This window comes from Malus sylvestris, chromosome 12 (genome assembly GCF_916048215.2).
Source record: "Malus sylvestris chromosome 12, drMalSylv7.2, whole genome shotgun sequence".
NCBI classification, from domain to species: Eukaryota; Viridiplantae; Streptophyta; class Magnoliopsida; order Rosales; family Rosaceae; genus Malus; species Malus sylvestris.
The window spans coordinates 21,807,206-21,868,153 of NC_062271.1; the positions used below are offsets into that span (position 1 = coordinate 21,807,206).

At 38.2% G+C, this 60,948-nt stretch overlaps 3 protein-coding genes and 1 long non-coding RNA gene across 6 annotated transcripts; 2 read left to right on the plus strand and 2 right to left on the minus strand.

The window, feature by feature from the left end:
• Window positions 1-27,876: 27,876 nt before the first annotated feature.
• Window positions 27,877-29,386, minus strand: LOC126594195 (uncharacterized). Of its 2 annotated transcripts, XR_007613163.1 has the most exons (3): window positions 28,747-29,386; window positions 28,577-28,645; window positions 28,278-28,296 (listed from the first exon to the last, which is right to left on the minus strand). It is a non-coding gene; the product is annotated as an uncharacterized LOC126594195 (long non-coding RNA). The 2 variants fall into 2 exon arrangements; XR_007613162.1 differs by lacking the exons at window positions 28,577-28,645; window positions 28,747-29,386 and adding an exon at window positions 28,398-28,475 and having other exon boundaries at window positions 27,877-28,296.
• An 881-nt stretch (window positions 29,387-30,267) lies between these two features.
• Window positions 30,268-31,173, plus strand: LOC126592247 (wall-associated receptor kinase-like 20). The gene has a single exon (XM_050257969.1). The coding sequence runs from the start codon at window positions 30,268-30,270 to the stop codon at window positions 31,171-31,173; it is 906 nt and encodes a 301-aa protein (XP_050113926.1).
• A 7,333-nt stretch (window positions 31,174-38,506) lies between these two features.
• Window positions 38,507-40,440, plus strand: LOC126594186 (wall-associated receptor kinase-like 20). Its single transcript, XM_050260406.1, has one exon. The coding sequence runs from the start codon at window positions 38,565-38,567 to the stop codon at window positions 39,618-39,620; it is 1,056 nt and encodes a 351-aa protein (XP_050116363.1). The 5' UTR covers window positions 38,507-38,564; the 3' UTR covers window positions 39,621-40,440.
• A 15,573-nt stretch (window positions 40,441-56,013) lies between these two features.
• Window positions 56,014-58,754, minus strand: LOC126594192 (uncharacterized). 2 transcript variants are annotated; one of them, XR_007613161.1, is made up of 2 exons: window positions 56,641-58,754; window positions 56,014-56,467 (listed from the first exon to the last, which is right to left on the minus strand). XR_007613161.1 is itself a non-coding variant. In XM_050260412.1 (2 exons), exons 1-2 carry the CDS (start codon window positions 57,514-57,516, stop codon window positions 56,225-56,227), a joined length of 861 nt encoding a protein of 286 aa, XP_050116369.1. In that variant the 5' UTR covers window positions 57,517-58,754; the 3' UTR covers window positions 56,014-56,224. The 2 variants fall into 2 exon arrangements, 1 of the variants encoding a protein (XP_050116369.1); XM_050260412.1 differs by having other exon boundaries at window positions 56,899-58,754.
• Window positions 58,755-60,948: the final 2,194 nt, after the last annotated feature.

A 60,948-nucleotide genomic window follows, 5' to 3' on the forward strand; every position in this document is an offset into this window, starting at 1 on the left:
TGATTTCATCTGGAGTTCAGTCCCCATTTCGTCACCGAGTTGCTAGTAACTAATGGAATGAAATATGAAAGTATGAAGTGATTAGTACGTACGTGGCATGCCTGACTGAAGAAAGCTGAAGGTGTGCAAAGTTGTCAAACTATATGGTGGTGGTTAGCTGCTCGGTTAAGTGGAATTTGCGTATGATTAATCTTTATTTTCGTTTAGTCTTTTCTTATTTTCTTGTTTTTATGGTTTAATTTAGTTTGAACTTCGAAGCAGATAAGCGTATGAAAACCAAAGGGAATATACACTGTTTGCTTTGTTGTTGTTGTTAAGATTTGTGTCAAAAAATGGCTCAAATTTCAAATGTAAATGGTGATTTGTAATGTTTAAGAAAAGTTAAGTGTTTCCGGCCAAACGGCCATATTATGGATTGGTTTGAGATTGCTTAAATATTTTTCAAAGCAACTTCCTGAAAAAAATGGGGCACTATCTCAAAGCAAAGTCTAAACACCATATATGACTCTAGTTTCTAGCGAAAAACAGTATGTTTTCTCTCAAGAAGTGTTAGTAAGAAGTGATAGGGAAAAGGCAAATAACGCAACATTTAAATTAGAACAGTTGTGTCAAACGCAAACAACATTTGTAAAACCCCTCCCCAAATTCTTTGTAATTTTGTACCAAATATTGATGAAATGACAATTTTACCCCCGGAATCCTACCCTATTTGGATCCCTTTTCAGATTTCTCTCATCTCTCTGCCTACCATGTGGCAGCCCACTAACTCATCCCTATATCTCTCTCTCTCTCTTTCCCCCAAGTCAACATTCTCCCTTCTCTCTCAGCTCAACTCTCTCTCTCTCACACACTCACACTCTCTTGGACCCTCTGCCTCTCATTTTCCCGGCGGCACCCAAGCACCTAATGATGACCTCACCACCATCACCACCCTTGAGAGGACCTTCCCTCCCTTTCCATCGTCTCTGTGAAGCTCTGGGGCACCCAGAGGACACCCAACCCAGGTCCGGCGAGCCCATGAGTCTCGAGCAAAGATCCGGCCACCTCCGGCCACTATTTGACGTTATCATGGTACAAAATCCCTTCCCCTCGACCATACCTTCTTTTTGGTAGTTAGATCGTAAGGTTTACTGGTTAAACGACAGCGACCGAAGCTCGGGAGGCTACAATCTTCTTCTTGGCGAGAAACGGGCTAGCTAGACCCAACCCATGGAGCCCAAACCCTTCGAAAGCCCAAAACCAAAACCTTTGTTAGTTTAGGCCTTTGGGCCATATAGGACTCGGACCTTAGGCCCGTTAACCCCAGATCTAAACCCATTAGTTTTTATTTATTTTATTTTTAAAAACCCAAAGGCACTTGGGCCGGGCTTTCAATCCCAAGCCCCTTATATGCAAACCAGGGCCCTCGGCCCGTTGAACCAGAAACCATTTCCCCTTAGGTTGGGTTACCAGCTCATTGACCCAAAGCCTAAGCCCACCGAACCCAAGCCTAAACCTATTGGACCTAAGCCTAAGAACCCATGCCCAAATCGGTCCAACCCAGCAGCCTAGTCGCGCGTGAGCCTGCGCATGGTTGGCGTTGGTGATTTTTCCGGCGACCCACGACGGCTCGTGGAGGTACCTGAGGTCCCCTTTTATGTTTTCCGACGTCCTGAATCCATTTATGATGTCCATTTTCCGAAATTCAATCGTTTGAGTATAGTTTAATTAATAGGACCCTTTATGTGCTTAGGTGCAATTATTAGCAGCTTTTCCGTCCTTCCTATTTCGTATGGCTCTTTGACAAGGGAGTATTTGTTAGTGGACCCTTTCTAAAATGCATGTTTTAATAGTATATATGATGGATGACTATATACTATTTATGAACATGTTTTTACACTTTTTTGTAGTATATATGATGGATGACTATATGCTATGAAGATGTTTTGAGATATTTGTACCTATGTTTGGAAAGACAATGTTCAATGATTTTGTACGTATCTAGTGGTGACTGTTCTGCCTATGGGTGAGGGAGATATATGGCTTCGAGCCGAGGGAGCTATATGTAGATGGCTTTGGGCCGAGAGATATGTACTGGTTTCTAGCTAAGAGATACTGATACTGACACCACTAGTTAGCACATTACATACGAGATATGTTTCATGAAACGTTTTATGGCATGCTAGGGTTTTTGGAAAACCTATTACATATTACACTACTACAAAAGGGCCTTATAGTGTCAGTAGATGGTGTCGGTTTAATATAATTTAGTGGCGGACTAGACAGTTGCGACACTTATTGAACATGACGTCGAATTTACTGTTGCTTATAAGCGTCATAAGCATTTAATGTCGCTTTTAAACCGACGTAAATATTTAGCATCGCTTTAAAACCGACATACATTTTAATAATTTTTAAATACTAGTGTCGCTTTAAGTAAAACAGTGTCGCTTTAAATATAACAGTGTCGCTTATAACCGACACTAAATTTTTTTTTTTTAATATTTTGAAACCCAATGTCGCTTTAAATTAGTTTTTTTAAATATTTTGAAACCCAGTGTCGGTTTTAAGCGACAGATTGATTACTCTCCCCCGTGTTTTCTTCTTCCTTTCTTGCATTTTTCCTATTTGTTCTTCTAATTGACAAACCCCTTCCCGTGTGTTCTCTCTTGCATCTTTCTTATTTGTTCTTCCAACTTCATTTATTCCTTCTTTAGAGCAGTAAGTTTTTCTTGCTTGTAATATTTTTATTTTATCCTCTTATGTTTAATTTTTATTTACAATTTATTTTTTGTAGGGAATTTATTTGAGCTAGTTGAGTACATAAAGAATTGATCGACGACGGAATTCTTCCATAATTCAGGTTTTTATCACTAAATTCTTTAATTTTTAAATTGTATGATACACAAGTTTATTTATTTAAAAATTCTAATTTAAGTACTTAGATAAATTTCTACTATTTTTGTTAAATAATAAATATTTAGTCAAATTAATTAATTTTGTCACTTGAATTGTTATGAGAAAATGGAAATGAATAATATTTATAAGTGTTGATGCACAAAATCAGTGGGGACTTTGGTACAATAGAAAGTGTTAAGTTTGTGACCTTCACTAGATTGCTCTGGTCACTAGTGTGGATAAGTATGTAAATGGATAGAGACAGGGAAGCAAACACAAGATGTACGTGGTTCACCCAGATTGTCTACGTCTACGGAGTAGAGGAGTTCTCATTAATTGTGAAGGGCTTACACAAGTACATAGGTTCAAGCTCTCCTTTAGTGAGTACTAGTGAATGATTTAGTACAAATGACATTAGGAAATATTGTGAGAGAATGATCTCTATTTATAGAAGAGAGTTTCTAGTTTCATTCTAACATTGACACGTGTCATGTTGTGATTGGCTTCTGATGTTGACACGTGTCGCGCCATGATTGGCTTCTGATGTAGACACATGTTGCGCTGTGATTGGCCTCCTAGTTGGAGGGAAACTCTTCTGGGTCCTTGACAGTATAACGTTGACCGGTGCTCAGTAGTTTCGGGATTGGTCAAGTATGGTACAAACAATAAGCATTTATGTTAAATATAACATGAACTTGTAATATTTAGTAATATAAGAATATATTATGTTAAATTAATTTGTTTTGCATTCTAATTGTTATTTTAATTTGTTTTTGTTGTTATTTTGATAACTTTTGGTTGTCATTTACTAGAATAGATTAGATGAGCATAATTTTGATAAATTTTTGTTGTTATTTTAATTTGTTTTTACTATAATAGGTGTTGAAAATTAAAAAATTGCAATCGTGGTAGAGTTCGAGGGTTGAAAGATAGAAATTGAAAATTCTAATAGTTATGCCTACATGATAGGGATTGAAATATTGTAGGTATCTTAGTGTCAACGTAATATTTTGCCCTCGTAAAGTGGTAAAACATGGACAAGAGTTGGTTGATGATACCCTGAAATGGAGACTTTTTTTAGGTTGCTTGAAGAGGCGGATCAAGATTTGTGGCCAGGTTGTAAGAAGTTTAAGAAATTGAAAGCAGTTGTAAGACTGTATCAGATCAAGTATTTAGCGGGAATGCTAGACGAGATCTTCACCACTTTACTAGAGTTAATTAAAAGAATGTTGCATGAAGGGGATTGTTTGCCTGAATCCTGTTGTGAAGCCTTTCTCAAAAGTTTAAACCTTGCCAATGGAACTCAAAGCTTGCATGTTATTCCTTTTACAAAATCCTCAATTTTCATCGATCTTGATGACATAAGATTTTGTGGTATCCACTTCTGTAAATATTTTAAATTGACGATCAAATTAGTTCATTGTATTCCTATAGGATCAAGGAGTGTAGCTGTAAAAAAAATCATCAAAATCGGAGTTAAAATAACCGTTAAATCGTGATTTTTTATTTATAACCGTTAAAAAGTTTTGTCTCCTTACTTGATCTCTGAATGTTTGTTTTTTTGCAATTTTTGGCGTATGCAATCTTGAAGCATATATAAACAAGTTTAACGGTTGGATCAATGACATTAGTTTCGAAGAATGCGTATCTCATCAAAATGATAGATTCACTAACTCTTAGAGTTTATTTATACTTTCATTAAGTATAACATAAGAATTTGTGGTATCCACTAGTGTAAATATTTTAAATTGAAGATCAAGCTCATTCATTGTATTCATATAGGGTCAAGGAGTGTAGCTGTAAAAAATCATCAAAATCAGAGTTACAATCACTGTTAAATCATGATTTTTCTTTTATAATCGTTGAAAAGTTTTGCCTTGTTACTTGATCTCTGAATGTTTGTTTTTTTCGATTTTTGGCGTATGCAATCTCGAAGCATATATAAACAATTTTGATGGTTGAATCGTTGAAATTAGTTTCGTAGAATGTGTATCCCATCAAAACGATAGATTCATTAACACTTAAGAGTTTATTTATACTTTCATTAAGAATAACATAAGATTTGTGTGGTATCCACTAATGTAAATGTTTTAAATTGAAGATCAAATTCATTCATTATATTCATATAGGATCAAGGAGTGTAGCTATAAAAAATAATCAAAATCGGAGTTAAAATAACCGTTAAATTGTGATTTTTAGTTTTATAACTGTCGAAAAGTTTTTTCTCGTTAATTGATCTTTGAACGTTTTTTTTTGCGATTTTTTTTCTGATGTGATCTCGAAGCATATACAAACAAGTTTGCCGGTTGGATCGTTGAAATTAGTTTCGTAAAATTCGTATCCTATTAAGTTCAATGGTGTGTGTATATATATATTTATTAAGTAGATTTAAATTTATTTATTTTGTATGTATAACACTTAAGAAATTGAATGGTATGTATATTTAAGCTGATCCAATGGTCACCAATTTTTAAAATTTAATTTAATAATATATATATATATATATATAATTATTATAGTTTTTAGGGGTATAAAATTGTTACATTAATAAATATAATTATTATAGTATTTTTTAGGGTTATAAAATTATAAAATTATAGTATTTGAAATATTAGGCGGGAAATTTCCCGCTTGTTTGCATGAGGAAATGGATGGAGAGACTTAGTGTCGGTTTTAACCGATACTAGTGTCATTAAAGCGACGCTATGTGAATTTCAAAACGTGTGTCAGAAGTTGGCGTCGGTTTAAACCGACGCTAGTTTCATTAAAGCGACGCTATGTGAATTTCAAAAAGTGTGTCAGAAGCTGGCGTCTTTTTAAACCGACGCTAGTTTCATTAAAGCGACGCTCTATGAATTCAAAAAGTGTGTCAGAAGTTGGCGTCGGTTTAAACTGACACTAGTTTCATTAAAGCGACGCCATGTGAATTTTAAAAAGTCTGTCAGAAGTTGGCGTCGGTTTAAACCGACGCTAGTTTCATTAAAGCGACGCTATGTGAATTTCAAAAAGTGTGTCAGAAAAGTACCCATATTTAAACCCCTCTCTTTCCCATTTCAACCGTGCTTTCATTTCTACCCCAATTTCAAACTTTCTTCTTCTCCTTCCCCATTTCATCTGTGCGTCCCCTTCTTCCTCCTTTTCAGTTTTTCCTCAACTCCTTCCCCATTTTCTTTGGATCACCAGTTTGGAGATCAACATTCTGAGGAACTCCAATTCGAGGAGGAAGAGCTTGAAGGTGGTTCATTTTTAAATTATTGTGATTATTAATTTTAGTTTCTATTTTGTATTCTAACTAGTTTTATACTTAAATTGAAAATTTATTTTTGTTTCTTGGTTTTTAATTGTTTTTTTCTGTATTTATGTATGTTGGATCTGAAGAGCAAGGACACTGGAATCGCAGATCCATAATTTTTGAAAGGTATAAAACCTGAGTTTAATCTATAGAGATTAAAGCCCTAATGTTGAAGTAGTAAAGTATTGGAGCACTGATCTGATGGCAAGCATGGCAGCATGGAGTTGCTAGTATTATATATGGCAGTATGGAGCTACAAAATCTATGGTCTTTGACAAAGGCAAGCACAGGAAAGCATCATGGCAGCTGCTAGTATTATATGCAAGAATGGAGTTCTCATTAGTATTATATGTAATTGTTAGTTTTTTTATCTTCATCTTGTAACAGGTTCTCTAATGTCTCCTATATATGTGTTATTTGTACTTCCTTATTTATATGAAATAGAATACATTTAACAAGAAATTCTACATCCAAAAGACCCTAGTTGAATTCTTGAATAAATTGAATCTGTGAAGTTTGCATCTCATTTACCATCTGTATAGGAATGCATGATAATTATTTTATTTATCGAGATGTTGGGTAATGTCGGTTAGGACCGACAATAAATTGAGTATTTTATTTGTTAGCTGCTAGTTAACGTCGGTTATGACCGCCATCATGTCAAAACATCATGTCGCTTTAAATCGACGTTAGTATCAGTGTTGCTTTAAACCGACGCTGCGTTGTGGCGGATTAAGCGTACAAACCGACATGGAAGCCCTTTCGCGACGCTAGCATTAGTGTCGCTATTCAAATCTGACATTGCATTGTTTTATGTCGGATTTTTGCTAAATTTCCGACAAAAATTGGGTTTCTTGTCGGTTTTTGCTTCGCCAGTGATGGGGTATATTGTAGTAGTGTTATGCTATTGAGTTTTCATTAAACTTTGGGGGTTAGTATGTTGATAACTGTTTCAATATTATATATATATATATATATATATATATATATATATATATATATCAACTTGGTTCACTCATGTTTGTTTTGCGCCCCCTCAGGACATAGGAACGAGGCTAACAACCTGCGCTACGAGGCTTTCCCCTACCAGTGATATCATGCCATCATCTCTGCTTTGACATCATTGTAATAACACCTTCCGTTGTATTCTGAATTAGATGTATGCTCTGAAAATGTCATGCACTATCACTATTTTCACGCAGAAATAAATAGTCGCCTCTTATTATTTTGCTACAATTTATACGCATGAATTACATGTTCTCAGCATATGCATTCATTAAATGGCTTGCATCACTCTCAGGTGTCGGCCAACACGTGGCCATCCCAATGTCCCTCAGACATTAGGATCAAGGCGTGTCAACATTTAAATTTCAATTGTTAATAATATAATTATGAGTACACTTATGAGTCCTGCTCTCTTAAGATCCTGATTTGATTTTCACAGGTCTTCAATGAAGACCTTAAAAAGAGCAGAACTCTATAATTATTTGAAATTCAAATTTTTATAAATAAAATAATATAATACTTTTCCTACACAAACTCTTAACAAAAAGTTGAATCAAACGGATGTGATTTTGTTCTGGAAGACACAAATCATACAGAAACCGTTAATTATTGCATGGTTGCTTTGGATGCAGACATTGATCGAAGCTAAGTATGAGATTTAGTTGTGCTAAGGGACTGTGATAGTCTTAGACCACAATCCGACCCATTCTTTTCGTTTAATTGTGTAAGGGTTGAATTGGAATGGAGAAGTCACCATATTTAATCTATGTACACTAAGAAACTAAGAACAAGTAGAGGTCAAAACATTTGCACCTATTAGTTTAAAGTAGGGGCAAATAATGAGGTTTTCTGCACCTAATAGTTAGGAGTGGCGGATATTAGATTTGCACCTAAAAGTGGCGATGCTATTAGTAAATAGGCCGTGCAGATAAGTACTTATTTCCACCCCAAATACATTTTCTACCACGTAAGCTAATATGGCGTGGAAAACATATTAGGTGCAGATGTTTATAGAATTAGGGGCAATTAATAATGCCCCTCCTTTATTAATTACGTTTAAATATATCATTTAATTATATTTGATTTTTTGCAATTTGGTGTAGATTCGCTCCAAATAAAATTTAAGTTAATAAAACGTCAATATTATTTATAATTTATTTTAATTACCAAATTTTAATTCATAATTTTAATAACCAAATTTAAATTCATATTATTAAAGCTAAATGCATTATTATTGAAATTTTAACATTAAATATTATATATAAAACAAAGGTATCAAACTTGTCTCAGAATACATAATGCAAATGTTTCAATAAAGCATACATAATACAATATAAAAGTATCAAATTTGTCCCAACAAGTTAATAAAAACATATTCAAGTACCACAAAATATTAGAAAACCAAAAGCATTAACTGTGATTTGTAGGAACCCTCTCATGTGGAGACATGACCTGTTGCAAAAAGTCTGTGTCATTAAGCATTGCAGTAAACTCTCCAAGATGGTGAGGCACGAGATGGAACAACGATGGTTGGTACAGCTAGGGACGATAAAATTGTGTTGATGGTGGATATGGATACGGAGGAAAGTGTTGCCTGGATCCCGATATCCCAAAATACCAGGATAAGGACGTGCTGGCCGACACCCAAAGGTGACAAAGCATTTTAAACATGCATGCGACTTAAAATATGCAATTAGAAAGAAACACACCAATGCATAATCGTGTTCAGAGCATACAACTAATTATGAATAAAGTGAAAGAATTATGATAGAAAGGTACGAACCGAGGAATGAGTCCTACACAGAGGAGGCTCAAGATGCCTAAGCGGAAGTGCCTTGATGCTAGGATCGTGTGCCTCGAATTTAAATCCTGAAGGGGGTGCAAAACAGAAAAAGTGAGTGAACCATAATATATTAATACTAATAATATGAAAACCATTTTATTTTGGGAACATACTAACACCCTGTTTTGAAAACATATATATAGTATTACATAGTAAGTTTTCTGAAAACTCTAGCATGCAATGAAAACTTTCATAAAACAAGTGTGAGTAAAACCATGCTCAATAATGGTGCAATCATCGCCCGAAGGCAAATCCATAAATCTCATCAATACTGTACTCTTTAGGGGTATTATAGTGGCCCGAAGGCATAACCATTACCAAAGGTGAAGCTGTACGACACTGGGTTACGCCAGTAAAGAAACCATGGTCCATCACTCGAAGGTGAAGCTGTAGAATTCCGGGTTATGCTGGAGAAGAGGATATATCACATATATGTATATGCAGTGGGTCCATCACTCGAAGGTGAAGATGTACGACTCTGGGTGACGCTAGAGAAGAAGTGGGGGGGGGGTCCATCACCCTAAGATGAAGCTGTACGACTCTGGGTTACGCCGAAGAAGAAACATATACATATAACATCACACACTGACACTAGCCACAGACTAGTGAAGCTCTCCTCAACTGTGTCCTATGGCCATAGACGTCTACATACCCGTGTTTTGTGGATGTGCTGTATGATAACTCGCTAGATAAGCACAAAAAACATACCTTAAAAATCGCATATCAAATCTGGAGCTCAAAAGCTCAAAGTCTCAACACATAAATGCATGATAATTCTCATTTGTAAATCCATAGAATTCCATATATGAAAATCCCATAATTCATAACTCATATTCGAAAACCATGATATAAATCATATTCATAATCCAGAGTTTCATATATGAAAATCTAATAATTCATATAACCTTTCGTAAAATGTAAGTGCGATAAATCATAACTATCTCGTAAACCGTAAATATAGAAATCTGGAAAAACAATATATAAAACATATTCAAATCATGAAGTGTGAAATGCATGCTAGGCTAATATTTTATAAAAATATGTAAGTTTAGAAAGGATCCACTCACAAATATTTCATTGCCCGGAAACCGCTCGAACTAGCGAGGATGGTGTCACCCCCACCGATGCACCTAAGCAGAAAGAGAGGACATTTAATAAAACTCTATTAAAACGTCAGAATTTGGGAAAACGGACAACATATTTGGAATCAAGACATCGAAATTAGCCTAGGAGGGGTCTTGGCCGAAATCCAAAAAAGTCAACCCAAAAGTCAATGTTGATTGGTCAACCGGGTCAACGGGTCATAGTCAACGGGTCGGATCCGATTACGGTTAATGGACCAACGATTTTGGGCATGGGTTATTGGGTTAATGGGCTAAGGTTAATGGGTTGGCCCCTAAAGGTTTGGGCTAGGTTTTAGATTGGGTTTAGGCCTAAATGATTGGATTGGGTTGGACTCAGATTGGGTGGCGGGTGGGTTGCTGGACTCAACGAAGAAGAAAACTGTGATTTTGGCTGGAAAACTCTCGAGCTCCGATCAAACTTAAATCTCAACCAAACATTGCAACCCAGTACATCAAATTGAAGCTCGGGAGACAAGGAATCAAATTATACCTATTGGAGGCCATGATATGGCCAGAGTTGGTAGAAAATGATCTTGAAGGTCGCTAGGTTTCTCGCTGGAAACTAGACATAATCTAGGTCAGAATTAAACACCAAGGACGAAAATGAAGGAATTTCGAGTATCCTGAAGCTTACCCTAATCGGAAAGTCGAGGAATCCCGTCAGAGTGCCTCCTTTGTATCGAAGCTTAGTGGAACCATGCACTATGCATGGTTCGCAGAGAGAGTAGGGATGTGAGGGAAAGATGAGAGAAAAGAGATGAGAGCTGAGGGAACTTGAGGGAAGAAGGGCATTGGTGGTGAGGTTGTTGTTGCTGTTGTATGTTCATATGGGTGTGTGGTACTCAGGAATGGAGAGGGATAGGGTTGCAGAGAAGAGAGGTGAGGGAGAAATGGGAGGGAGCTGAGGGAAATAAAGAGAGAAAAAGAGAACTCTAGAGAGAGAGAGGTCACGGGAGAGAAAGGAAGCACCTAAAAATGGGAAATTTCACCATGTGTCAGCCAAGGAGAGGTCCTAGTTGTAGAAATATCTCCAATGGTAAAATTACCAAAATGCCCCTATCATTCTGATTCCAGTAATTTCTTCGTTTTAGCTCCAAATTCGATTCCGCTTACTCTAACACGCTCATAGCGACGAATGATACAAGAATACGCCAAGGAAATAGATCTTACATGATATGACAATGCGGTCAACAAAAGTCAACGTTTTTACCTCAAAGGGCATTTTCGTAAATTCACACTTTAAAATTATAAAAACCGTAATAATTGAGGACGGGTCATTACAGATAAAGTATATTTTGACGAGATGACGAAGTATGTTAGGAAGGTGATTTGCACTGGGAGAATGACTGTTACGAAGAAGGAGATTGACGCTCAAAGGGAGATTGTTATTATGAAGAAGACTCATGTCGTGAGTGTGGAAGAAGACGTTGCTCTAATAAAGATATAACTTGCTTCAAATTCTGAACTTCATTTTGATCTTGCTAAGACTCTTCACGTTGTTGTGCATAGTTTGCTTGAAGCTGAAAAAATTGAGATTCCAAAAGAGCATAATCTCGTCCATTACGTGATTGACAACATGATGAAAATGTTGGTTGAGTTTATACAACCCAAGGTACCATATCCGATGTTACACCCGCTTTGTAACCACGAACTTTGTCACCTCTCTCAAATCCCAAATTCATTACATATGCTTTTTGTCTTAACTCTAGTGTCTCTTCAACATTTGCAACAACTAATTGTGTTAATTCATGAGATATCCTACCCTAAAAAAAAATGTAAAGTTGTAATTACACATAATAAAAACCTATCAATCTAACAACAAATAATGTTTAAGAAAAATAATAAAAGAATGGATAGAATGGATTTATGTGGTATGTTAGGAATACTTTGTTAAATCAACAAGGGCATATACTGCAGTTTTTTTGCAGTAAGCATGTGCATGTTTTCATTTTTTTCAGCCGCATGCAACAAATATAAAACATACAACATATAGGCGCATGCAGCAACTCGAGTAGAATTAAGAAAAAAAAAACAGAAAAATTAAATATACATCATTCCTACTAAAGAAATTGAATTTAAAACTTACCGCCATTTGCTCTGATGCATTCTCAACCCAACTCTTTTTCTTATCACGTCGACGGTGCACCATATAAAAAAATCTCAATAGGATCAGGCTTTCGACCATGTTTTTTCTCCTAACATTATAATGTATCAAATAAGTAATGAACACAATTACACCAACAATAAAACCACAATACATACATCAAAAAAGACAAAGGAGATATAGAGGAATTATCTGAGGATGTTTGGTTGGCAGTGTGAGTCGCATGTGGCCGGTGGCGTCCCCCCTCCCCCAGGGCCAAAATGTAGAAATAGCTTAAGGGCTAAGGCACTAAACCACACTAATCTATAGATTTAATTATTAAACACTGGATTGGTCAATTCCAATCTGAAGTGGTACTATAAAGTTTGCATTTTTTGTTTCAAGTTGAAGTGCCCAAACCCACCTATGACTTAACATTTTACTCAAAACAAACTAAGTGGGTCATCTGCTTATCTGTGAATTATAGCCTAATACATGTAAAAAAAAAGTAAATTACAACATCATAGTTTTCTTTAATATTAGATACACCAACAATAGTAAAACCACAATCCATACAATCACATCTTGTTTATATTTCAACAAACTAAATAAGATTAAGCAAGACTTACAAAATCAGCTATGTGTCATGCATAGCTCTTTGTGCCACCAGTGTGATTAATCTTTGGCTTCTTGCGATTGATAACATTCACTTCAACCCTAAACTGTTATTAAAAAAGTAACACATGTTTATATATCATACGATTAATATAGGTTTAGGGTTAAAGGAGAAATATTTTTACACTTATTCTAAGCCTTTAGATCAATTCACATCTAATGGCCTTAAATGATTGTCAAACAAACTGAACCTTTGATTTGGAAACTGAACATCTGATCCATGGATATAAGGGTCACCGCCCTCTCTGATTTCCATAACCCATTAATGTATTATTTAGAGAAAATAGTACTTACTTTATTTTTTGGATCGTTGTCCCATCAGAATGGCCTAAGTTCGTCCTTAGTTTCGCTGAACATATATACCCATAATTCACTTGTCTTCAAGTGCAATAAGATGCATGTTAAGCCAACGGGAGAGACACTACAAAGGAGAAAAAGTTCTTTTTTCAGCATCAAAGCCATGGGACGAAACAGAAGCCCCTTCCCCGCTTTTCCCTATGCTGTCTATTTCGGACACACCTACTACAAAGGAGAGAATAGTGCACTATGTCTCGGGGTCACCCTTGCCACGCATCCTGCTACAAGTCCAAGTTTCATCCAAGATGTGATGCATGCAAAAATTTCTCCAAGAAATTTCAGATGGTCTGGATTATGTGGAATGTTTTTTCTGGCTACAAAAATATTGTCCCTCCCATGAGCACGACAGGACTCGTACCTGTTACAGCTGTAGAAGAATGGAGCAGAAGGAGGGCACGAGATATCTTTTACTTGATGATGTTTGGAGTATATGTCTCGAGTGTCAAAGCTCGGCAATCATGAATACTGACGAATGCGAACCTCTTTACCTTGAAATACAACAGTTTTATAAAGATTTAATTTGAAACTGAAGCAGCAAATTCCTATGCAGTTGGTCGACACACAAGCAATGTACGAGGGCATTGCCGGAGAAGAGAATGGTCATCGTTGTCAGCCTGAGGCCACCGGATACTGCATGTTGGAAGAGCACACTGGTGGAACTATTTTAAGGAGGTCGAAACGTCCCCGCTGTTAAGCACAATCAATTGTAGTAATGCGAGGCCTTCCGAAGTTATTAAGGGTAATTCTAGCTCAACAGGTGATGCTTGTATGGATGTGGATTATTTCCTCCGAATCTTAGTCCAGCAGTAAAATAGGGTATCCCCCTAGTGTTGTCCCATATGTGGCTCAACATTATGAGTCCAGTTATCATCTTCGTCTCCCAGGGGTAAACGGTCTGGCTTTGAGAAGAAGTTTGGTAAATATGTTGCGCATGGAATTGAGTCAAATACATCGTTAGTTAAAGGAGAAGGATTCAGGATAGGTAATCAAGCAGCGCACAAGTATGGTCTAAGGAGGACCCTCGACCGTATTCAAAAGACAGGAAGCTTTCCTTCTTACACGTCTAGAATCGATAGATGATTCTCATAAACTTATGAGCTGGTTGGTCTTTTTTAGCTACAACTTTTGAGTTTATGACCAAAACTATAGATACATTTACATTTATAAGTTTATGAGTAGTTCATTCTCACTATTTCACACACACCTACACATGCTAAACAGTAGGCCGTAGCTTTCGGCTACAAGGCCCAATTTTTGCCAGCTTCTCACAAGGCAAATTAGAAAAAAAATTGAGGAAAATTGAGATTCCAACGTAAAACAAATTTACTATATGATAAGTGCCCCTCTCATTAATATCGGATTCATTCTCAACATGTCCCCTTATGTGGACAACACATATTGGGCAACGTGTGTTGTTACAAACTTGTACCTTAAAATAATGTATTTTATTTCTGAACAATGTCAAAGGTTCAAAATGCCCCTAGTTGAGTGTCTTGAATAAATTTTGGAGCTCTAAGTTAAGTTCCAATTTCTCAAATTTCCTATATTATTAAATTAGCTTTTGTTCTCACGAGTTCGTGAACGAAATCGGATTTAAAATCGGAGTTACAAGAGTTAAGTTACGAATTTAAGTGAGGACATTTTAGTAATTTCAAATGGGGAAATCATTAAGTGGGCTTAACTCCAATCCGTCTCTCTTTCAATCATTTCTACAAAATCTTTCCTTGTCTTTAACTCTCAGTCACTCTCTCTCTTAACTCTGAGAGCACTAAACCTCACCAACTCCCATTTTGCGTCCAAAACTCAACCCTAGACTACCATATTCGAACTCTCTGTGACCTGAGGACCACAAGAATGCCCTTGCATGTGGGTTTTGGTGACTGCAAGTGGGTGAGCTCTGTGCTCCGAGATTCTCCGGCGAGTTCCGTGTTGAAAACCAACGAAAACGCCATTGATGGAGCTCGGGGGATCATTCCTTTGAATTCAAGGTAATGTTTTCTAGCTTTGTGCGTGAATTCTGGTTAGAAATTGCATGTGCATGTTGTGTTCTTCATAGGGATGGCAACAGTTCGGTTTGGGGACGGAAATGCTATATCCATCCCTATAACCAAGAAAATTAACCATATCCATAACCGCTAATTAACCATTAGATATTATCCATAACCATACTAACCGGGTAACGGATTCCTCATCGGTTAACGGTTATACCAATCTTTGTCAATACAAAAAATATATTTGTTCAGTTCAAGCATGATAATTTAGTAAATATTAATTTCGTCATTAAATATTTAATGTATATCATGATTTAATGAATGGATCTTGTGGAGCATAAAAATTACAGCTAAATATTGATAATGTTGGCTGATCTTTGATATCTCCCATAAGTACTATTGGTTTGGATTCTCATAGATTTTGATTCATATCAAAACCTTTTAACTTGCCCACAAAATGCAATTTTACAGTGCAACTTTTGTATTCTCAAGGTAATGGATTCGGTGAATAATAAATAAATAAATATATTATATAATTATATATAAATAGAATTATATTATATATAATTTTGTTTGATTCGGTGATGGATTCGGGACCCCTATAACTACATCCAAAACCATAACCGAATATTATTCACGGTTTTTCCTCATATCCAAAATATACCCGAATTTTCATACCAAAATCCAATCCATTCGAGCGGGTATCCACGGTTACCAGTTTTAACGATTAGAATTGCCATCTTTAGTTCTTCATGTTTCCAGAATTCGGCAAGTTTCCTTCGAATCATAGGTGGATTCGACCCCATTTCGTCCAAATTCGAGTCTAGGTAAACTTCTCAACCTTTATATGTGAATTTTGGTGAAAATGGGTGTAATTTGAACGAATTCGAAGCCCTGACCGGTTACTGGGTTATTCTGTCGTTTTCAGTGAATCTCCGCTAATGGTCGCCGTTAGAACCAATGGTGGCAACAACGAAATCGGTCAATCTTAACGGAATCTCTGACGGCAAATGTATATTTTGTCTACTTCTTATGAGTTCTCTAACGACCGACGCGTGGGTCCAGTGATTGCGACGTTTACTCGCAAATGCATGGTGGCAAGTACGATGGCACGTTTGCCGGCGACGACAGCGGCGCGTCTATTGGGTGTGACGCCACAACAGTGGCGCGTGACTGACACAGGACGACACGTGCATGACCCAAGACCCGTTAAGTTTCTTAACATTCTGAATCATGTGGAGCCCTCCGTTTGCGTAAAATCAATGTCTAGATAATAGTTTTGGACATGGGATCATGAATTGTTAGGAAATGCTTAATGAAGATATAAGTTCTACATTCACATGTGCGAGTGAGATTAAATTGGAATCGGGGAAGAAGCCTAATGAGGAATTTTGTTCAGCATATGTGTGAGTGAATTCCTTTAAAAACAACGTTTTCGATTAAACTATTTTTGATGCCTAATTGATTTGAATTAGGCTTTGATGAGACTTATCTAGAAATGATATTATATTTACTTCTATGACTATGGTGATTTATTTTCACCACATATCATCATACACTTTGTATAGCTATCTACAACCGTAGGATTATTGCAAGTACTGATAATTCTAGAATAGCCTAGATGAGCCAGTAGATGGTAGCTAATGAGCAGGTAGATGTTGTTTCACCTACTTGCTATACTTTACTAATAAATGCTAGTATGATTGATTGTTTTCAACTATGATTTGATTGCTTTGAGGTGATTTGCCTGATGATTGTGATGATTTGGTTTATCTTGGAATTCATGTTTTCGTTGACTATATTCTAGTAGATACTATTATGTAGGTTTCAACTATATATATTTTCTAAAAAAGGGCCAGGGGGTGGGGTGGGTTAGTATATTTCGAAATGATTTTGACTAGACAATGTTACAATCCACTTACATTTTGTTTTTCGACCTCTCAAGACATAATGAGAACAAGGAGGCATTTAGGGCAGTCGAGTGGGCGTGGCAGTAAGGCTATTCACCTTCAATGTAGGGTGATTTCCTTTCTATTTTATCTAGTTATAATAAACTGCATGATCGTACTGTTGATTATACATGGCATTGCACTTAATTTGTGTTAACTATTGTATGTACTACTATAAGCTCTGGATTGATGTGATAATTATGGTTGACTATAATAACTATATTTGACTGCCACCTCATAATAAATTGGTAAAACTTATAGAAAGGATTGAATGACTATTAGTTGTAAAAGTTAGTTGGTATCAGTTATATAACTTTAAAGCTATATAATGAGAACTCTATATAGAGCACTATAGAATACAAATATCAATACATAAATCTTATACATTCAGCTCTCACTATTCTTTTCTGCAAATTCTCTTCTTCTCTGTTTGCTTCATTTCTTGCTCAAGCTCTCTCTATCTTCTGTAACTCTATCAACATGGAACACGGGTGGTACATTACTTATGTGGTCATTGGGCTTCACATATGGGACAACCTGCTCAAATATTATGAAGAAAGTTTAGGTTTCACCGTAAAACCAATTTGCTATATGGGGAACTTACTTATAAGCATGTGCAAGACCTTTCCTCTCATCAATGTGGAATTCATTTTCAAAAAAATTAATTAATTAGGGTTAGCCCTTTGAAACAATGATATATTTATAGTAAGAAGATTTTTTGTAAGGAAGGGCGAAACTTTCAAGTTTCTTGTCATTCAAAATAGGTAGGTTGGTTTGATATTCAATTTAGTAAGACTAGCTCAAGCGTTCAGAAGGTTCAAAAATTTATAGCGCAACATTAATATTGTCCAACACAAAATCTTGATGCACAACATTACACTTAGTAGAAACTAAATAGTATAAAACCTATCTATCCACTATGAAGCACATCAGAAGATATTCACAACCCAAAAAACTATGATAATCAAAAGAAAATCAAATGTCATTGAATATTTTCAATCTAGTGTTCAGGAGTTTTAATCATTTGAAAAACAAACTCAAAATATAGCCAAAATTATACAATAAATTAGTACAATAATTTGGTAGCAAGCTTGATAAATAAAAAACAAAAAAAACAAAAAAGATGTGGTTTTAAAAAGAAAAGTTAAAAATAAATAAAAACAAAAAGTCAGAAGATTGGTTAAAATAAATAAATAAATAAAAGAATACAAATTTGGGGTGTTGAAAAAAATACATCATCTTCTACCTCACATGCCACCTCTGCAACAAAAACAATTTTCAGATTCCGACGTAACAGCGTTCTACACATACGCCTGTCTAGCCCCCAATTAGCCCCTCCTAGACCTGAATAGCAAGACAAAAAACCATATTTCATTTTTGATCGAACGAGAGGGGCGGCAATACAGCAAACCAGACTCATGGGCTCCTTTTCTGGCCCTCTTTGCACCTTAATAGCTTCGCCCATGGGTAGAAGAATTAATTGGTTGCAAAGTTGCAATTTCTGAGATTTGAAATTAAGACCCTTTACAACTAAAGAGAAATACCACTAAATCGTAGTACTAAGTGGCAAGGTTAGTCTCTCTGTTACGTTTTCTTTATATAACGACCTTAAGGTCATCTTCAACTGAAGGGTCCAGAGGGCCAGAAGGCCGAAAATAGCCCGAAAACCATTTCTGACCAAGGGCTAGGCCAGAAGGCTCATGGGCCCCACATAATCTGAAAAGGCCAAAGGGCTGACTGTATGAATTTTTTTTAATGCTGTCGGTTATAACTGACATAAATAAAAGAAATAGTGTCGGTTATAACTGACACAAATAGCATGGAAAATTTTGAATATAACGGTTAGCTGACGTCAGTTAGCCTTTTTTTTTAAATTTTTTTATATAATTTTATAAAATTCTATTTTTTTTTCCATAACTTCCTAAGCCATTATACAATAGTTTTTAAATAATAAATTATGTTTGGCCGTATAGCCCTTTGGCCTTCGGTTGGAGACGGTTTTTTGTGACAGGGCTAAAACGAGCCCTTTGGCTCTCGGTTGGAGATGGAAGCAAATATGGTCATGTACTGTTCATTAAAATATTAATTTCTTGGATGGTCAGAGGGCTAAAACGAGCCATCTGGCCAGCCCTCGGTTGGAGATGGCCTAAAGGCTGAGTGAATGAATTAGTATCGAACTCGACATTCATGAAATTCGAACACTTAATCTCAATTTCTCTTTCTTTGACAAAAAAAAAGTTATAGCTTTTTAATCTTAATTTATTGCTAGTTTCGAAAAAACCGTAATATTATTGTATGATGTTATTAGTTTACCTGCCTTAGTGTATTAGTAGTAACAATACCATGATCTAAAGATAAACTCGTTGATGTGGTCGTCCAATCAATTATAAGCTCGCACCATGATATTCTAGTGAAGCAGACGACAAATTCTGCTCCATTATATCAATAATGGATACGATCATTCCGAAAGGACCTTCCTTGATTTTGTTGTTCAAGTTTGCTACGTAATGGGGTTTTGTTTTCGAGTTGAGAAAGCCACTTGATGTGAATGAAAACGTACGTGAATGAAAGCCACTTGATGTGAATGAAAACGTACGTGAATGATACATCTCAACTAAAACACTCATATACTTGCAGAGATTACCAGTTAATTAAGTTAGCATTTCCTCGTAGACAAAGTGAAAATTAAGCAAAAGATGCTAACCCATCAAAACTAATCCGACGTCTTTGTATACTGACATAATAAAAATATATATGATATATTGTTCTGTTTCATGGGAGTTGTAACATATACATAGATCATTTTGCTTCCTAATATCATCGACCCTGGATGGGGAAAGAAAAAAGTTGCACCAAACCGATGAGAATATGTTTTGGAAGACGCAAATCATATTGTTAATTGTAGGAATTGGTGGTGGAGGCTAAAAAAAGGGAATAGATTTGGATCTGAAAATTTCAAGCTACAAATATGCTTAGGAATTCTTAATAGACAGTAATCACAGGTTTAAGGTTAACTCCTCCCAAGTATGTGTCCATCTGATAGGCAATAATAAAGAATCCCACTCCTAGAAGTTGGGGACAAATTATCCGGTTTTCAAAGTTTGAGGCACGTACTACACATTCAATTCATTTTGAAAAAAAAGTTGTGGTTATTGTAGGTCTATTTGATTGAACGATCTAGGGTTTAGAGAGAGAGAGGGGTTGGGCAATATTGAGAGAGAAGAGAGGTTGATTTCATTGTGAGGTGTGTTTGATTCACCCCATTGTGCCTTTATTTATAGTAGTAAGATAGGTAAAAACCTTTCCCTTTAGGATTACAACATTTAATAGGTAGTCTAATTCTACTAGGAATATAAGATACATTTCCAGATTCCCTAGGATTTACACAATCACATTTCTATTCTAAATATAACTGCAACACTCCCTCTTGAGTGTGTAAATACTCAACAAACCATCACATCAGATCTTCAGCAGATAAGGTAGAATAGTTGATGAAGTCATCGGCACAACAGATAATCGCGAGTCTCAAATTTAAGAGAAGTATGCATTTGTAGTAAAACTCACAAAACCTCGTTATGGTAAAACCTAAGGCATGGGGAAAACCCATAGACTAAGGAGAAAAGTGAGAAGTATGCATAATGTCTAAAACGAACGTCAAACTGGATGAAGCTAGTAAGCTAGGATGGGTGCCTCATTAAAACCTCGTTAGGTAGCAAAAACCCAGTGGGAAAAAATGCTCCTAATTGTAGGAAAAAGAGTACATTAAGATCATGTGAGTATGCTTCTAGATACTCCCCCTGAGTTAGACATAACTTCTAAATAAGAGAACTACAAGCGATTCAACTCAGATAATTTACGCATACCGATTCCTTGGACGAGCTTCTGAAATGTAGACTTGGGCAATGACTTAGTAAAGAGATCGGCCATGTTGTCCTGGGAACAGTTTTGCTTGACTTCAATATTCTGATTCTGCTGCTGCTGGTGTGAGTAAAAGAACTTCGGCGCTATGTGCTTGGTGTTGTCTCCCTTGATGTATCCCTTCTTCAGCTGCTCGATACATGCTGCATTGTCTTCAAAGATCGTCGTAGGAAGGTCAACGACTAATATCAGACCACTAGTGCTTCGAATATGTTCTATAACTTCTCTCAGCCAAAAGCACTCACGCGATGCTTCATGTAGGGCGAGAATCTCAGCATGGTTAGACGAAGTCGCAACTAGCGTTTGCTTGGTAGACCTCCAAGATATATCGGTGTCTTCAACGGTAAAGACATAACCCGTTTGAGAACATGCTCTATGTGGATCAGATAGATATTTAGAATCTGCATAACCAACAAGGCGAGAATCAATCCGAGAGCTATAGAGGGCGGCAACATTTAGAGATTCGTGGGTATAGAACAAACCCAAATTCGTAGTACCTTTAAGGTAGCAGAAAATGTCTTTAACACCATTCCAGTGTCTGCGTGTAAGCGCATTACTGTATCTAGCCAATAGATTTACAGCGAATGAGATGTCAGGTCTAGTGCACTGAGTCAAGTATAATAAAGCCCCATTGAGCCAAGTATAATAAAGCCCCAATTGCACTTAGGTAAGGAACTTCAGGTTCCAAAATCTCTTCCTCATCCTCCTTTGGATGGAAGGGATCTCGTTTAGCATCTAGAGTTCGAACGACCATGGGTGTACTCAAAGGCTTCACTTTATCCTCATTAAAACGTTGCAACACCTTTTAGGTGTAGTTCGATTGATGTATTAGGATTCCATGCTTGATGTCCAGGCCAAGACAATATCGAATTTTCCCAAGATCCTTTATCTCAAATTCCGATTTCAACCTAATTGAAAGAGTGTTTCGTGGTTTAGAACTATTTGAACCAGTCAATGGAAGTCCTTCTGGAACTTTCATATAAATTTTTATATCTAGATCCCATAGAGATACGCGGTTACCACGTCCATAAGCTGTATATTCAGTTTTTCAGAAACTACCAAATTGATTAGGCAATGGAATGTTATAACGTCCATTACGGGGGAATACGTCTCCTCATAATCAATCCCTGGGTGTTGAGAGAAGCCTTGCGCTACGTGGCGTGCTTTGTATCGCACTATTTCATTCTTCTCATTACGTTTCCTCACGAAAACCCACTTGTAGCCAACGGGCTTCACACCTGGTGGTGTAGGAACAATAGGTCCAAATACCTTACATTTCACGAGCAAATCTAGTTCGATCTGGATTGCTTGTTTCCAGTTTGACCAATCGGTTTTACGTCGACATTCATCGACGGAATGTGGTTCAATGTCATCGCTGAACATGATGTTAGTAGCTACTGAGTATTGATGATCATCTCATACCTATTCCAAAGCTCATCCAATACTGTGTAGTGGACCGAAATCTCACGATTCTTGAAAAGCCAACATGTTTCATTTGAAGCATCACCGTAATCTAGAATAACCTCATGCGTTAGAACGGATGAATGAGCGATGGTCGGATTCAAACTAGGATCACTAGTTGGTGCCATTTTCTTCTTACAGGGTTGTGAATCCTTTGAACCAAGGGGTTTGCCATGCTTCAGGGTCGGAGTAGATGATTAGCTAGCCGCCAATGTACCTTGCCGCGTGGAGGGTGCGGCCTCCCCATCTTCGAGGATGGTCCAGCCTTCCTAGACGGGTTGTTGACATACATGGGGTACATTTATCCTTGCAGGTGTGTTTGCAGCGGGTATGTGTGATTTTGTCAACTTTGCTAGATCATTAAAAGCATCCAGCATGCTTTGAAGATCTATAATTTGACGCACCTCAGTTTTAGACTGGGCAGTGCGGAGATCTAAATGGGACATAGTGGGAGCAAACCACGATAATTCGTGGCATTCCACGGGAACGTTAGCATGCTTATCTCCCCCTAATGATGGGAATACTGTCTCATCAAAGTGACAATCCTCAAAATGTGCAGTAAAGAGATCTCCTGTCAAGGGTTCTAAGTAATGAACAATTGATGGCGAATCATAACCGACATACATTCCCATTTTTTCTCTGAAGACCCATTTTGGTACGTAGCGGTGGCGCTATTGGCAGATAAATGGCGCACCCAAACACCCGTAAATGTGAGACATCAGGTTAGTATCCAGTGACCAACTATAACGGTGAATGTGATTGAGTAGCGGTGGGCCTCAGGTGGACCAACATAGCTGCGTGCAATATTGCATAGCCCTAGGCAGATACCGGCAGTTTGGTTCTCATAACCAAAGTCCGAGCTATCAATTGAAGGTGCTTTATGAAAGCTTCTGCCAGGCCGTTTTGGGTGTGAACATGGGGCATAAGATGTTCCACATTAATTCTTACTGACATGCAATAATCGTCAAAAGTCTGTGACGTAAACTCTCCAACGTTATCCAGTCGAATCGACTTGATCGGATAATCAGGTGGTGAGCCTTTAGCTTAATGATTTGAGCTAGGAGTTTAGCAAACGCGGCGTTATGTGTGGACAACAAGCAAACATGTGACCATCTTGTCGATGCATCAACCAACACCATAAAATATTTAAATGGTCCGCAAGTTGGTTGGATTGGTCCAAAAATGTCCCCTTGAATCCTTTGAAGAAATTTAAGGGATCATGAATAATCTTTGTATATGAGGGTTGAGTATTCAACTTCCCTAAAGAACATGATTTGCATGGTGAGGGTCCAACATAGGGATGTAACTTATGCCCGTGTGAAGATTTGAGGATACGGCGCATCATGTCACGTCCAGGATGTCCCAAACAATCATGCCAAAGCAACAAAGTGTCTGGGAACTCAGGCATAGGGCCGGCCACACTATGGGCTTCTATGCCGCGAATGGTTGTGATGTACAACCCATTCGGCAAGCGTTCCAACTTCTTGTAAATATGGTTTTGGCCATATTCATACGAAGTGAGACAAAGAAATTCAGAACCATGATCTTCAGTGGTTTCAAGATGATATTTATTATCTCGAATATCTCTAAAACTCAGCAACGTTCTTCCGAAACGTGAAGAATAGAATGCCTCCTTAATGGTCAAGATTGTACCATTAGATAACATGATACGTGTTTTTTCGTATCCTTCAATCAGGTTGGATGGACCTGAGAGAGTTGTCAAATGAGCTTTCTTGGGTATTAAGTTAGTAAAATAATGTCGTTCACTCAAGATGGTATGTGTGGTTGCACTATCTGCCAGACAACTAACTTCCCCACTAGACATACCTAGAAATAAATTGATTGAATTGGTCACATGTATAAATATAAGTCCATTAATTCAATTAAGCAATTCAAGAAAATAATATCCATTCAAATAACAATCCATAATTCAAAACAAACCAAAACCATACAAATTATTCCAAATACATAGAAAAAGTGTTCAAAATTAAACCATAAACCTAGCAAAAAAGGGGGAGGTAGGGCCAGCCACTCCTAGTGTGTTCAGCCACTAGGGGTAGACACCCTAAAAACATGTCTAATTTATTCATCCATAGGTGATGACGCTTACTGGAAATCCGATATCTCTATTGATGTAGTTACATCTTTCGGATGATCCACATGTACAAAGTTAGACTCATGACAAGAATGATATTTGGCAATAGCCTCAGGGGAAGTTTGGCATACGCGTGACTAATGATCCATTGATCCACAACGATAACACATGTCCAGTTCAGTAGAAGTAGCCTGAACGAGAGCTTTGCCCTTGTTCTTGAAGTTTGGGACCTTAGGGGTGAGTGGTGGACGCTGCTGGGTCATATTTCTTCCCTTAGGTACGACAATCTTTTAACCTTGGGCCCATGGTTGGGCTTACCGCCCATTGCCATGACCACGACGGTTCTTTCGTTGTTCATGACTATTAGAATAGGTTGCAAGCTCTTCAGGCGCAGCGTTCGAGCCAGTAGGTCGAGCTTGATGATTCTTCATCAAAAGTTGGTTCTGCTTTTCAGTGAGAAGTAAAGCAGAGATCAAATCCGAAAACTTAGTGAATTTCTATGCCCTATATTGTTGCTGCAGAACAATATTGGTGGCATGGAAAGTCGAATAGGTATTCTTCAAGAGATCTGATTCGGTTAGTTCCACTTTGCAGAATTTCAACAGAGAACGGATTCTACAAACTTCAGAGTTGTATTCATTTATGGACTTAAAGTCCTGGAAGCGAAGATGCTGCCAGTCGTGTCTTGCTTCAGGCAAGTATATGTCTTTCTGGTGATCGAAACGGTCGACCATAGCAAGCCAGAGGGTGCGTGGGTCCACTTCAGTGAGATACTCAGTTTGCAGTGCATCATGAATGTGTCTTCGGATGAAGATCATTACAGTAGCCTACTAAGCTTCGTCAACAAGTTTGTCGGCGGTAGGTGCCTTGATGGTGGCTCTAATACCCTTTATAGTGAGATGGAGCTTCATGTCTTGAACCCACTTCAGATAGTTTCTTATAGAGACTTCTAGAGCGGAGAAATCGAGCTTGTTCAAGCTCAACATGGCCCTAAAACGGAGGAAGAAAATGTGATTAGTCATATGGTAAGCTACATACATGTTCTATAGACATATATTGTAGAACATAATGTTCTATAGACATGTAGTGGTTTAATTTATGCATGAAAACTACGGGTTTCATGTGGTATGTTTTGAATGAAAACTTAGGGTTTCAAAGGCACTAAATTTGAAACTACAGGTTCCATTTAGTTTGATGAACAATTAGTTCACAATGAGAGGTTCTTGTAAGAAACGCAGAATGCAATATACTAATTTGGATATAGTGGATTTGAGGTTCTTCGGGAACTCAAGTGTGAGAGCTTTGTTACTACGAAAGTATGTGACGGTTTAAAGTACAAAAATAAATTATTGAATCGTTAATGTCCAAAAGTGATCTTCAAGTCAATAATTTTGGATTCATTATCAGATTAATGGACTGTAGGTCATTTTTAATTAATTCAATAAATCGGGCCATACCGAGTCGATTGTAAAAGCTAAATAATATTATTGGATTGAAAATATAGCCCCAAAATAATTTGGGCTTGGTGCCATGACCAAAAAGCTCGGGTGGCTGCAGGCCACGGGTCCAGAGACGAGACAGGCCCAAGGGCCTACGGGGTGGCACAGGTAGGTCCAGCGAAAGCTGACCTGCAAGTTTGGGTTACGAGAGAAAAGACCTAGCCTTGTAGGCTAGAGCATGTTGTGGGAAACACCCAGCCAACTGGGCTGGATTTGAATGAAGGTTGCAGGCTTGGGTTTGTTGCATGGCTATGGGCCACGGTGCAAGGGTGAAGGGCTGCAGGCCCATCCATTTGGACCCCAGGCCGAGGCCTGGTATCAGTATGCATAATAGTGGTGCGGTGGGTGTGCCGCACCATGCCCAATTTCCCTTCTTTTTTTTTTTTTCAAATCCCTTAGGGTTTAGGAAACCCATATTTGCTTCTAATTTAATTTTGTACTTTGACTCACAAATTCCACATAACAATTTAATTGTGCGATGCATGAAACAAATATATTGACAAATATATGAGCATATACAATATATATATCGAAAGGAAAATATAAACATAGAAGGGGTTCATGCATCATGGGGAATATTTTCATGCTTTGTGGACGTTTCAAATATCTTCTTTTATTTTAAGCGTACCTGATTAGCAGAAAACGAATAAGTCTTTGAATTTGGTGGATGATAGCCTCCTCCAACGATGCTTTAATTCCTCAACTTCTGGTAAGAGCATACTGATAACGTGTTGTAGGCCTATTTGATTGAACGATCTAGGGTTTAGAGAGAGAGAGGGGTTCGGCAATATTGAGAGAGAAGAGAGATTGATTTAATTGTGAGGTATGTTTGATTCACCACATTGTGCCTTTATTTATAGTAGTAGGATAGGTAAAAACCTTTTCCTTTAGGATTACAACATTTAATAGGTAATCTACTCCTACTAGGTATATAAGATACATTCATAGATTCCCTAGGATTTACACAATCACATTCCTATTCTAAATATGACTGCAACAGTGGTTTAATTATAAAACTAATTAGCAATATAAAGAGACCAATTGGCAATATAGAGAGTAGCCCAACTACTTATAAACACATATAAGGTCCCTTATTTTACTGATTGCAACAGTGGTTCAATTATAAAACTAATTAGCAATATAAGAAGACCAATTGGCAATATAGAGAGTAGCCCAACTACTTATAAACACATATAAGGTCCCTTATTTTCCTGATATGAGATTTATACTCTCAACTGAAGCTTGGGTTACTGTGGAATTTTTCAAGTAGATGGGCCGAGGGCTCACTCCAACAACACCGATACTGTCCTCACTTAATCACCTGCACAATCCTCAAGTGTAAGGTTTTATCACAAAATGTCTCGGTGTTAGTTAGAGTAGGGTAATTCTATTTAAAGTACTCTTTCTCCTTCCCTTTATCCGATGTGGGACACTTGGTTTCAACAGTTACAAATTAATAGGAAAAACCCTAACTAGCCATTTAGGTGTCCAAAAGTTAAAAAGGTATTAGAGTTGAGCACTAGTACAGACTCAAGAAGAGGACGGGTAGTCCATCCATCCCTTGCGGAAGAAGTTCTTATCTGTTAAAAGCATGGAGGAAAAAATCGATAATATCGGCGAAATATCGCCGATATTATCATTTTTTTGAAGTTCCGAAATTTTTTTAACTATCCAACCTATTTTCGTCAAAATATCGCGATATTATCAATAATATCGCGATATTTTCGAAATTATCAACAATATCGCGATATTTTATTAAAAAAATACTTAAATATGTTGAGAAAACTCAACACATAGTTAACTTGATCATGGCCCAAAGGCCAAACAAGTTTTGGTTATCTCACCAGGGGAGTGTGAGTTTTATAGGAAAAATTCATTGCTCACTTCCTTGCATGGGCGATGTGGGACTCGCCCAATGGGGGAAAAAATCAAAATTTCGGCCGAAATTTTACACCCACTTTAAACGGCCATAACTTTGTCAAAACTCAACGAAATCAAGCAAGACAAAAACGAAAGTTGTAGCCCTCGAAGATACGAAGAGAATGGTACCTCACACTATGTCTGAATCGTAGTGTTTTGGCCGGCAAATGCCTCGAAAGTCACTGAGGTCGCTGAGGTCGTCGGAAACTGGGTAAGATTCAAATGAGTATAACTTTTTCAATACGCAACGAAATTGAGTGAAACAAAAAGAAAAGTTGTAGCCCTCGAAGAGGCGAAGATAATGGTACCTCACACGATGTCTGAATCGTAGTGGTTTGGCCGGAAAATTCCTCGAAAGTCACTGAGGTCGCTGAGGTCGTCGGAAATTGGGTAAGATTCAAATGAGTATAACTTTTTCAATACGCAACTAAATTGAGTGAAACAAAAAGGAAAGTTGTAGCCCTCGAAGAGACGAAGAGAATGGTACCTCACACGACGTCTGACTCGTTGTGGTTTGGCCGGAAATTGCCTCGAAATCTACTGAGGTCGCCGGAAACTTGGTAAGATTCAAATGAGTATAACTTTTTCAATACGCAACGAAATTGAGTGAAACAAAAAGGAAAGTTGTAGCCCTCGAAGAGACGAAGAGATTGATACCTTGCACGTCAGCCAAAATTCAATTGACACACTCCTAGCTTCCAAAATTCAATACTTTTACTTTATATCAAGTTGAAAAAACATAATCGGCATCCAAATTAAAGTTTAATCTTATTCAATGTATTGATTTTCAATCGTTAATTGATATACTATAATTTGGAACTTCAACGCCTAGACGCATGCTTATGTGTAAGAAATTTAAATTGTCAAATTCGGCACATTATTCTTCATCATTTTATTCACTTCCCTTTTTTTTTTTTTAATATCCTAAATAAAACCTCCAAATATTGTACTAATTAATTATATATAAATGATTATGGTGTGTTTAAACTTCTTTCATTAATTACTACATATTTTCTACACTCACAATGTTTGTCAGCTCGCTATATAATCAACTTAAATCAGTTAAATCCATCATGCAATGCATTTCCTTCCAATTTTTTGTGATAAACTAATAGATAATTGACTAAATAAACATCCTACAAAGTTTCATTAAAAATTTCCAAGTTTTTCTTACAATTTCCGTGGTTTCCATGTAATTTTTATCGATATCGATATTATCCCGATATTTCCATCGATATTTCCGTGTTTTCGGACTACCGATATTTCCGATATTACCGATATTTTCTTCTTTGGTTAAAAGCAGTTCAGACTAGTTATTGCCTATACTCTATAGGTTGGGATTCTTCACTAAAATAAAATATCCAAGATTGTTATGGAGTCATTCCAATTCTTAAAATATCCTATGTGTTTAATTACGAATACGTATAGAATTGAAAACGAAAAAGTTTCACATTGAAATCTGTAATCAAATCTTTGAAAAATCAAGAATAAGATCAACTAGTTTCAATCTTTTTCCCCTTTCCCAATTCAAGACTTCATCCATTCCAAACAATTATAAAAATGTCACCACTATAACTTAAGTGCTTATAACTTTAAAGATAGAATATTTATCCCTACACTTGCGGAAGAAGTTCGTGATTCCTAGAAGGTATTAAGAAAGAAATTAAAAGGGTGTTCTTAGAGTCTTGGTATTTTCAATAATACTAGAGTCATGAACTTTATTTCAATATTTGGTTACCTACTAACGTACCATGCAATACTCTTATTTCTAAATTATGAATAAATGATATCTGGATTGGAAAAAATGAGAACGTTCCTAGTGCATCTTATTTGATTTAATGCCAAATGATACTATATGACATAAAACATGCTGATCACGAGCATTAGGTTACCACCTAGTTAAAGTTCAACTTCTACGCACTACTCATTTCTGAACACAAGAATCTTCGCCGTAAACATTTACGGCTTCTATGAAAACTTAAAAATTTTAAGGTCATTGTAACCACAAAATAAACCGAGGAGCCCTTTTGTTACCTACGAGAAACAATAGCAAGTACAATACCAGCTTATATTTTATAACAAAAGTAAACAAATGTGTGACTGCTCAGCCACAGGCTCCCAAATTAATACGCTCTAATCACATAAGCATATACCATTTTTCCTCCATCTACAAACCAAATGGAAAACAGACTAGTTTCTCTTCTCATTCTCACAGTTTCAATGCTATGCTGTACAGGACGAAACTTAGCCACAGTAAATCGCTGCCAGGACTGCGGCCACACTCCGGTGCCCTACCCGCTAAGCACATCACCAGACTGCGGAAACCAGCACTACAAAGTCCGATGCCATGCAGGGTCACTGTGGTTTGACGCCCTCAACAGCTCATCATATTTAATCACATCAATTAACCCACTAACCCGGCGTCTAATTATCCGGCCGCCGGGGTTAGCCAACAACGTTACGTGCATGTCGGCCGACTTTAAATCCCAAGGCCTAATACTTGACGACAACCTCCCTTTCAACATCACCAGCAGCAACACAGTGATAGGCATGAACTGTTCCTATGAAATGCTTACTCTCTCGAAAAACTGCTCATCAAATAGCTTATGCCATGACTACATTAAGCACAACGCAATGGCTGCCTCCGCTTGCGGGTGCTTCCAGATTTGTTGTTTATTCAAGACTGGTGGGTCTACCAATGCCTACAAAATTGGGGTTATGAAGGAAAGGTGTTCGGCTTATGAGAGTTTTGTCAATTTGGACTCTTTTTCTGGGCCTTTGAACAGTTGGCCTGAGTCTGGGGTGGAGATGATGTGGGAATCGCCGCGGGAGCCGGAGTGCAAGGTTTCAGTTGATTGTCGGGGTTTGTCTAACTCGGAGTGTTTGGTAGATCGGAGTGGACAAAGAAGGTGCTTGTGCAAGACTGGTTTTCAATGGGACCCCATCAATGCAATATGTCAAAGTATGTGTCTCTTTTCCCTTCGTTTTGCTTTAGTTATTGTACTAGCTAGTTCCCTCATGGGAAAATCCCAAGTTTCTCCCCAAGTCACGATGACCTACCTCGTCCCATCTACGAATGTTTGAGATCTTCATCATCGTCAAGTCAGTTTATAACTCCGTTTTCAGGTTTAATTAAACAATGTATAAGGAAATTAACTTATTAATTAGATGAAAACTAAGTTTGGAATACAGCTGGCTAACATGTATTGGATCCTCCACATGCGCTGGTTTTAATAAGAGTGCCTACAGAATATATTGACTGTATTCTTTTATATAGATTTGAATCAAGACAAGTACTGTAGCACTGTGATCGTTAGATCTTTAGCATTCCAAAGTAGATTTTATTTTTCTTTTTTGTTCATATCCTATTTGGCTCATCTGCAAAATGTTTAATTAATATGTTATATGCTGATCAAAGCACATTAAGAGGAATTATTGAAGGTAATTATATTTTATAATATTCAGGTGATTTTTAAAATGAGTTTTGATGTTTCAATATTTTCTCATTACACATGATATTATCAAATCATATTAATTTTCTTTTACTATTTGACTTTCTCAATGATGTGGCTATCATGAGGATCGGTTTTAGGGTCGAAGTGGGTGCCACGTTTGCATTACATGTACCAATTCACATAATTTTGGTCATATTAGTGCAATTGTGGCTCCTATGCACCTCAGATACCGAAGGCAAACTAACAGATTCCGGCATAGTTTGTTATTGAAGTGATTATGAAAAAAGTTGGTATCAAAAAAAGCTTTTGTGTTTGGTAAACATTCAGCTTCAGTTTTAGCTTTTTTTTCACAGTTTTGGGTGAAAAAAAACCAAAAACAAGAAGCTGCAAAACCCAGCTTTGAAAAACCGGTTTTTTTCACATTTGTTTTACATAAAAGTTTACTAAACACTATAATACTGCTTTTTTTTTTTTCAAAAGCATTTTTACAAAAAAGTTTACCAAACACTCTACAGCTTTATTTCACATCCGCTTATTCTCACAACACATCAGAAATAATTTTTTTTTCAAAGCACAGCAATACCAAACCAGCCCGTTATATTGATATAATTTCAAATGTGTAACGAAAAAATTTTGAAATTCTGTGACTCATTTTGAAAATCTCCATAAACATAAATGGTGTAAATAACTAAGCAAATTAATTATTATGAAATTTTATATTTTCATTAACAGAAGAAAGTCAAAGGTTGTAACCTTGTAATCTATGATACTGTGATATACAACTTAGACTTAAAAGAGACCAGCACAAAATTCAGCTGCCCTGTTAGAATTTATTCTCATAATTTACTTGACCAAACCCTCATAAAATAATTTCCCAGTAAAATCATCAGCAATGGAGTTGGAAGAAATATCCAGATGAAAAAAACTTGACTACTTATATTTAATTATTTAAGGAGTCAATATTCCTATTTGCATACAAATTATAATTTAACAAGTCTGCATGAACCTTTGTTTTTTTTTGTTCTAATGAGATATTTAGTTATAAATATAAGTACCTGCCATCTTCCATTAGCAACTCATAAGCTAACAGTCCTGTGTTTTTGTGTAGACCTCAAATGTCCGAATTGGAGGCCCTGCAAACTGAGAATGAAACTAGCTTCACCAGGACGCTCAACCATGGAGGCAATCTATCTCTTACGAAGATTGATGGAAAGATATAGAGATGGGAAAAAGGATTTACACATGGTCTTTATAGATTTGGAGAAAGCGTACGATAGGGTTCCAAGAGACATTCTTTGGAGGATTTTAGAGAAGAAAGGAGTACGAGTAGCATATATCCAAGCTATAAAGGATATGTATGAAGGAGCAAAGACTGCCGTAAGAACTCATGAAGGACAAACCGAAAGCTTTCCCATAACTGTAGGATTACATCAAGGCTCATCCTTAAGTCCTTACCTTTTTGCGTTGGTAATGGATGAGTTAACAGGACATATTCAAGATGATATTCCTTGGTGTATGCTTTTCGCAGACGATATAGTGTTGATAGATGAAACTCAGGAAGGAGTAAATGCAAAGCTTAACCTTTGGAGAGAAGTGTTGGAATCTAAAGGTCTTCGCTTAAGCCGATCAAAGACAGAATATATGGAGTGCAAGTTCAGTGCAAATGGAGGCCAAAACGAGTTAGGGGTGAGGATCGGTGATCAAGAAATACCAAAGAGCGATCGTTTTCGTTACCTAGGATCTATCTTGCAAAAGAACGGAGAATTAGATGGAGATCTCAACCATAGAATACAAGCTGGATGGATGAAGTGGAAGAGTGCATCTGGCGTGTTGTGTGACCGCCGTATGCCACTGAAGCTTAAGGGAAAATTTTATAGGATGGCAATAAGGCCGGCGATGCTGTATGGCACAGAATGTTGGGCAGTGAAGCATCAACACGTACACAAAATGGGTGTAGCAGAGATGAGGATGCTTCGTTGGATGTGTGGGCACACGAGAAAGGATAAGATTAGGAATGAGGATATCCGGGGTAAAGTAGGAGTAGCCGAAATTGAAGGAAAGATGAGAGAAAATCGGTTACGGTGGTTTGGACATGTGCAAAGAAGGCCTACCGACGCTCCGATTAGAAGATACGACTATGGGTCAGAGGTTCAGGGCCGAAGGGGTAGAGGAAGACCTAGGAAAACTTTGGAAGAGACTCTAAGAAAAGACTTAGAGTACTTGGATCTAACGAAGGACATGACACAGGACCGAACACAATGGCGTTCTAAGATTCATATAGCCGATCCCACTCAGTGACTTGGATTTTCCAAGTCTCCAACCGAGAAGTTTTCCTCACTCAGGAAATTAAGGGAACACTACCTCAACCTACATGCTCCACTCACAAAGCTCCAACAAAAGAAAATTCAAAGAACTTAGCGAAGAAGGCTTTGGTGTATTTAACTCAATACGTTGAAATGAAGGAAAGCTTATTTATTGATATCCCCGATAAGCTACAAATATGTACATATACATGAGTCAAAATAAACAAACAAGAGGGAGCCTTCACAAAGGTTGCTTAGGAGAAGTCTCAGCAGTCGGTAGAGCCCCAGAAAGAGAAGGCACCGGAGAGGGATCATTCGGAGCCTCAGTACTGGACAGAACCCTAGAAGGAGGAGGCATCAGAGGTTGATCATTTGGAGCTTCATTACGCGGTACAGCCCCAGAAGACGAAGGCAATAAATGCCTTTGGAACAAACCCACAAATCTCTGATGATCAAGTAAAACCTGACCATCAGTTTCCTTCAGCTGGTCCAGCTTCCTCTTCATGTTTGTAGCATAGTCATGTGCGAGACGGTGCAACTGTTTATTCTCATGCTTGAGCCCTCTAATCTCCTGTTTGAGACTCATCACTTCGGCCGCCAATGATTCAACTTGGCGGGTTCGAGCAAATAGGCGTTGGGCCATATTAGACACAGAACCTGCACACTGAACACTGAGAGCCAGCGAATCCTTAACAGCTAACTCATCAGACCGTTTGGAAAGTAGTCTGTTATCTTTGGGAGTGAGAAGGCTCCTGGCCACCACCGCAGCGGTCATATCATTCTTCATAACGGAATCCCCAACGGTAAGAGGACCAGTAGGGGAGACGAAGGATGGGCGCCATATGTTGTCTGGAGAAGGCGGGGCTGCCTCTTCAACAAGGTTTAAGTCAAAACGACGGTCGGAGGGGCCAGACATTTTCAAAGGTGTTGAAGAGAGAAGAGGTCGGACAAATCAAGATCTTAGAAGTGCAAGAATGGAGCTTCTACTGGTGGAGATTCAAGTGTGCTTTGGAACTTAATGCCAGCCCTATAAAAAGCTGCACTCGACGGAGCTTCAGACATCGAAGAGGCGCCTGCTCAGAAATCGAAGAGGCGTTTGCTTTCTCAAAAGCTGGGCTGCTTAGAGACCACGAGGGTTGATCTCATAAATCGAAGAGATGTTTGCTTTCTCAAAAGTTGGGCTGCTCAAAGACCACGAAAGCCGATCTCAGAAATCGAAGAGGCGTTCGCTTCCTCAAAAGCTGGGCTCCTCAGAGACCACGAGGGCCGATCTCAGAAATCGAAGAGGCACCTACTTTTCCAACCTTGTCAGCACCTGTCACACGCACACTCAGCGTTGCGGAAATTATGGGTATTCTGTCGAAGACTTCTGGGGAAGTAGAAAACACATGAATCTTACTGCCTAATCACCCACTTCCTACACGCAACAATAGCTCATGGGTACCACAGATAACTTTGCCAAAGTCCTCTGCCAAAGTTGAGCACGTGAAGCTTGCAGCTCCCACTACATCGCTCTGACCAAGAAAGGTAAAAGAATAGCAAAGAAACAGCACTAACAAAGTTTAGACCCATAAATTTTGAAGGTCTAGCTACCATATTATTACCCACAAGGGTAAAGGAACAATACCACTGCTGGATAATTGGAAAGTCCCTGTGTGTCAACCTTTGTGCCTCGTGGCAAGGTAGACTAGCAAACATGCCCAACCTTTACTCACATTCGAGAAAACACTCCCAATAAAATTGCTTGCTCCAAAATCGAAGAGGCACCGTCCTCCGAATCTCGAGAGCCAGACTCCCAACATGATTACTTTCTCAAAAATCGAAGAGACACTGCTCCCCGAATCTCGAGAGCCAGACCCCCAGCATGATGCTTTCTCAAAAATCGAAGAGGCATCGTTCTTCGAATCAATCGAAGAGGCGCTCGCTTTCTCAAAAGCTGGGCTGCTCAGAGACCACGAGGGCCGATCTCAGAAATTGAAGAGGCACCTACTTTTCTAGGCTTGTGAGCACCTGTCACAAGCACACTCAGCTTTGCGGAAATTATGGGCATTCTGTCGAAGACTTCTGGTGAAGTAGAAAACATATGAATCTTACTGTTCAATCACCCACTTCCCACACGCAACAATAGCTCATGGGTACCACAGATAACTTTGCCAAAGTCTTTTCCAAAGTTGAGCATGTGAAGCTTGTAGCTCCCACTACATCGCTCTGACCAAGAAAGGTAAAAGAATAGCAAAAAAAACTGCACTAACAAAGTTTAGACACATAAATTTTGAAGGTCTAGCTAACATATTATTACCCACAAGGGTAAAGGAACAGTACCACTGTTGGATAATTGAAGTCCCTGTGTGTCAACCTTCGTGCTTCGTGGCAAGGTAGACTAGCAAACATGCCCAACCTTTACTCACATCCGAGAAAACACTCCCAACAAGATTGCTTACTCCAAAATCGAAGAGGCACCGTCCTCCGAATCTCGAGAGCCAGACTCCCAACATGATTACTTTCTCAAAAATCGAAGAGACATTGCTCCCCGAATCTCGAGCGCCAGACCCCCAGCATGATTGCTTTCTCAAAAATCGAAGAAGCATCGTTCTCCGAATCTCGAGAGCCAGATACCACATACCACATACCACTTTTTCAAAGTGCTCTGACAGAGTTAAAACATGTGAAGCTGGCAGCTCCCACTACCGTGCTATGACCAAGCAGGGTAAAGGAATAGCATTACTACTTTTTGTTAGGGAGACTCCTATATATGTCGACCTCCATCCCCAACGGACAGGCAGACTTGCAAAAATGCTCAACCCTTCCTCATATATGAGAGGGCACTCCCAACGAAGCCTTTCGAAATATTCAGCTTTCTTTCCCCCCGATAATACCTCTGCAAACAAGCTATACTAGAGCAAGAATATCTCATATCATCAGGGTTAAAAGCAAGAGTATCCCATATCATGCTTTTTCCCTGTCTTTTCCTTTGGCCTCGTTTTTACCTGCAAGACAAGGAGAAAGAGAGCAATCAGTCAGCACTTGAAATCAAGTTACCAGCCAGGAACTGACTGCCTGGAACCCCTTACCTGATTACTTACCTGGCATTGTTCTCGAGTACTCATCTTCAACATCTTATGCGTCCAGGGAAGATACCGCATCTGCTCGAGGGACAGATAGGGCAAGTGCGAAGGATACAAGGAAGCATGTGGAGACAAGCGTAACAGCACACATGCCGATACATCCATTACTCTGTCAAAAGCAAAAGTATCCCATATCAGCATGGTCGAACGTACTCTAGATTTGATGGACTTGTTTTGACCCTCAAATTCTTCAGTCGGCCTTATACTCTGGAGGAAACCAGAAAACCCTCCAGCTCAGTTCAAGAATTAGACTGTGGAAAGTTACTTCTTCAAAAGCAAAAGTATTCCATATCATCTCTTCTCATTTTTCTTCTCTTTATCCTTCATGCTGCTGCAAGATGGGGAGAAGGTGAACAATCAGCCGGAGCTCTGATTGCTTACCTTGTCTGTCACCTCTTTCAGCAGATCCCCTAGCTCGGCGACTTGGGGGACTCCTACTACATGGTTTGTATCGCGCTTGACCAAGCCTGAAACTACAAGTAAGCTTCAAGTGAAATTGATACATTACCTTGTGCATCTTCACCAGTTAAAGATACCACCCCTGGATGGAGGAAGAGTACTTCCAGAGAAGCTGCCACATCTACCTATGCGACAGATAAGGCAAGTCAAGATGATACCACACTCCGATACTTAGAAGTTTCGTGATTACGAGATCGTTCTCCCACAATATTTCCTAATGTCATTTGTACTCTAATGTCATTTGTACTAAATCATTCACTTGTACTCACTAAAGGAGAGCTTGAACATATGTACTTGTGTAAACCCTTCACAATTAATGAGAACTCTTCTATTCCGCGGACGTAGCCAATCTGGGTGAACCACGTACATCTTGTGTTTGCTTTCCTATCTCTATCCATTTATATACTTATCCACACTAATGATCGGAGCAATCTAGTGAAGATCACAAAAAGCGACTGTTTTCGCTACCTAGGATCTATCTCGCAAGAGAACGGAGAATTAGATGGAGATCTCAACCATAGAATACGAGCTGGATGGATGAAGTGTAAGAGTGCATCCGGCGTGTTGTGTGACCGTCGTAGGCCACTGAAGCTCAAGGGAAAATTTTATAGGACGGCAATAAGGCCAGCGATGTTGTATGGCACAGAATGTTGGGCGGTGAAACATCAACACGTACACAAAATGGGTGTAGCGGAGATGAGGATGCTTCGTGGGATGTGTGGGCACACGAGAAAGGATAAGATTGAGAATGAGGATATCCGAGGTAAAGTAGGAGTAGCCGAAATTGAAGGAAAGATGAGAAAAAATCGGTTCTGGTGATTTGGACATGTGCAAAGAAGGCCGACTGACGCTCCGGTTCGAAGATGTGACTACGGGACAGAGGTTCAGGACCGAAGGGGTAGAGGAAGACTTAGGAAAACTTTGGAAGAAACTCTAAGAAAAGGCTTAGAGTACTTGAATCTAACGGAGGATATGACACAAAACCGAGCGCAATGGCGTTCTAGGATTCATATAGCCGACCCCACTTAGTGGGAAAAGGCTTTGTTGTTGTTGTTGTCGTTGTTTGTCATTGAATAACTGGTAGTGATCTTTTCCATATTTTCTTCATAGGCTTGATCATTGCTGCCGTTGCAATGCTACTTGGTGCCTCACTTGCATTCATAGTCTACAAGCGACGCGAAAAGAAAATTGCCAGAGCAGCACATTTTAGCTTGACCAAGTCCCGGGAAGACATGTTAAATGCAAACAATAATACCGGAAAATCAGCCAAGCTCTTCACAGGCAAAGAAATCACGAGAGCAACCAAAAATTTTTCCAAAGATTATGTTCTTGGTGCCGGTGGCTTTGGTGAGGTCTTCAAAGGTGTTCTAGATGATGGAACTATCACTGCAGTAAAGAGAGCCCAGCCCGGGAACACAAAAGGCATGGATCAAATTCTCAACGAAGTTCGAATTCTATGTCAAGTGAGCCATAGAAGCCTAGTCAGATTGATGGGCTGTTGCCTTGAGCTTGAACAGCCACTTTTAATCTACGAGTACATTCCAAATGGTACCCTTTTCGAACATCTCTATGGAAATTACAACACTGCTAATAGGGTCTCACTCACTTGGCGTATGAGGCTTACTATTGCTCATCAAACAGCTGAAGGACTTGCCTATCTCCACGATTCAGTCACGCCACGGATTTACCACCGCGACATAAAATCAAGCAACATTTTACTCGACAAAATGCTTAACTCTAAAGTTGCTGATTTTGGACTGTCAAGACTGGCCGTGGCCGAATCAAGTCACATTACAACATGTGCTCAGGGGTCCTTTGGATACCTAGACCCGGAGTACTACCTGAACTTTCAACTGACAGATAAGAGCGATGTTTATAGCTATGGAGTGGTGCTGTTGGAGCTCTTGACTTCTAAGAAAGCTATTGATTTTAACAGAGAAGAAGAAGATGTGAACTTGGTGGTTTATGTCAAGAACACTTTAAAAGAAGAGAGGCTAATGGATGCCGTAGATCCTAGGCTTAAAGAAGGGGCTGGCATCGTAGAGCTGGAGACTATGAAGGAATTCGCGTCTCTAGCCTTGGCGTGCTTGGATGAGCGAAGGCAGAACAGACCCTCCATGAAGGAAGTTGCTGATGAGATTCAGTACATCATTGGCATTGTTACAAATGAGGATTCAGCAACTTATTAGAACTTTCAATGGTAAGATAGTTTGGCAATTCCTTTTCAAATTTAAGGTCATCAGCAAGCTTTGGTTACGTACAATCACCTTGACGCACTTTAAAATAGCAGAACCAAGATTTTTAGTAAAATTTTCTTCTTAGTACTTTTTGGTCGGAATTAGTAAAATCGGTTGCATGCAATTGTAACATAGGCAATACCTAACAAAAATTAAAATTAACTGAAAGAGTTAATTAGTTCCTCATAACAGAAGTAACCAGAGTTGCAGAAAGAAGAAGAAGAAGAAGAAGAAGGAAGCAGCACATATAATATTGAAAGATTAGAGAGAAAATTAGAGAGAAGATGCGAGATGTAGTATTGATAGAATGATGACTTCTTACAAACATTAAGCTGCAATCAGCCTTTTATATCTCTCTAGTAGCCTAACCACCTTTCTTGCGGTGTAAGCTACTAATAACCATCCTAAGAGGTGATTTGGGAGTGGGGTGCTTAAAAAAAAAACACCCATGAAAAAAAGCTGCGAGGGTTTTAGGTGTTTGGTAAATTGAAAAAAAAAAGGCTTATTTTGGAAGCTGCTGTGAGAAAAAGCTGAAATCAAAGGAAAAAGCTGAAGCTGCTATTTGTAGCTTTGGAAAACTGGTTTTTTTTCAAAGCACACAGAGCTACAGTGCTCCTTTAATGAAAAAACTCACTATCAGACTGCTTTTTTTTTATTCCAAAAGCACTTTTACAAAAAAGTTTACCAAACACTCTGCTGATTTATTTCACAGCCGCTTATTCTCACAGCAGCTTTTTTTTCCAAGCACAACAATACCAAACCAGCCCTAACTAACTTTCAACAGTAATATTGATGACATGGCAGATTATGTGGCATTTTCTTGAGTCAATATCAGTCAACATCCCCCCTCAATCTCAACTAGGGTAACCGAGTTTGAGATTGAAACAATGTCGAGTGAACGTTGGATTGTGTAAGCCTTTCGTAAGAACATTAGTTGTATGTTCATCAGTAGGTAGATACTCAACCAACAGATCACCATTATGCACCCTTTCTCGAATAAAATGATACACCGGATTAGCACTAAGTGCTATTGCAGACATATTGTCACAAAATATGGTTTGTTGAATAGGCAATGCAACCCCCAAATCTTTCAAAATCAACCGAATGCATGCCACATCTGTTGCAGTATGTGCAAGTGCCTTGTATTCTGCCTCTGTAGAACTTCAAGAATTGCTGATTGCTTTTTTTATTGCCAAGAGATTAGATTCCCACCAAGATATACCACGTATCCAGTCACAGACCTTCTTGTGTTCAAATTGGTAGCCCAATCAGCATCAGAAAATGTTGTCACATGAATATCAGTATCAGCTGAATATGTAATTCCACATTCAACAGTGCCTTGAAGATATCTAATAATCCTTTTCACAGAGGTGAGATGTACATCTGTTGGAGTAGTCATAAATTGACACACTGAATTCACAGCATAAGCTATATCCGAGCGTGTAAAGGTGAGGTATTGCAGTGAACCAACCAAACTTTTGTACAATGTAGAATCCTGCAATGGTTTTCCCTCATTCAATAGCATTTGATTATGTGGCTTGCATGGAGTATTTGCAGGTTTGCAAGACTCCATTCCAGCTTTATGAATAAGATCTTTAACATACTTTGATTGATTCACAATTATGTCTTCATGCTCCTTGTAATGAATCTGGAGTCCCAAGAAATAGGTAAGTCTTCCCAAATCTTTCAAGTCAAATACACCTGCCAAATCTTCAATGAATGTTGAACTTTCTTAGCATTTGATCCTGTCAAAATGATGTCATCCACATATAGTTAAAGAACCACCACATCCTTGTCATCACTTTTCACAAATAAACTTATGTCAGATGAAGATTCAACAAATCCCCAAGCTGGTAAATAGCTTGTGAACTTTGAATTCCATGCCCGAGGTGCTTGTTTCAACCCATACAACGATTTAATCAACTTGCAGACATAATTAGGTTTAGTTTGATCAACAAACCCTTGAGGTTGTTTCATAAACACCTCTTCTTGTAAGTCACCATGAAGAAATGCATTTTTGATATCTAACTGCCTCAATTCCCATTTATGTATAGCTGCTAATGAGAAAATGAGTCTCACAGTAGTGTGTCGTACCACTAGACTAAAGGTTTCTGAGTAGTCAATGCCTTGCTCTTGAGAAAAACCTTGAGCCACAAGTCTAGCTTTATACTTGGATACACTTCCATTAGGATTTTTCTTAACTTTATAGACCCACTTACTTCAAATAATTGTTCTGTTATGTGGAGAAGGAACCAACTGCCATGTTCCTTGAGCTTTAAGTGCATTAAACTCTTCTTGCATTGCACTTTGCCACTGTGGGATTGTAGAAGCTTTTCTGAATGTTGATGGTTCCTCCAAATCTTTTATTGCATCAATGAAAGAAAAACCCGTAGTAAATTCACACTCATCATCTATCTGTAGTGTTTGTAATTCTAGAAATGAACCAATGTACCCTGTGTAAAACCTTTTTGGAACTGCACCTGACTTTAACCTTGTGACCATATTGTGAATTGATTCTTCATTAGTTTCAACCAAATGAGAAGAGTGTGGTAGTATTACCTGTAATTGTGAAGGACTGTGGACATGCAACAATGATATTGTATTTTGAGTTGATGTTGAGAGAGTATGAGAGTTATGGGTATGAGCATTGAGATCATGTGAATCTTGAATGGATGAACTTAGAACCTGCAAGCTATCCCTTGATCATTCTTCATCAATTTTTGGATTTGCATATGGCTCTCAATGTGTTGGAGATGTTGTTGTAGTTGTATCAAATGCAAAACATGGCAATTGAACAATGATTAGAGGCATTTTTGTACTATGTACCTTGTTTGACTTCCCAAAAGATAATTGCAGTCCCTTTTTGAATGGAAATGTAGTCGCATTATGAATTACATGTCTTGACAACACCAGTTTATTGCTACTTATATCAGAGCATACTACCCATTTATATCCAACAGCAAAACCAAGAAAAACACATTGCTTGGATCTTGGTTGCAATTTATTTTGAGTATATGGCCTTAAGAATGTATAAATTGCATATCCAAATATCTTCAATGTATGCAACACAAGTTATTGTTTAAACAGTAACTGATATGGAGACTTCATCCTGAAAACCTTACATGGCATTCTATTAATCAGAAATGCAGCATGATTGCAAGCATAATTCCAAAACTGTAATGGGACGTCAGCCTCAGTTAAAAGTGTAATTGCAGTCTCTACTAGATGCCTATGTTTCCTCCCAGCAAGACCATTTTGCTGAGTATAAGGACATGGTATAGAATGTGTAGTTCCTTTAGTTGCCAAAAAAGATTGAAACTTGTTACTCATATATTCAGAACCACCATCTATTTGTAAGCACTTAATTACAGAATTGAACTGAGTTGTGACAAATGCAGAAAACTTGACAGATGCTTGGAAAATATCTTATTTATTGATAATAGGGAAGATCCATACAAATCTTGAGAACTTATCCATAAAACTTACATAGTACCTAAACCCTTCTAGAGACTTGATTGGAGTAGGCCCCCAAATATCAGAATGTACTTTTGCAAATATAGAGCTAGCCTTAGTTTCTTTTACAAGAAAGGGTTGTCTACACATTTTCCCATAAAGACATGAAAAACAAACAGAAGATGAGGAATCCTCACTAATAGACTGTCCAACATTTCTGAGCATAACAACAAGTACTTCTTCAGATGGGTGTCCGAGCCCCTTATGCCAAACTGAAGCCTTTACAACTTTCCCAAGTAGTGCAACTGCTTTATTTGAACGAGCAACCAATCTTCTTGAAAACACATTCACAGGGATCTCATATAGCTCTCTTCTACTCTTGCCTTGGTACAATATCATTCATGTTGCCTTGTCCTGTATAAAAAATACAATCTCATCACATATGAACCAACAATGATTATCTTCACACAATTTCTTGACAGATAAGAGATTAATAGTAATTGTTGAAACATGTAAGATATTCTTGAGAAATAATTAATGTTGTGGAGTTGAAAGTGTTGCAGAACCAATATGATTAACAGTTAAACCTTCCCCATTACCAATAGTAATTTTCTCATCACCATTGTACTGCACAGGTTGATTTAGATTCCTAAGATTAGGTGTCATATGGTGTAATGCACCAGTGTCTAGCACCTATGTATTAGCAACAGAGAAATGTTGAGCATTCTGACCAAAGTCTGCTGCAGTCATGTGAGATGGAGCTTGAGCAGAAAATGCAATGAGAGAAGGAGGTGGAGGTGCACCCTGATAAGAATAATTGTTTCTACACCTGCACTCTAAAGCATTATGCCCCCTTTTCCCACAAATTTGGCATATAGTAACTTGGTATCCATTTGAACCATTATCACTCCTATTTAAGCAATTTGGAGTAGTATGCCCCATTCGAGAAAATATTTGACACTCAACTGCTACACCAGATTTGAAATTAGTATTTTCATTCCAAGAATTTCCATTCGAGAACATATTTGACACTCAACTGCTACACTCAACTGCTATTCTTCCTTTCTACAACTCCATTTGATTGTGGAGAATATGGTGTTGTTACTTCATGTATAATACCATGCTCTTCACAAAAAACACTAAGATCGGTAAGAGTGTACTCACCACCTCTATCAGACCTAAGTCTCTTTATCCTTTTCTCTAATTGATTTTCCACTTCGGTCTTGTAAATCTTGAATTTACCAAATACTTCATCCTTGGTCTTTATCAAATAAATATAACAATACTTCGAACAATCATCTATAAATGTAACAAAATACTTATTACTAGCTCTAGTAGGTAATCTATTTAAGTCACAAACATCATTATGTATAAGCTCTAAAATTTGGGTATTCCTTTCCACGGACTTAAAAAGGTTTCTTGGGTTGTTTTGCTTGTACACAAATTTCACACTTATGCTTAAGATTCATGTTTGACTGTGGGACTAGGTCCAAATCCATTATTTTCTTAATTTTGAACAAGTTTACATGTCCCAACCGTCCATGCCAAACATTACTAGATTCAACATTAAGAACTTTTGGAAGAGTATTGCACTCTGAAGAAACATTTAACTTAAATAATCCTTCACTAATAAAACCTTTTCCAATAAATACATTATTCTTGGTTATTACAACCTTATTTGATTCCATTACAACTTTATAGCCTTGCTTTACTAAACATGATACACTAATTAATTTTCTTCTAATATCAAGTACATGTCGCACGTCCTTCAAAATTAAGACATTTCCAGATGTCATCTTTAGTTCTATGTCTCCAATTCCCAGCACTTGCGACATTGAATCATTTCCTAGAGTTACACGTCCTCCACCTGATTTCTGATAGGGTTTAAAAAATTCACGATCAAAACAGACATGTACATTAGCTCCAGAATCTACCCACCAATCCTTATTTTCATAAGTAAAATTGACAAAGGAATCATACTTAAAATGTGTTTGAGAAGATTGTTGCTCCATTAGCATATTCACTTGGGCTTTTGGACCATTATGATTTGACTTATACTTGTTCTCCTCAGTCTTCTTGTAAAAGCAATCCTTAGCCTTATGATTGGTTCTTCCGCAAACGAAGCAAACCCCCTTCTCTCTCCCTTGATCCTTAGTCTTTTGGAAGTTCTTAATTTTGTTGGGTGATTTGAACTTTAAATTTTTTCTTCTAGGTTTGAAGTTCTTCTTATTATTTATGGTGAACTTGTTTTTGTTTTTCCCAATTTTGTTGGTGTCATTCTCAACTAAGTTCACAGATGTTTGCCTTTCGGTTTCCTTCTTTTGGCTTGACCTATGTTTCTCTTCGATCCTAATTGAATTTATGACTTGAACCGAAGTAAGTTCTCCTTGTTTATGCCTTAAGGTTCTAGCAAAGTCATTCCAAGATTGAGGCAGTTTATCAATAAGGCAGGAGACTTTAAAGTCCTCACTGAACTTCGTTCCTTTCTTTTCAACGCCTCTTAATAGCTCTTGATATTCATGTATTTGTTCCCCCACAAACTTATTATTAACCATCTTATAATCATTAAAGTTTGAGACCGTGAACCTATCCATCCCAGCATTTACAACTCCATATTCCACTTCTAAAGTTTCCCAAAGTTCTTTGGCGGTGGATGTAGTAGCATGATACACATCATAGAGGTGATCAGAAAGGGCACTTAAGATTCTGTTGTGACAATGGTATTCTATTAGGACAAGGGTTAGTTTAGAAGATGATTCTTTAGAAGAGGAATCTTTGTTTGATTGAGTTTCTTCAAGTGCGGATGCAAGTCCTCAGAAAGTTATCCAATATTTCACTTGTTTTTGCCACCTACGAAAATTGTGGCCACTAAATTTTCCAGGCTTAACACTATTGGCTTCTTCTAGGCTTGCCATTTGTTATGTAAATACTGACTAATAACGAGTGAGAAAGATATAAGATTGCTATAATACTATAGAGATTAAAACACGCTTGTCACTCAAAATTTTTAACAAGGATAGGATAAACTATACTACTATATAATAACCACAGATCAATTACTAAAGATAATTATGCACAAGATTTAATTAAAGCATGAAACAATTAATATATATCAGTATGCAATTTGCTGGTCAAATCATGTTGGGATTAAAGCACAAGATTTAATTAAAGCATAATGATAATTACGTACAGTTTAATATTATATATATCAGTATGCAATTGTTCTTCAAATCACGTTGGGATTAAAGCACAAGATTTAATTAAAGCATAAAAGATGCAAGTGCTTGGTACTAAATAATCACACACAAACTGTAATACTCACGCACTGATGCAATTGTAGTCAAATCACTTGACAGACAAGCAATATTAAATAATTGCAGTTTACAAGTAACATTATGCAGTTTACAAGTAATATTCAATTATTAATTGTAGTTTACCAAGATTATCAATCCCAGACAATAGTTGACAGATATGCAATATTAAAGTGTTTTGGTACTAAATAAAATAAAGAAAATGCAAAGAGTTAAAAAAGCAATGAATTAAAGGCAAGATTTGCCTTCTCAGACAATTCAATGACATGACGCAATGAATGAAGGCCAAGGTTACCTTCCTATGTGTAGAGAGTTAGTAAAGCAACGACAAAGAGTTAGAAAAGCAACGACAGGATCCGAATTTAAAAATATGCAATGAATGACAGAACCCTAAAATTCCACTTTCAACATAGGAAAAAACCACGATTCTTAGGGCTTCCAAGGTATTGTAAAAACAGATTGTAAAATTTGCAATTATATTATCACACCTTGTACGGCTTTAGATTGTGAAATATATTGTAAAAATATATCAATTATTTATATGATCAAATATATCAAATCAAGTGTATAATCAATATCAGACTTATGAAATTTAAATTAGGAAAAAAGGAATAAGAATATCTGGCCTGTGAACCAAAGAGAGGCGCGATGTCGCTGCCCTAAAGTCGTAGACGCCTCCCTACGTGCAGGTTATGGCGGTGCCTACAACTCCAAGATACAACCCAAAGCCTCATAGGATGTCTGATTTGATATGCACACCAACGGTAGACGAGATTGCCAAGTAGTGATCAATTGCCCAAGAATTATGAAGTAGGAATGTAAATAGACTGAGAGAGATGTGAGGATTGAGAGAGATAGAAAAGTTTAGCATATTTTTATGTCTGAGGTTTCTTATTTAAAGAACCTCTCATACCCTTTTAAAAGGAATATGACTCTTCAAATAAAACACAACTCTTAAATATTAAAAATAAATAAAATAAAATAATAATAAGTTTTAAATCTTTAAAATAAAATAAAATATTATTAAAATAATTAAAATAACCAACAGAGCAAGGGGTAAAAAATTTGTGGGAAAAAATATCAATCAAGATTCCCAATAAATAGTGATGGTGCCACAAACTATCTACACGCCTTTATAGTTTCAAGATGCTTCTTCAGCGCAGCTTCCATGATCCATCCGTTCGAACCACCAGGTCAGTATATAGTGGCACTACCAAGTTGACAAACATACACATAACCAGCAAACAGAAGTATAACAAAAAAGAACACAAAACTCAGGTACATTGCATGGTAGTTGGACATAAGGGGGTGTCTACATGTTCCGATCGCACATCTGCTGCACACTGCAGGATGATGTACATTCCCACACATGCAACAAATGTACAACATTAGCTAATCTGCACGCATGTTCCACGAATTTAAATTATCTGTCTAAATCCCGAAGGGTAGGAAAACTAGAGATCATATTGAATCTGTAGAACTGATTCAATATGTCTTCGTAGATTAAGTGGACTAAGATATGATGCAGTTGAGGGTGCAACATTAAAAAGATGCATTGAAATAAAAATAGGAGGGTGCTAAATTGCCTCAGAAAAAAATTTGGTAAGTCACAGAAACCTTTTCATTTACGAGTAAATAAATGAATGATGTAACGTACATGTATCATTGATAGGACAAAAAAACACAATCCCCTAAACTAATGCCGATAGGATCAAAACATCACGTGAGAGGATATGGCAGTAAAAATCCAGGTGACAAAAGCGAAAGCAACTGCAAGCTTGAAGCTACCGCATGAATAAACCCATCTACTCGTGCAAAAATGAAAGTCTCTTACAAATAGAATTACAAGTTGCCCCAAGCTCCATAACCCTTGAAGTGCCATCGATGCAACCAAATAGCTGAACCATAGGACAGAGATCAACATAAAGTTTTTGCAGAACAATTAATTACCAGTGAAAAAAAATGATTCATAACCAATCTCGGAGCCATTAGAAACAAACTTGTAGCAGTTAACAACAATCAATAACATTAAGAAGCAAATATGAGCAACAGACTGGTAACGGAAAAATATGAGAAACAAACTAATCTGGCAAATTCGTTTCACTGTGCTTATGTTAGAATCTCTGAAAAACTTTCAAAATACAAAGCAATGTATATAGTGAAGAAAGTTGAGGTTCCACCCTAAACCAATTGGCAATATGGTGAGTAGTGTAACTTATAAGCTCATTCAAGATCCCTCCTCCTATCAATGTGGGATTCATTCTTAACACACCCCCTCACATGTGACGAATTTTCAAGCATAACATGTGGACAACACAACGGGGTGACATGGAGCATATGTGGCCGTTTAGCTTCACATGTGGGACAACCTACTCTGATACCATGAAGTAAGTTGAGGTTCCACCATAAAACCAATTGGTAATATGGCTGCTCAACCTTTTATAAGCCCATGCAAGGTCTCTCAACTCATCCATGTGGATTCATTCTTAATACGTCACCTCACTTATGGCAAAATTTTAAGCCTAACACGTGGAACATATTAACCATCTTGAATTATCACAAAGATTATGCAGAGAAGAAAGAATTCCAGAAAATCTTTTAGAGAGAGAAGCAAGAAAGATGAAGGTTCAGATTTCATTAACCGCCACAGTTAGTACACTCAAGCCTTTATATAGCTTGCTAATACTTAGCTTATCAAGTAAGCTACTACATAACCAATACAATCAATACATGTGGACTAATACACTGTTAACACATGTCCAAGTTTGTTATCCTATTATTACCCCCCTCAATCTTAACCAAGGTACCAAGGTTAAGATTGCCACAATGATGAACAAATACAGGACTATGGAAACCCTTTGTAAAAATGTCAGCTACTTGCTCCTTAGTTGGTATATATTGAACCATGAGATCCCCTTTTTGCACCTTCTCACGAACAAAATGAATGTCAGTGTCGAGGTGTTTGATACGAGAATGAAAAACAGGATTTGTACTAAGAGTAAGGGTTGAAAGATTATCACAATATAAAATTGGAGGAGAGGGCATATACACATGTAAATCTCGCAAGATAGATCGAAGCCAATACACATCTGCATCACAATAAGCAAGAGATTTATATTTTGCCTCAGTAGAACTACGAGACACTGAAGACTACTTCTTACACTGCCATGAAACTGGATTATCACAAAAAAATACCACATAACCAGTAATGGATCGCCTTGTATTGATATCAGCAGCCCAATCAGATTCGGAATAAGCTGACAGAAGAGAAGAAAACCCTGATTTATAAGGCAAACCACAGTGAAGAGGCCCTTGAAGATATCTGAGGATCTTTTTTACAAGAGAGAAATGAGCATTTGTTGGTTGACTTATATATTGACACACAACACCAACCGAATGAGTAATATCAGGGCGAGTAAATGTGAGATATTGAAGGGCACCAACTAAGCTTCTGTATAAAGTGGCATCAGGAAAAGGTGTGCCATCAACAACAAGCAAATGAGAGTGTGGTTTTGCTAGAGTGGGGGCAGGTTTGCAAGTATCCATGCCTGCCTTCTTTAACAATTCAGTAGCATACTTGGTTTGGTTAATAAACAAATCCCCATTCTCTCTATATTGAATATGTAGTCCTAAAAAATACCATATATTTTACCTCAAACAAGTCACCAAAAGTGGTAATAACAGCTTGAATCTGAGATGTATCTGAGCCAGTGATGATTATATCATCAACATATAATAAGAGAATCACCACATATGTGCCATCATACTTGACAAACAAGCTAGCATCAGAGTGTGAGACATTAAAACCAAGACCAGGTAAGACACTAGTAAATTTTGAATGCCAAGCTCGAAGAGCTTGTTTTAGTCCATATAAAGACTTTACTAATCTGCACATATAGTTAGGATGTTGAGAATCAATAAAACCTTGAGGTTGATACATGTAAACCTCTTCTTCCAAATCACCATGCAAGAAGGCATTTTTGATGTCAAGTTGCCTTAAAGGCCACTTATATGAAATAGCTAAGGCTAAAATAAGTCTAATAGTGGAATGCCTCACCACTGGACTAAAAGTCTCAGAATAATCAATTCCCTGTTCTTGAGTGAACCCTTGAGCCACTAATCGAGCTTTGTAACGAGATATACTGCCATCAAAGTTCCTTTTCACTTTATAAACCCATTTACACCCAACTACAGATCGTTGAGATAGAACAGGAACCAATACCCAGGTACCCTGAGATTTCAAATCATTAAATTCCTCCTGCATTGCCTTTTGCCATAAAGGGTTCATAGAAGCAGTCCTAAAAGTTTTAGGTTCTTCTATATCAACTATATCAGCAAGATAAGTATACCAAGAAAAGCTATACTTATTTGGAGCAAGTTGGAGTGAAGATGACTCTAGAGAAGTTGCCAAATAAGCTGAATAATCTTGTCTGGATATTGCACTTGTCTTTAATCTAGTTCGAATTTGAGAATTATGAACAGAATGGTCAAAAGGGAGTAATACCTGCAACTGAGCAGAATCTAGGACATGTAACAAGAAGTGTGGAGGAGTGGCATTAAAATGAGTTGTTGATGTTGATGTTTCAGATTCCTATATACTGGGATCAACCATTGAATGTGATGAAGACCTGTCAAACATACTAGAAACAGAAGCGGAAGTACTTGTGGAACTGTCATGCATACCACCAACCAGTCTGAAGAGTGATTACAGGTAAAGTAACCACTAATGGAGGAACTAATCGAGTCTCTTGAACAGTTGGAGCACACTGAGTTATAGCAACATAGAGCTTAGCAGGAACAACACTTTCATCATAAATAACATGTCTGGATAAAATCATTTTCTTGGACTGAAGATTATAGCAAATAATACCTTTATATCCAACTGAATATCCAAAAAACACATATAACACTGATCTAGGTTGTAGTTTATTGGAATTATATGGCCTGATATAGGGAAAAACTGTTGTACCAAAAATCTTGAGATGTTGCAATATTGGTGGTTTTTGATATAAAGCCAGAAATGGGGAATCCATATGCAAAGATTTACAGGGCATTCTGTTAATCAAATAGACAGCATGTGCATGCATGAAACCAAAACTCCTGAGATAAACCAGGAAGAAAGCAAAGTAATGGTAGTTTCAATAATATGTCTGTTGATGCACAAAACCGGAGGCCTTGGTACAACGTAAATCCGACCGTGAATCAGCAAGAAATGTAAATGACACAAGATGTATCGTGGTTCACCCCAAGGTTTAGGCTACGTCTACACTAATTGTATTGTATTTCTCTGAGAAGTGAGGGAGAGAGAGAGCTCTGAGAGTGAAAACGTTGAGAGGGTGATGAGCCTTAGGAATTGGCCTCCCCTAATTGTGAGGGTGAGGGGTCCTTTTATAGAATAAGGATTCCTCACTTATTACATATTTATCCCTTCCTTTATCACATAATTACATTTAAGTCCCCCGAGTATTTATACGAGGTCTAAATACGAGGCCCTAAATATGGTATAAACAGTAGTCCCCCAAGTCTTCAATCAAGAGAGTCTTTTGGTTGGAGACTTGAAATTCAGTCTATGTGTGGGCCGAAGTAACTAGATGTTATCTTGAACTGATGCTTGATATGAGGCAGTGCTCAATCTGAAATGACGCTCAATTAGAAGTAGCACACGCTACGAGGTTGCTCGGCTCGTGGCTTATGTTGCCTTGGTTGGCTCGGCTTACGGCATTTGAAGGTGAGGGAGTCCCTTTTATAGAATAAGGGCTCGCTCCTCAATACATGAATGATGGGCTAGAGTTGATGCTCTCTAATGATGTTGAGGGAGTCATTTTTATAGAATAAGGGCTCGCTCCTCAATACATAAGTGATGGGTCAGGAGTGATGATCGCGGCGAGACGGTTACTCAGCTGGCGGCGTTGCTCTCTAATGATGGTGAGGGAGTCCATTTTATAAAATAAGGGCTCGCTCCTCAATACATAAGTGATGGGTTAGGGGTGATGCTCGTGGCGAGACGGTTGCTCAACTGGTGGCGTTGCTCTCTAATGATGGTGAGGGAGTCCCTTTTATAGAATAAGGGCTCGCTCCTCAATACATAAGTGATGGGTTAGGATTGATGCTCGCGGCGAGGCGATTGCTCAGCTGGCGGCGTTGCTCTCTAATGATGATGAGGGAGTCCCTTTTATAAAATAAAGACTCGCTTCTCAATACATAAGTGATGGGTTAGGAGTGATGCTCGTGGCGAGGCGGTTGCTCAGCTGGCGGCGTTGCTCTCTAATAATGGTGAGGGGGTCCCTTTTATAGAATAAGAGCTCGCTCCTCAATACATAAGTAATGGGCTAAGTCCTCCAAGTATTTTTCATGAAGCCTAGTTGAGGCCCAATATATGGTACATAATGTAGTCCCCCAAGTCTTCAGTCAATAGAGTATGTTGGCTGGAGACTTCAAATTGAATCCATGTATGGGCCGAAGTGATGGTTGTTCGGAGGCAGTATTTGTATACCCTGCATGAAGCTTTGTAAGTGAAGCTTTGAAGCTGGAGCTCTGCAAATGAAGCTTTTGAAGCTAGAACTTTTGTAAATGAAGCTTTTGAAGTTGTAGCTCTGTAAATGAAGCTTTTGAAGCTAGAGCTTTTGTAAATGAAGCTTTTGAAGCTGATTGACATGAGTGATGCTCATGAACGTTTGATTGACATGAGTGATGCTCATGGATGTTAACATGAGTGATGCTCATGAATGTTGACATGAGTGATGCTCATAAATGTTGACATGAGTGATGTTGATGAATGTTTATGTATGATTGATATGAGTAATGCTCATGTATAACATGAAGTACTGGGCGTACTTTTGATCGCCTGGTTGGTGGCATGAATGGCTAGTTGCCAAATTAGAGTACGGGTTGTACATCTTATCACCTGGTTGGTGGTAATAGCGGTGGGTTGCCGAATAATTTTGAAGTACTAGGCATATTTTTGGTCACCTGGTTGGTGGTAATAGCGGCAGGTTGCCGAATAATTGTGGAGTACTGGGCGTACTTTTGATGACCTGGTTGGTGCTATTTTGGGCTTATGGGCCTTCGCCTTCTACACAACATTCCAGCCCATTTATTTTGGGCTTTGCTCTTTTGTTTTTTTTTTTTACCCTCTGATGGGGTTTATATAGATCTTCGAAAGATAAAAAAATATTACATCATTCGGGTGGGGTGTTTATTCCTTACTTTTGCAGTGTTTTTCTGCTGCCTTCTCTCTGTATCTTCTCCTGGCAGACAGAATGAATCGTAATAATAGAAAAATTTTTTGCTTTTCTCTTTTCTGCTTTTGTTTTTTGATGCCCACTACGCCTTTGAGTTGGATTTGACTGGTTACTGTTGTTGAGGCTGAATCTGTGACCTTTTTCTAAAGTGGCATTGTATGGCTCCACAACTGTCCTTTGGGGGAGGCTGTAGCTTTTGATAAAGAAGTTTGTTTTTTCTTTTCCTGCACGTTCTAGCCTTCCCAGAGGTCTTTTTTCTAGCTCCTTCTGTTGATGATGATGATGTCGGGATCGTCCAAAACCCTCTTCGCCTTGCTCGCATCCCCTTTCAAATTATCCACCTCCGACTGTCGTCGATATCTTTTGTCGATCACCATGTGGTCTCTCCGGTTCAATCCCACATACCCAAATGACATCTTCAAGAACTCCTCCACCGTGTGCTCTGGTGTGCGACTCCTCTGTCGTGTACTCAAAGACTATGACATAAGTGACCTTCGGTTTGCCATCATATTCCTTGTCCAAAGATACGCATTCAAGCTCAAACCACTTCATCCCAACTTCCGTTGCTTGAGTTTGAACTACGGTCGGCAAGATGGATGTTTCATATGTATACACTAGGGTTTCATCTAGGTATAGAACTACTGTGAGCTTTTCAAAAGGGTCGTCAGAGTCAGAATCGGGAGTGTCGGCAATTACAACAGCGGAGGCAGCAGGGGAGTCGTTCTCGGGCAGCTCGATGACTGGCAGTGATTTGAAGGCGGTGAAAGGAGCGGAAGAGGAGAATGAGGAATAGATGAGGGGGTGGTGACCTAGAGCTCGGAGGATTCAGAGGAAGATCTGGAAGAAGAAATCGAGCCAGTTGAGCAGATGTCGCCAGACTTGGAGAGTCTTGGACGAGTAGACCACCTCACCCTGAGTCAACTCGGCCTTCATCTCCGTTGTCAGACTTCGAAGAGAATAAGCTGATTGATTGGCTATCTCAATCTCCATCAAGCTGTTGTTAATTAGCTATCTCCATTTCCATCAAACCAGTGATATCCAGCAACTGGTTCAAACCTTGGGTTAGGCCCCACCCTGACAAACTCTTAATCTAAGCACTCAGGAAGATGGCCGATGACAGAGAGGTTGGTGATGGGAGGAGTTTCATCAGCCACTTGAGCAAAGTTGCCGGCGAGGTAGTGGTGAGGCTGAGAAGATGGCCCTATGTACTGCAAGTGACTCGACGGCCACCCGTGCGAATCGCACATCTAGAGCATAGCGTAGGTGTCCGGCCGAGCTTGCTGGAAGAAATCCTTGATGAACTCGTTGATGATCTGAGAGATTACAAGGTCGAAGAAGAAGAACATGCCCTGGAGTTCACGGCGGAAGAAGAAGTGGCAGAAGAAGCCGTCGAAGTTGATGAATACTGGGACGAGGGAAATCCAAGCGAGGAAGTGATCCAGTTGGTCGCCGCTCCGGTACTGGACGTAAGTCAGCGTCACGACTTTGGGAGACGTCGAAACCATGGTGGAGGATTCTGGGAGTTGGGGATTGCGAATGGCGTCCTGTCGGATCTGGGTTGGAAGGGAAAAGATTTTTGTGATGGGTTGGAATCCGTGTAGGTCTTGAAAGCTCTACAAGACAGAGAGATGAGAGATTTGATTCCTTGGGTTTTTTTGTGTGATTGCTTTGGGTTTTTTGGGTTTTTTTTTTTTTTGCAGATTCACGGTGGAGGTGAAAAAATGAAAGAGAACCGACATAGTTTTTCGTGTCGATTCCCACAGACGGCGCCAAATGTTGATGCACACAACCGGAGGTCTTGGTACAACGTAAATCCGACCATGAATCTGCAAGAAATGTAAATGACATAAGATGTATCGTGGTTCACCCCAAGGTTTGGGCTACGTCCACACTGATTGTATTGTATTTCTCTGAGAAGTGAGGGAGAGAGAGAGCTCTGAGAGTGAGAGCGTTGAAAGGGTGAGGAGCCTTAGGAATTGGCCTCCCCTAATTGTGAGGGTGAGGGGTCCTTTTATAGAATAAAGACTCCTCACTTATTACATATTTGCCTATTCCTTTATCACATAATTACATTTAAGTCCCTCGAGTATTTATACGAGGTCTAAATACGAGGCCCTAAATATGGTATAAACAATGTCTATTTCTCCTCTCATTTCTCCTCTTAACAAATCCATTTTGTTGAGGAGTATAGGGATATGAGATCATGTGTACTAAGCCTTTAGGACTCAAAAAGCCTTCAAACTATTTGCTAGTATATTCACCCCCTCCATTAGATTGGAAGTACTTAACAGAAGCATTAAAATGTACTAAAATGAAGGTATAAAATCTCACAAAGATGGAAAAAAAAAACATCTGATTTATTGCACAAGGGAAAGATCCATACAAAATGAGTACAATCATCCACAAAGGTTACATAATACCTATATCCTTCAATGGATTTTACTAGAGAGGGACCCCAAATATCAGAATGAATCTTTTCAAATGGTACTAAACATCTAGAAGACTCTTGAGGAAAGGGTAATCTTGACATCTTCCCCTGAATACACGAGTGTCACATTGTACACTGATCATCTACTACATAATTTATTTGTGACTGTTGTAACATAATAGATAAGACCTCATTAGTAGGATGCCCCAGCCGTTGATGCCACACAGAAGACTTGATTAATTGCCCAAGATATGTTGAAGCTGGAAGATGTTGTACTGAAGAATGCAGAGTCTTGAAAATAGGAATCCGAAACAACTCATTTTGCCTACTCCTGCCTGGGTAAAGAACCTCCTTGGTTACCTTGTCCTACACAAAGAACAAAGAGTCATCACAAATGAACCAACACCGATTATCTTTGCAAAGTTGTTTAATAGATAACAAATCCTCAGTAAGATGAGGAACATGAAGAACTTGAGTCAGTTTAAGAGAATGAGATGATGTATGAAGCATTGTAGAGCCAACATGCTTCATAGGCAAACCTTGACCATTGCCAATTTTGATTCTGTCAGTGCCTTCAAAAGGAGTGACTTGATTCAAGTTGTTAACATTTAAGGTCATATGATGGGAGGCTCCAGTATTGATAATGCAAGTATCGCATGTGGGGTAGTGAGTTATAGTATGGGTAGCCATAGCCTACATAGGAGAACTGGAAGTTGATGGTCTTGGAAAAGATGGGTGAGATGATGAATTTGTAGACTGTGGAGGAGCAAAATCATGCTGAAGTGAGATAGGTGAACCACTGCCTTGATAATTGCTTCGATGATAACACTCCAACGCAATGTGTCCACGTTTCCCACAAATTTGACATTCAATGAAATTAGGAAATTCAATGAAATTAGGAGAAGATGCAGAATTTCTATGAAAACAATTAGAAGCCGTGTGACCCCTTCTCTGACAAATCTAACGCTAAGGTTGCATAGTAAAACGAGAATCAGTGTTACCAGTCCATCCTCCTTGCTTGTAGCCTTCATTAGTACCTCTGCCTTTGTTATATTTGTAACCACCCTTATTTCTTTGGGAACCACCATAGTAAGGCCTTGATTGAAAAGAATTATGTGAAGTAGGCAGAGAATTCTGTGATTGAGATCCAGAAGAAATATTAGAATCGATATACCTAAAGTCATATCCAGGAGCAGAAGCAGTATATGGAAATGATGGAGGTGGTGGTTATGAGACATTATATAGTGAAGGTGGAGCATTATAGGAAGCTGGATGCACAGGTGGAACAGTGGAAGAATAATAAGGACCATGAGTAATAGTATCAACAATTGCAGATGGAACATCAGCATGAGATTGAGGATGAGAGGAAAAACCTCATTGATTAGGAAAAACCTGTGAAGATGAACTCTGAACATACATAGTAGCCATCGAATTAGATAGAGTATGTTCCATAGTCTCAATATCCCTTTCAATATTCAACAGTTGAGCATGAAATTCTTTCAATGAGATTGTATTTTCACGAGCCAATATGACGGTTTGGATAATAGCATATTTCCTGGGAAGACCAACTAGAGCAACAATGATGAAATCATTCTCAGAAATGTGTTCTCCAGCAGTAAGTAATTGATCGCTAATGGATTTAAGCCTAGACAAAAACTTGTCAATGCTATCAGATCCCTTTTGGAGAGTTTGAAACTCTGTAGCATATTAATTCTCGATTTGGACACAGTGACATATCAATCTTCAAGAATCAACCAAGCCTTACTAGCAGTTTTGCAACCAAGCACATGTTCAATAGCATCATCAGACAAAGTAGCTATTAACAAACTAAGAAGTGCTAAATCCACTGTTTCCCATTCTTGAATATCAGAAGAGATTTCTCTAGTGACCCCAGATTCTGTATTGATCACAAATTTAGGCAGACAAACAGATGAACCATCAAAATGATCAAAAAGCTTGTACCCTTGAAGAACAGCCTTGAATTGAAAAACCCATTTCGAGTCATTTGTATCATTAAGCTTGATGGTTAACACCCCCAAAATACTCTCAATTTTCACAGTAGGTGAAGTCATCTTGTGTCAAAGCAATTTCACAAATACCCAGAAAAAGAAGTACACCAATTTCACACTAGTAATGGCTATAGGACTTCAATGTATGAAGCTCTAAAAACAATCCCAATCTTGAACAAAGAAATCATGAAACAAAGATCAAGATTCATATCTATGGCATTGGCCTTCAAGTATATCACAAATCAAACACTAGAAACAAGAGAGATCGCAAATCTTATGGCATTCGGCCTTTAGGTAGTGTAATCGGCAATCGGCCTTCAAGAATCAATTAGCACTTGGCTTTTCAAGAATCATTCAATGGAATTAATTGAGGTAAAGAAATAACCTAGCAGAGACAGAAAGTACAAAAATCACCGGAAATCGCAGTCGGCGAGACAGAAATCACCAGAAAAGTACGAAGATCACAATCGGCGCTCCCAAAAAACTCCACTGTAAATCTCGAACCTTCTCCTTGAGTTGTAGTAAGCGGAAGCAATTATGAACAGAGTAATTCCACAAAGGAAGAACCTGCTCTGGATACCATTATCACAAAGATTATGCAGAGAAGAAAGAATTTCATAAAAGCTTTTAGAGAGAGAAGCAAGAAAGATGAAGTTTCAGATTTCATTAACCGCCACAGTTATTACACTCAAGCCTTTATATAGCTTGCTAATACTTAGCTTATCAAGTAAGCTACGACATAACCAATACAATCAATACATACACTGTTGACACATGTCCAAGTTTGTTATCCTGTTATTAGAACAACCAGCTCTGATACCATGAAAAAAGGTGGATACATGTGGGACAACCTGCTTTGGTACCATGAAGAAAGTTGAGGTTCCACCATTAAACCAATTGGTAATATGAGGAGTAGCTCAACATTTTATAAGCTCATGTAATGTCCCTCCTCTCATCAATGTGGATTCATTCTCAACACGCCCTCTCACATGTGGTGAATTTTCAAACCTACACATAAAACAACCTGCTCTGATACCGTGGAAGAAAGTTAAGGTTCCACCATAAAACCAATTGGCAATAAAGGGAGTAGCTCAACTTACTTATAAGCCATGCAAGGTCCATTCTCCCATCAATGTGAGATTTATTCTCAACACGCCCCCACATGTGACGAATTTTCAAGTCTAACACGTGGACAACACAACAGAGCAAAGTGGAGCACGTGTGGCTATTTGGCTTGTGGGACAACCTACTATGATGCCATGATCAAAGTTGAGGTTCCACCATAAAACTAATTGATAATATGGGGAGTAGCCCAACTTACTTTTAAGTCCATGCAAGATCTCTCCTTCCATCAATATGAGATTCATTCTAACTAGCATACGATAATTTAATCCCATGTATAGATGACTAGCGTACGATAATTTCATCCCATTATGGCCACAACGCTATTGGCCAGTGTGATAGAGGACGTTGAATTTTAATATTTTTTTCTACATATTACTATTGGATTATCGTAGTAATTATCTTAGATGTCGACAAAATCGAGAAGTTTGTTCCATAATAAGATAGATGTTGGCCTCTTAATGATCTGCGGAGATGGATAATGATATATCATTATCTTGTAGTCCAGTAAGAAAGATTAATGTCATGCAAAAAAGGTGGAAGGGATTAACGTGATGCAAAAAATGAAAAGGGATCCTCTCCGGATCCCTTCCTCTTAATCCATCAAGTTTAAGGATCCAAATAATTGAAATTTGATCCAATAACTAAAAACATGGGTCCACTTTAGAAGTTATAATAACTTTATTAGTCGTTGAATCAAATTTCAATGGCCTGAATCCTCAAACTTGATGGATTAAGAAGAAAGAATCCGGAGAAGATTCCTTTCCACAAAAAATAGATAAGGATTGTCATGATACAATCATATCCTAAAGTCCAATTGGATGAAAGGATTATCATGCATGCACGTGGTCATCATTAGCAAAGGGTTGGCTGATGAAGAGTCAGAATTTGGTGGTGATGCGACATATTAGCATGTGGTGGTACTGATGGTACAACAATTGGACTCGGCTAATGGATAAAAGATGGTACCATCCATTTGTGATCTATCTTTTTGGCCAATTTGATAATATTATTCCTAATAGCACGTTCAGTCTTTATTAGGATGAAGATGGTTTTGGTTTATCATCAAAAGGTGACACGTTCATGCATATTAATCCTACAAATACAAAGAGACAGTGCAGCAGAAAATGACCTTCAACTTAACATACAAAATTACCTTGTGTAAATTCTCGCTCTATGCTATACTCTCAGTACTGTGTTGGCAACCAACAATATCTTCATCTTGGATTAACAACACTGTAGTCGATCTTGGATTAACAACACTAGAGCCGATCATAGATTAACAGCACTGGAGTTGTAGAGTAAGCAATCGAATAGCACCTTCAGTTTGGAGTAACGCAATGCTTTTAGGGAGCACCTTGAATTTGGAGTAACAACAATGCTTCAAGTTCAACTACAACACTCAAGTTCAACTGACAATCTATCCAAGTCCTTGTCAATAAGGAGTCTTCGAGTCATTGTTGCGAGGTCATCTCATTAGCCTATCGGTGAGTTTAGGTGTTCCCAGTTACTCAATGTTCGGCACATTAAAAGCCGAACCTTATTTGAACTTCGCATAAATTAGCAACCTTATCTTCAAGCTTTAAAACCCAGAGGCCGAGATGTATTCCTTCTCCGACCGCAACCGCTCGAATAACAGAAGTCAACATCACGTTCAACACCACCACCACATTCATTCTACTAGTTGACCGAGCTTGGTAGCGAATTGGCATGCCC

Excerpts from the sequence above, each read along its gene's own strand:
- LOC126594192 (XM_050260412.1), bottom strand. The coding sequence starts at position 57,516 with ATGTTCAGAGTTCATCTTCACAGGTTTTTCCTAATCAATGAGGTTTTT. Across the intron at positions 56,468-56,898 it reads AAGCAATTATCAAGGCAGTG|GACAAGGTAACCAAGGAGGT; the intron begins GTTCACCTATCT and ends TTCTTTGTGTAG.
- LOC126592247 (XM_050257969.1), top strand. The coding sequence starts at position 30,268 with ATGGAAAACAGACTAGTTTCTCTTCTCATTCTCACAGTTTCAATGCTA.
- LOC126594186 (XM_050260406.1), top strand. The coding sequence starts at position 38,565 with ATGCTACTTGGTGCCTCACTTGCATTCATAGTCTACAAGCGACGCGAA.